General features: G+C 43.5%; 2 protein-coding genes across 2 annotated transcripts in view; both read left to right on the top strand.

The window, feature by feature from the left end:
• Nucleotides 1-20,878: 20,878 nt before the first annotated feature.
• Nucleotides 20,879-48,037, top strand: LOC141139344 (isoamyl acetate-hydrolyzing esterase 1 homolog). Its single transcript, XM_073625353.1, has 4 exons — nt 20,879-20,912; nt 31,993-32,148; nt 42,884-43,005; nt 47,294-48,037. The coding sequence occupies exons 1-4, from the start codon at nt 20,894-20,896 to the stop codon at nt 47,492-47,494; spliced, it is 498 nt and encodes a 165-aa protein (XP_073481454.1). The 5' UTR covers nt 20,879-20,893; the 3' UTR covers nt 47,495-48,037.
• A 13,328-nt stretch (nt 48,038-61,365) lies between these two features.
• The window catches only part of DDX1 (DEAD-box helicase 1), a 70,151-nt gene continuing 59,427 nt past the window's right edge, over nt 61,366-72,089 (top strand). Inside the window, exons 1-3 of the mRNA XM_073625352.1 lie at nt 61,366-61,485; nt 65,892-65,943; nt 68,158-68,221. Of these exons, the coding sequence (XP_073481453.1) occupies nt 61,470-61,485; nt 65,892-65,943; nt 68,158-68,221 (132 nt within the window). The 5' untranslated portion in view covers nt 61,366-61,469. The remainder of the gene's footprint in view (nt 61,486-65,891; nt 65,944-68,157; nt 68,222-72,089) is intronic.

The following is a 72,089-nucleotide window of genomic DNA, read 5'->3' as shown; positions in this document are numbered from 1 at the left end:
CACATTTTATCTTCAATGTCCTTGCTGATGGGATGAGGTTTGCACTGGAGTGTGACTGTTTGAGGTTGTGGACAGGTGTCTTTTATACTGATAACAACTTCAAACAGGTGCCATTAATACAGGTAATGAGTGGAGGACAGAGGAGCCTCTTAAAGAAGAAGATACAGGTCTGTGAGAGCCAGAAATCTTGCTTGTTTGTAGGTGACTTATTTTCCACCATAATTTGCAAATAAATTCTTTCAAAAATCAGACAATGTGATTGTCTGGATTTGTTGCCACATTTTGTCTCTCATAGTTGAGGTATACCTATGATGACAATTACAGGCCTCTGTCACCTTTTTAGGTGGGAGAACTTGCACAATTGGTGGCTGACTAAATACTTTTTTGCCCCACTGTATGATGCAATCACGGTTTACATATGCTTGCCAATCTATATGTTCTAAAGGCAGAAGGTATATACCCTCACATGGTCAGTTTGGAATCAGTTCGGACATTCTCCAAAGATTGGCTATTCTGTATAATTTGTTGCTCTACTGTCTGCCAGTCTCGAATTGGATACCCTGGCTTCATTCGTCCGTAGCGCTCGAGTGCCAGCCCCCCCCCCCATTTTTTCCCCCTTCCCTCTTCCCCCTCTCTACCTTACCTCACACTGTACATCCTTTCTTTCTCCTATATAGGTTACTTGCATAATGATTGATTTGCAGATGTCTATATACTGATTACTTAGATTACATCTACCACTTTATTGCTTACCACATATTTATGACTACATAGATGGCAGGATTGATACTCGTGTCATTTAAGATATTGGCAGAGGCTCCTTCTATACTTGGTTCCATACTGTTTCTATATTGTATTTTTTACAGTTATTAAAGTATTGTGTTTATGCCCATAAGCTCGCCCTTACAGGTGATTACAATAACTTGGTACACACCCTCTATTTGGTCCAGAGTGCGCTTAAGTTCTTTTTCGTACTAAATGCACCAGCATTCTCTTTCTATCGCCTAGAATGTACCGGTGGTGGAAAGTGCATTCTTTGTGATCTACAATTTCTCTATTAGTTATGTAAGGTTGCTCTCAGCCTCTCATAATCTAGGGACTGCTGTACAGAAAATCCCTGGAGTACTAGGATCCAAAATAATTGTGATACATAAATAGTGCGTTGTCTAATGCCCCGTACACACGGTCGGACTTTGTTCGGACATTCCGACAACAAAATCCTAGGATTTTTTCCGATGGATGTTGGCTCAAACTTGTCTTGCATACACACGGTCACACAAAGTTGTCGGAAAATCCGATCGTTCTAAACGCGGTGACGTAAAAAACGTACGTCGGGACTATAAACGGGGCAGTGGCCAATAGATTTCATCTCTTTATTTATTCTGAGCATGCGTGGCACTTTGTCCGTCGGATTTGTGTACACACAATCAGAATTTCCGACAACGGATTTTGTTGTCGGAAAATTTTATAGCAAGCTCTCAAACTATGTGTGTCGGAAAATCCAATGGAAAATGTGTGATGGAGCCTATACACGGTCGGAATTTTTGACAACAAGGTCCTATCACACATTTTCCCTCGGAAAATCCGACCGTGTCTATGGGGCATAACAGTGACATTCAAAAAACAGTATGTCATATGTGCATCAAAGTATAAATAAATATCCAAAGAAATCAACCTTGTAAATATATAAATCAGTATAGAATTTAACACATGCAACACTAAAACCTTAGTGAGTTAATAACTGAATGTACTTAAAGGGGTTGTAAACCCTCATGGTTTTTCAGCTTAATGCATTCTATGCATTAAGCTGAAAAACCTTCTGTAGTGCTGCAGCCCCCCAGCCCCTCCGTTTTACTTACCTGAACGCTGTCATCCTCCTGTCGGGAACAAGCACACCAGATCTAGCTGGTGTCTTGTGCCCTGATTGGATAGAAGCCATTGGCTTCTGCTGCTGTTAATTAAATCCAATGATGCAGTGCCAGGGGGCAGGCCGAGTCCTGCATTCTGTGTGAATGGACACAGATGCAGGACTCGGGAGTGCGCCCGCAAGGGTGTCCACCAAGAAGAGCCTTCTCCAACGTGACACTCGATACGGGGAGGAGCCACCAGCGCCGCTGAGGGACACCAGAAAAGGAGGACCGGGCCACTCTGTGCAAAACTAACTGCACAGTGGAGGTAAGTATGACATGTTTGTTATTTAAGAAAAAATAAATGTTCATAAACAGGTGAGTAAAAGTCCACTGAAGGTGTCCATCCATACCCATGGTATTGCAGTGTCCTCGTGCACAACAAATGCAAAGTGTCAGTGCTCCACCACTGTGTTCTAAGCAAACTAACTGGCCGCTTACCAGAAGTTTAGATCCACAAGTGATCCTATGCGCATTTCAAGTGTACTGATAGAATGGATACCAGTTTATATTTTTAATTTCACTATAATCTTTGTTTGATTTGTTTTTACATTTTTTGTCACATAATCCCTTTTAATTTGGGTTCTGAGTGTAATAATCACTTCACACTGTTAAATTCAATACTGATTTATATATTTACAAGGTTGATTACTTTGGATTTTTACCTTTACTTTGATGCATATATGACATACTGTTTTTTGAATGTCACTGTTAGACAGCGCACTATTTATGTTTCACAGCAGTTTTTCTATTTGGTTTTCTTGTGTAAAATTTGAGAATGCAATAAAAACAGACTAAACATAAAGGCAGAAGGTTTTTTTACCTTAATGCATTTTCTGCATTAGTGTTAAAAACATTCTGCATGCAACTCTCCCCCTTACACTTACCTGAGCCTGATCTTGATCCAGTGCTATGCACAAGAGCAGAGGCTCTCTCTGCTCTCTCCCTCTTCATTGGCTCAGAGACAGCAGCGGGAGCCATTGTTTCTTAGCTGCTGTCAATCACAGCCAGTGAGAAGGGAGCAGGGGGGCAGGGGGGCAGGATCATATGGACACACAGAGCCAGCTTAGGAGCGGGCCCACACGAGTGCCCTCATAGGAAGTGTATTGATGTGGGGGGTACTCTGTGGGGGTACTCTGCAGAGACGAGTAACCAGGAGAGCTGGAAGGGGGACCTGAAAAGAGGAGGATCTGGGTTGCCCTGTGCAAAACCATTGCACAGAGCAGGTAAGTATGACTTGTTTGTCATTTCAAAGATAAAAAAAATTGGTTTAGAATCACTTTAATGTTCAGATTCATGCATAAGTCCAATGATGACTAGTTAAATTGAAATTAAACCTTCCTAATCTTCTATTCACAGAGAACAGAGCCATCTATAATACATCATACTGCACATTTTCATGAAAAATACACTTAAATGAATTTTAGTGCACAAAATAATACCCAATATTGCTGGTAAAATATAACAGATAATGTGTCAGGTAATTTATTACCAAACGCCAAGATTTAAAATTGCACACTCCTGTGAAAAGGCAACAAACTAACAGGTTGCTGAAATTGTCCATAGGTCACACACAGAAGCCTTTATAGGTTATTTGTTTAGTGTTAAATGTGAGCTCTGGCTCTAGAATTATTGCTCTCACTATGAGGTTCACAGCGATACCTCACATGTATTTTTTTTATTACTTTTTTTACACTTTTTTAAAATGTATTTTTTTCATTCAACTTTATTGCTATTACAAGGGGTGGAAAAAACCCCCTGTGATAGCTTTGGGCAGTGACAGCCAGGTACTCTTCATGGAGAAATCAGGGGTCTGTTGGATCCTTGATCCCTCCTCTGCTCTGCAAGACAGCTGATTAGATAGAGGTCTGCTTTTTACTGCACACAAACACAATATAATACACAATTTTTTTGCTAAACTATAAAAGATAATGATGTGTCAGGTAAATATATGCCACCGGAAGACTCGATCTGCGATCCGCCACTTCTGGCGGCTAGAGACAGACTGACATGAAGCCAGAAACGGCTTTGTTCCAGTCTCCGGAATGTAAACACGGAAGCAACGTCACAACGTCACTTTCTGTTTACTCGGCTGCCAATGGCGCCGGATTTTTAAAAATATACAGTATTCAGATACGCCGTTTTTGGTGATCTGAATACTTTGAAGTGCAAAGGAGGGATTGGAGGTCTTTTAGACCCCCGATCCCTCCATAAAGAGTACCTGTCACCACCTGTTACTGTCACAAGGGATGTTTACTTTCCTTGTGACAGCAATAAAAGTGATCAATTTTTTTTTTAAAACACAATCTAATAATATAAATAATAATAATATATTATATATATAATAATAATAATAATAATAATAATAATAATATATAATAATATAATAATAATAATAATAAATAATAATATAAAAATAAATAAGAAAAAAAAATTTTAAAGCGCCCCCGTCACCGCGAGCTCGCGCAGCAAAGAACGCGCATACGGAAGTCATGCCCGCATATGTAAACGGTGTTCAAATCACACATGTGAGGTATTGCCGCAATCATCAGAGCGAGTGCAATAATTCTAGCTTTAGACTTCCTCTGTAACGCTAACCTGGTAACCGTAAAAAAAAATTTAAAGCGTCGCCTATGGAGATTTTTAGGTACCAAAGTTTGTCGCCATTCCACGAGTGCGTGCAATTATAAAGCGTGACATGTTTGGTATCTATTTACTCGGCGTAACATCATCTTTCACATTATACAAAAAAATTAGGATAACTATACTGTTTTGTTTTTTTTTAATTCATGAAAATGTCCCTTTTCCCAAAAAAGTTGCGTTGAAAACACCGCTGCACAAATATCGTGTGACATAAAATATTGCAACAATCGTCATTTTATTCTCTAGATTCTCTGCTAAAAATATATATATAATGCTTGGGGGTTCTAAGTAATTTTCTAGCAAACATTAGGGATTTTAACCTGTAAACACCAAATGTCAGAAATAGGCTTAGTCATGAAAAGGTTAAAATTATTGTTCTCACTCTGGTGTTCACAGCAGTACCTCATTGAGTGATGCAATCACTGTTTACATATGTGTGCAAGACCTACATGCGCATTTGGGTGTGTGAACAGGGGACGGGGTAATTTAAATTTTTTTTCATATTTTAAAAATAAACAAAAGTGAATGGGTGGCTGTAAAAATTGATAACAGGATTATGGCTGCTGCTGCTGCACCCAAAATCCTATTATAACTGCTTGTCATTCAGAATGTACAGTATATATACACGTATGCTGAATGGCAATTGGTTAACATATAAACTCTAAATAAACAATTAGAAACTGGTAGCAAAATGTAATTATTTAACAAGGGTAGAAAAGGAATTCTTCTCCCCTTTAGCCTGGGTTTACACTGACAGCGGGAATGAAATTGATTTCTTTTTACCTCATGTCAGTCACTACATTGGGGGCAATTTCAGAGACATCTGTGTGGGCTTCTGCACAGATGTCTATTGATATCGCACCCCGAAGTCCCCAAAAGTAGTACAGAAACTACTTTTGGGAATCGGTGCGGCGTCGCACCGATTCAGACTGTGCCATTGCTGGCAATAGATACCGATTTTGCATGCGATTTGACATGTCAAATCGCATGCCAGATCGCTGCAATGTGAACCAGGGCTTATGACCAGAGTCAACGCCCAATCCTAATTTTGCAACTGTGACATGTGTTCGTAAAACTGTGCATATCATCACAACTACTTGTATCCAGGTGAATTATACCGTACCTTTTTTATGCTAGAAAATTACTTAGAACCCCCAAACATTATATATATTTTTTAGCAGAGGCTCTATAGAATAAAATGATGGGTGTTGTAATATTTTATGTCACACAGTATTTGTGCAGCAGTTTTTCAAACTCATTTTTTTGGGGGAAATAATAAAATAATAATAATACATTTTTAAAAAAACACAATATTTACTCCAATTTGTTTGTATCATGTGAAAGATGAAGTTACGCTGAGTAAATAGATACCCAATATGCCACACTTTAAAATTGCATCTGCCCGTGGAATGGTGGCAAACTATGGTGCTTAAAATTCTCCATAGGCAACGCTTTCAACGCCTTTACAGGTTACCAGTTTAGATTTACACAGGAGGTCTGGTTGCGACAATACCTCACATGTGTGGAACGATCACCCTTTACACATGCGTGTAAGCACAGTGGGATGGGAGTGCTTTAATTTTTTTTTAACTATTATTATTTATTTTATACAAACATGTTTTTTTTATTATTTATATATTTTACACTTAGAGCTCGGGAAAGGTGGCAGAGGGAGGGGGGACCCCCTTCTGCCACCCACAGAAGTGATTGAGTGGCTATTTAGCCACTCTAATCACTTCTGCCACAAACAGAATCGCTGGCTGAAAAAACCCATACTGGAATGAGGCCTGCAGGTGCCGACATCATTCCAGTATAACTACTTCAACCTGAGGACTTTCATGGATGTCCTATAGGCAGGAAGTAGTTAGATTTAGCTGTATATTTTAGGACATTACAGTGTATCACCACCAAAAAAGCTGCACAAATAATTCTCCTGTTCCTGACGATCGCAGCAATACCACATGTGTGTGTGATTTGTTTTTTGTGCCCATAATAAAGCCAATAAACAATAGTATGTATTGTAAGAACACATATATGGAGCACCCAGGTTTAAAGCCCACTTCCTGGATGCCTCATATATGTGTTATGCGGTCATGAAGTGGTTAATATGGTGCAATTGTCATACCCGTTGGGTCACGTGGTGGTATTTCACGATTGTTGCGGCGTTGACGCCGCGGCATCTTGATGGTACTAGATGGTATCGCAGGTGAATGAAGGTTTATCTAATAATAAATAACATAAATAATAAATAATTAGAGAAATGTAAAATAATACTACAAATAATAATACTAATACTTTCTGCTATAAAACATATCCAAAAAAAAATTTAAAAAATTGAATTTCTTCATAAATGTAGGCCAATGTGTATTCTGCTACATATTTTTGTAAAAAAAAATCCCAATAAGCGTATGTTGATTGGTTTGCGCAAAAGTTATATCATCTACAAACTATGGGACATTTCTATTCATTTTTTACTAGTAATGGTGGTGATCAGCGACGTATAGTGGACTGTGATGTTGCGCCGGACATTCTGACACTGACACTTTTTGGGGACCAGTGACACTAATACTGTGATCAGTGCAAAAAATATGCACCGTCACTGTACTAATGACACTGGCTGGGAAGGGGTTAACATCAGGGGTGATCAAAGGGTTAACTGTGTGCCTCACCAGTGTTTATGTGAACTGTGTGAGGTGCTTTTACTAGGGGATAAGATGGAATGTAGCAGGGACACAAATGCCATCCCTTCCCTCTGTCAGAATGGCAATCTGCCTTGTTTACATAGGCAGATCAGAGTTCTGTCTCTCTGCCCAACGATCGGCTGGCGGACATCTAGTATCTTGCACCCGTCGATTGGCTTCCGCTGTGTATAATGAAGCGAGCTGTTGTATTTATACATGATCCAGCACACAGCTGCCACCCTGTAGCAATAAAGCTAGTATTGGGCAGTCCGGAAGCGGTTAAAGGAGAAGTCCAGCCTGGGCTCATTCGGTGCGATGCTGCATCCACCTAGGTAAGTATGAATATGGAATAAAAAAATTCCATACTTCTCTTTTAATATTCAAAGTAAATTCACTCATCCATACATGTCTCCATGCTTTATTTTATTGAGAAATCACTTTGAAAAACATCCTCGGAATTTTTAGCAATTACCTTCTTGAATAAGGGCAAATGATTCATGTAGCATTTACTTCCTGGAATTCATCAGCCCTTAGTTCAGGCATGCAGGGAGGAGTGTGTGCTTAGCTGAGAAAGCCTCTCCTTCCCTCCTCCAGATGAAAGAAGAAAAAACCCATGAAGACTCCTGGGAAGTATGACATAATTTTAGCCTAGGCCACAAACCAGGAAGCAACTGAAGAAATGTAAAAAAAAAAAAGATTAAGGGCCGGTTCCCATTGCTGCGATGTCCGAGATCGGATGTTATAAGCACCACACACTGCAGTGAAAATCACATCCGATCTCTGTGCGATGTGCATCGCATTCGGACCAAACTCGCACAGGACCCATTTTTTGGTCCGCAGCAGAATCGGATCGCATGGGTGTTCACACCATGTGATCCGATTCCTGTCCGTGTTTGCAGATCGCACTGCGATATGCGAACTGATTTGGGGGTGTCATTAACTTTTAACTGACACTCCCAGCAGTTCGCATAGGGCAGCCGGGAGAAATGCGATGCGGGTACCTGCAGTAGATTTGCAGCGTTCCCGCATTGCAGCAGTGGGAACCGGCCCCAAAACAAGTAAATATGATATATCTTCTCATCTATTTACTCATGCGAGCAGCATAAACATTTAACCACTTCAATACAGGGCACTTATACACCTTCCTGCCCAAACCAATTTTCAGCTTTCAGTGCTGTCGCAGTTTGAATGACAATTGCGCGGTCATACAACACTGTACCCAAACTAAATTGTTATCATTTCGAAAATCGCAAAAAATAGTGCAGGAACCTTTTTTTTCAAATCGGTGTGGCACCGCAAAGTAGGAGCCACACCAATTTGAACCATTGTCGACAATAGGCAGAGACTTTTCATGCTATTTAGAACCGCATGACAAGCAGCACCGGTGTGAATGGGGGCTTAATGATTTGTATTTCTGCCAGTCCTGATAATTATGCCCTGTACACACGGTCGGACATTGATCGCACATTCCGCCAACAAAATCCATGGATTTTTTCCGACGGATGTTGGCTCAAACTTGTCTTGCATACACATGATCACACAAAGTTGTTGGAAAATCCGATCGTTCTGAACGTGGTGACGTAAAACACGTACGTCGGGACTATAAACGGGGCAGTAGCCAATAGCTTTAGTCTCTTAATTTATTCTGAGCATGCGTGGCACTTTGTGCGTCGGATTTGTATACACACGATCAGAATTTCCGACAACGGATTTTGTTGGAAAATTTTATAGCAAGCTCTCAAACTTTGTGTGTCGGAAATTCCGATAGAAAATGTGTGATGGAGCCCACACATGGTCGGAATTTCCGACAACAAGGTCCTATCACACATTTTCCATCGGAAAATCCGACCGTGTGTACAGGGCATTACACAGCTCTGCCACACAGCACAGCCAGGCTTGAAGTATAGTAGATCTGATTTTTCTCTGCTGCCTGGATACTGAAAAGATATGCTGTAGTCTGATGAGCTTGTTTCTCTGTTACTTTGCTCTCTCCTCCCAAAACTGACTGGCTCCCTATGCTGCTTCTCCCTCCCCAATCTGAGCTCTGCTGTACAGGGACTATGAGTGGCTGATACCAGATTGAATATAGATGTTTACACTGCTTGCATTGTAAAAAAAAAAAATTAAAGATGTAGTAATGAATATCCAGCAGATTCATTTATGTATTTTAAAGTAGAGCTATAAGCAAAACCTTTCATTTAGGACAGAGTAAGGGAGGGTTATAATCCCTGTTGTATTTTATTATTATTTTTTTGCCATCTGTTCCCAATTGGGGAGATTTTCCTTCACTTCATGCCCCATAGCCAAGACAGGAATTGAAAGGAAATCCCTCCAAAATGAGGGAACCCCTGGTTGTCATCAGGGTCACCAGAACTAGTGTCCTCATTGGAAAATTTCCCCTCTATTACCGCCTTAAGTGTCAAGCCAAAAATGGGATTTTCTTTCACATTCATGGGGGCAAACACAGCAAAATTACCCCAATGGAGTTCTAATACTTCACTCTATCCAAAACACAAAAAAAAAAAGTTTTGTCTTTATACATTAAATCTGCCCAGAGTGCACCATTAAATTTAATATTTAGGAAGTATAGCTAAAGGAAAAACATTTTAGTTTTGGATAGAGTGAAGAGGGATGAGAACACCTGTCAGGTATGTATTGTTGTCTGTGCCCCTGTTAGGCTCTATTTACACCTTTGCGTTCTGGAAAGGAACGCAGAAGTGTGCATTTTTGTGTATCTTGCTGTGACATGTGCAAAACATGTATTGTGCTTGCAGTGGCATTACCTTTCAATGGCACCCCAAACGCGGACAGCATACAAGCAATTTGTGCATAGCAAAACGGGCCATAAATGTGCCAAAACGTGCTGTAAAAATAAATAAAATGTGAAGCTTCTTTGACATGTTTGCCACGCATAGGGCAGCCCATTTAAGTGAATGGGCTACCCTATGTGTGTTGAGTAAAAAGACGTGAGGTGTGAATGGGGATTCACCCTCTCTATTTGTCCCTTTTAGGTTACCAAGCGTGAAAGTAAAAGAAAATCCCACATTTTGAGCTGTCACCAAGATAGAAATAGCGTTGAAATCTTTTCATGGGGACACTAGTTCTAGAATCCCCCAAATATGGAGTGTTTTTCTTTCACTTCCTGTTTCAGCTATTGAACAGGAAGTGAAGGGAAATCTCCCCAATTGGTAATGGCAAAATAAATCCTGACAGCCACTGCAACAATGCAAGTAACCTACTTTACTGTGCACTGTGGTAATATTCATCCGCTATTGTCACACAACTGGGTGGACTCGGGGAGCAGTGCTCTGATCCACTGCTCTACTGACACCGTCCACTGCTCTACTGACACCGTCCTCTGCCCTACTGACACCATTCACTGCTCTACTGACACCGTCCTCTGCTCTACTGACACCGTCCTCTGCCCTACTGACACCATCCACTGCTCTACTGACACCGTCCACTGCTCTACTGACACCGTCCACTGACACCATCCACTGCTCTACTGACACCGTCCACTGCTCTACTGACACCGTCCACTGCTCTACTGACACCATCCTCTGCCCTTCTGACACCGTTCACTGCTCTACTGACACCGTCCACTGCTCTACTGACACCATCCACTGCCATCCTGACACTGTCCACTGCTCTACTGACACCGTCCAGTGCTGACACCGTCCACTGCCCTACTGACACCGTCCACTGCCCTACTGACACCGTCCACTGCCCTACTGACACTGTCCTCTGCTCTACTGACACTGTCCACTGCTCTACTGACACCGCCCTGCTGACATCTTCCTCTACTCTACTGACACTGTCCACTGCCCTACAGACACTGTCCACTGCCCTACTGATACCGTCCACTTTTTTACTGACACCGTCCTTTGCTCTACTGACACCGTCCACTGCCCTACTGACACCGTCCAGTGCCCTACTGACTCCGTTCACTGCTCTACTGACACCATCCAATGTTCTACTGACACCGTCCATTGCCATCCTGACACTGTCCAGTGCCCTACTGACACCGTCCAGTGCCCTACTGACACCATCCACTGCTCCGCTGACACCATCCACTGCCCTACTGACACTGTCCTCTGCCCTACTGACACTGTCCTCTGCCCTACTGACACCGTCCTCTGCCCTGCTGACACTATCCACTGCCCTACTGACACCGTCCACTGTTTTACTGACACCGTCCTCTGCCCTAATGTTACCATCCACTGCTCTACTGGCTGACAGTGTCCACTTTTAAGGTAGGCTAGTTTCATATTTTAACTGACATTTCTTTTATTAATCGAATCATATTTTATGGGTACACGAATGGTTTAGTTTTATTTAACCATGCCCCTTTAAGTCTCCCCCCACTGTTATTGCATTTTGGCCACAGCCACTGTTCACCGTAGCACACCTCATTACTACTCTCTTTGGGTAACCCAAAAGGTGTCCCAGGTATTTTACACTCCTATAGTGTGTACTTCAAAAAAATTGCCGTGTGCCATGAAAATGTTCGGGTTTGGCTTGAAGAAAAGGTGGCAACCCTAGACTGAGAGAGAGTGGAGACAAGGACTGAGAGAGGGAAGACCATGGACTGAGAGAGAGTGGAGAAAAGGACTGAGAGAGGGAAGACCGGGGACTGACAGAGAGTGGAGACAAGGACTGAGAGAGGGAAGACCGGGGACTGACAGAGAGTGGAGACAAGGACTGAGAGAGGGAAGACCGGGGACTGACAGAGAGTGGAGACAAGGACTGAGAGAGGGAAGACCGGGGACTGACAGAGAGTGGAGACAAGGACAGAGAGAGGGAAGACCAGGGACTGACAGAGAGTGGAGTCAAGGACTGAGAGAGGGAAGACCGGGGACTGAGAGAGAGTGGAGACAAGGACTGAGAGAGGGAAGACCGGGGACTTACAGAGAGTGGAGTCAAGGACTAAGAGAGGGAAGACCGGGGACTGAGAGAGAATGGAGACAAGGGCTGAGAGGGAAGACCGGGGACTTACAGAGAGTGGAGTCAAGGACTGAGAGAGGGAAGACCGGGGACTGAGAGAGAGTGGAGACAAGGACTGAGAGAGGGAAGACCGGGGACTGAGAGAGAGTGGAGACAAGGACTGAGAGAAGGAAGACCGGGGACTGACAGAGACTGGAGACAAGGACAGAGAGAGGGAAGACCTGGGACTGACATTGAGTGGAGGCAAGGACTGAGAGAGGGAAGACGGGGGACTGACAGAAAGTGGAGATAAGGACTGAGTGAGGGAATATCGGGGACTGACAGAGAGTGGAGACAAGGACTGAGAGAGGGAAGACCGGCACTTTCTATTTATAATTACTTTACCTTTCGGACACTGCACCATAAGTTTATTTGCAATTTTTGCTATACACTGGAGATATCTGGTGGTAATTTTATGTATAATAGCACTTCAGCGTTTAAATTATTGCATATTTTTCACGTTCACTTTATGTTAAATAATCCTCTAGGGACATCTAGCGGTCATTCATGATATTGCACTTATTTTGCACTTTATGATGTATATGTTTTGTTAAAGAGTAGGGTGCGTTGTTCATCACATTTTTCTTACTGCACTGATTAGAGCTCAGGCACAGGCTCCATTGGCTCCTGCTGCTGTCAATCACAGCCAGTGAGTAGGGGGCAGGCCTGAGACGGCTAAGGAGTGAGCATGCTCAAGTGCCCCCATAGCAAGCAGCTTCCTATGGGGACATTGGCAGGGAGGAGGAGCCAGGAGTACTGACAGGGACCTAAGAAGAGGAGGATCAGGGCTGCTCTGTGCAAAACCATTACACAAAGCAGGTAAATATATATATATATATATATATATATATATATAAAAAAGCTATAATATATATATATATATATATATATATAAAGGAACATTTACGATCACTTTAAGTCTAGGTCTAATGTAGTGCGGGAAACACTGCAATCAGTTGGGATTTCCCGTATCGCATGCAAAACACACTGCCCTTGTGACCTGCTCCAGGTGAACTGTGAGTGAAGGATTGTGCATATGGGATTGTATTTTTATTTATTTTTTTGGTTGAACTAGAATGGACTTGTGTCTATTTTGAACCTGACTATGTAACAATATGTCAATGTTAACGACACTGCAAACACAGTGCATTTGCCTGCACCATAATGCCATTCTGTACCATGCGATCTAGTTGTGGCGCAGCTTAAAAATGGTGCATGCAGTTCTTTGTTGCAATTTGAGCCCATTTAAAATGAATGGGCTCAAATCGCACTGCACTGAATCGAATGTGAATTGCAGGAATGCATTCCATTTCACATGTGCGATTCACATGAGCCTAAAGACTGCAAGCATAATACAAGATATAGTTAGTAACTGCAGTCATGAGACAAGAGATGGTCAGAGATTGTGGGCATGATACAAGAGGAAGTGGAAATGTTACAAGAGACTACTGTCAGAGACTGATCAGACTATAGGAGTTGTTGGAGTCTGGGAACATGGTCCAAGAGACAGTAGTAGACTGGAGACACATCACATGAGACTGCTAGAAATCCCGGCTATTACAGGGAAATGGGGGACCCAAGAGTAGTGTCTGCAGGGCACAGGTTGGGCACCTAAGTTGTAAACAATTGTTTACAGCCCATGAAGCTGCCATCTTTGCCTCAGTTGCCACATGTGATCAGTTATAACAACAGCCATTTGGTGGCTTGACAGTTTGGTTGAAAGCACAAGCAACTTTTACCTTTCTCTCTCACGGCATTCCCCAAATGTAACTGTTTTCGGAAACCGATCGATGGGTTTAGTTCCACTTTAAAAGCTTCAGGTTAGGTTCACATATATGCATCCAATTTGCATGACAGGAGAGTGTGATCAGCTGTCAATGGAGCCCAATCACACAGGTCTGGGGTGACCGCAGTCCGGATTGCAGAAGGTTGCTGTGCATCTTTGGGTCCGGTTCAAGTGCGAAATAAGGCAAAAATTCAGAGTTGAATCGCGCATGAACCGGAGAATAGACACGCACCGGACCCCATGCTGTGAACCGCGGCTGGAGATATGTGAACCCGGCATCAAATAGAAAAATGTTTCTGCAGCAGTTTAGCGCCCCGCCAGCATTGTACCTACAGAATGTCACACAGGGTCACTAGAGGGCGGAGGAACCGCTCACCTGTTTCTGCAGCGTCACTCCCTCATTGGCTGGATTATGGTGGTAATGCTCTCCCTCACTGGTGAAGGACAATTGTACAGTGTTTCTGACATCGAGGGACTGACAACTCACTAATCCGACCAGAGAGGGAGCATCACCATGGAAACGGGTGAGTTATTTCTCTACAGGTTAGTCACCTGTAGCATGACAAGATCACAAGTATTAGGGAGACAATACATGTCACAATCTGATTGTACAATCTTCTTTTAAACTTACCAATTTTTACATCAAAGAGCACAAATGTACACAATGTATTTAGTTTGTATCCAATGCACAGGGCCTTCTATGACAGATTTGGTGGTGGATGTAAAGCAGATTGTACAGAGCTTTAGCTGGAGTTTGGTTTTAGGATTTAAAATGTGACCATTAAATATGATATCCTGATGAGGGTCCATTACCAGCTGCATCTCTGCTGGTGTGTACACAAGGCCTATGCAGGCTCCTTCTGGACTGGTGTCTTAGAGATCAGTTATACCCGATTATCATTCTTCTCAGGACTGGTATAGATAGTACATTGCAGGTACCCCTCATCTCCTCTATTACAGGGGATAATGAACAGTTGGTGCAGATGGCGGAGATCTGGGGAAATGAAGGTGTGGTACGGGCCGCCTCTGAAGGTTTTGTCACCATCAAGATTGACAGTAAGAAGTTTGTGAACCTTTATTACTTTAATTTTATGTAATAAGTTGTATTTAATAAAGTCTGATACAAGATCCATCTGTATGTTCTGTGGCGTTGTAATAATAAATAATTCTTCCATGATTACTGTCTGTGAAGGTTCCTATGTATCCAGGTCATAGCATAGCTAGTAGTAGTCACATTCAACTGGACTTGTTCTGTAATGTTGAAGGTCCATCATACCTTCTCCAGAACTGAAGAAGTGGGATGAAGAAGCTATAAAATGACTTCAATATTACAGAAAGTCTAGCTGAATGTGACAATCTACTACCAGCTATGCTAATAATATATTGTTAGACAGGGTTGGTAAAGGTTGGCACACTCAGCCTGAGGACTGACAGCTGTTGGACTGTTGCCAGGGCATGTTAATAGGCAGTGTTGCCAACCTACCAGATTGAAATTTACTTACACAACACCCAAAATTTACTGGCGTTTCCAAAAGTTACAAAATCACAGTTTTAAGCGCATATTTTAGTATTTAGGCTACAAACAAGTACATAATGCAATTAGCGATGTGATTTAAGGTAGATTTTTTATTTTTATTTTATTTACAATAGTAAATACAATTGATTTACACACACGTGAAATTGACTCTCACAGTGACACTGACAGCAGTGTGCAGCAGCACAGATGATAGACACCTCACCGATATGACACCTGAGTTACAGTGACAGTCTCTCTCTACGCCAGATGGTCCCTTCTGTCCACATAGCACTGACAGTCCTGCTCCCAGCTAGAGAAATATTACACCAATTCACATCAGTCCCCCCCTCCCTTACAATAAGTCAGAACTTCCCGGTGAGATAAACCAGGCGAGTTCAGATTCATATCCGAACATGGCTGAGCCCATCCTTAATCTGGACATGAGCAGAGATAGGAGGACCGGGCTATGTGACCAAGACAGGAACTTCAGTTGGGTTTTCTGTAAAGAAAAAAACAAAACAGCAGATACAAATACTATATATACATATTTTAAAAATCAGTAACTTACCATGTCCAGGATCCAGAGCTTCCCACAGCCAGTTCTTATTACTGAAATAGAAGGGAAGAACAAAGGAAGCGCCACCTAAGTGCAGTATTAGAATCTGATTTTTAATGGCAAGGTATACATAAACACTCACAAGATGTAAGGAAGATACAGGCTCATCTGTATCAGTAGTCCCGAAGGCTCCTCGAGTCCGGAAAGGGTTCCTGGTGCGTGGTATGTTAATGGCAGGTCCACAGGACGTCCTGTGGCCACAGGAGAAGATCTGGAATCAGCATGGAACGCACGGAAGTAACATAACAGAATCACACACGGAGGAGCTAATCACAGGAAAGGAAAAGAGACTGGCAGGCTACGCAGTCGGAGCTTCAGCTCCTTCTATTGGCCTGGAATGGTATAGGCTGAATGGTGCTATTTATATGTCTGTGCTGTGGGACAACAAATCACAGCGTGGACTGATCTCTGAACAGTCACAAATCTTCTCTAAGTGATTACAATGTGGTCAATGCGTCCTGATAGATTTGACATGGATTGTGGCATAAGCTTATACATAAAACGTGATTAGAAAATTAAATGATGGAAACATAATATTTGATTGGGTAAGAAAATATATATGACAAGTAAATATATGTGTAATAAAATATAAATATATATATACACACACACACAAAAACAACCAATAAAAACTCACTTTTAAAATGTTATGAATATATAGATAAAAATAATAATAAAAAATTAAAATAATAATAAAAATGACACCCTATTGTTCAACCACAAGGACAGAGTGATAGATAAGGGGCTAAAACTGTAAGGTTGATGTGTCATGAGAATTACTCGCAAAAGGGCGGAGCCCATGGATATATTAAGAGAGACACACTTAGGTGTGTGTATATTATATATATATATATATATATATATATATATATATATATATATATACACACACACATACACACACACACACACACACACACACACACACATATATACTACAGTAAAAATCATATGGACATATTCAAATAGCTTTTTAGCCATTTAGGTACACCTAAGTGTGTCTCTCTTAATATATCCATGGGCTCCGCCCTTTTGCGAGTAATTCTCATGACACATCAGCCGCACAATTTTAGCCCCTTATCTATCACTCTGTCCTTGTGGTTGAACAATAGGGTGTCATTTTTATTATTATTTTAATTTTTTATTATTATTTTTATCTATATATTCATAACATTTTAAAAGTGAGTTTTTATTGGTTGTTTTCATGTGTGTATATATATATATATATTTTTATATTATACATATATTTTCTTACCCAATCAAATATTATTTTTCCATCATTTCATTTTCTAATCACGTTTTATGTATAAGCTTATGCCACAATCCATGTCAAATCTATCAGGACGCATTAACCATATTGTAATCACTTAGAGAAGACTTGTGGCTGTTCAGAGACCAGTCCACGCTGTGATATGTTGTCCCACAGCACGGACATATAAATAGCACCATTCAGCCTATACCATTCCAGGCCAATAGAAGGAGCTGAAGCTCCGACTGCGTAGCCTGCCAGTCTCTTTTCCTTTCCTGTGACTAGCTCCTCCGTGTGTGATTCTGTGACGTCACTTCCGTGCGTTCCACGCTGATTCCGGATCTTCTCCTATGGCCACAGGACGTGCTGTGGACCTGCCATTAACATACCACGCACCAGGAACCCTTTCCGGACTCGAGGAGCCCTCGGGACTACTTATACAGATGAGCCTGTATCTTCCTTACATCTTGTGAGTGTTTATGTATACCTTGCCATTAAAAACCAGCTTCTAATACTGCACTTAGGTGGCGCTTCCTTTGTTCTCCCCTTCTATTTCTGTGTACAGAGCCAGCTCTCTGATGACAGCAGCCGTCCTTATCATCCCACCATTATTTCTATTATTGGACTACTATTGTTGTGCTTATGGACTAATGACCCTCCTTTCAATACAGACTCAGTAATAGTGATTTTTTTTTTATTACTATTATTCTGTTTTATATTAAATGGTACTTTGCGCTCACAGTTATTATCAAATTAACTTATCTATGAATTTTTAACCCCAGAATTATTACTCTCATGCCAACGGTCAAAGTGATACTTCACATAAATGCATCCTATGCTGAGTGTTTGCAATGGGGTGATATTACATTTTTTTCACTTAATATAAAAAAAAAAAATTAACACTTTTTTTTTATTTCCTTTCTTTAAAGTGGAACTTCACTTCTAAAAAAAATAAAAATAAATAAACGGTCCCCTGCAACAAATATTGCAACTGTTGACCTTTTAAAATGAGGTACTGACCAGTCCCTGCTATCATTCAGCAGACAGTTCTTTGCACTTCTTTGGGTCCCCAACAACTCAGTTGTTGTGTGAAGTGTTCCATCCACAAGCAACATCCAACAACATTCCTTGTGATAGCATGGGCAGTGACAGCTACTCTTTACTGAGACATCTATTAGACCCCAGATCTCTCTTCAGCCCTTCAAGTGGTAGTAAACTCTGCATTTTGATTTTTACCTACAGGTAAGCTTATAATGAAGCTTACCTGTAGCTAAAATGAATATCTAGATATTCTAGCAAGCATCGGCTGGTGACATCACCAGCACATGCACTCTGAAGGAACAGCATACCGGTGCCATTCCTTCAGAGCTGTGTGCCGTAGACGAGACTCCCGCACGTGTGCGCAGGAACGACGTCTTTGCGGCTCGTGAACACGGCAGGAAGACCCGGTGAAGATGGAAGCCTCTACAGTGGTGACAGCACATCGCTGGAGGGCTTTGTTTCAAGGTAAGCCTTTCATAAAGTGCTAGTATGTGGTGCACATTATGATATTGCTTTGCAGGAGGAAACTTTTTTTTTTTTTTCAAAAAGTTTACTACCGTTTTGAAAGCATCTGATCACACCAAGATCAGTTTAATTTAATGCTTTCCCAAGCCAGTAATGACCTGTTTGCATCCGGCAAAACCGGAAATGAAAAAATACTTGTTGCTTCTGGTTTCTTAGACCAGCCTTTCTCAATCGGGGTGCCGTGGCATCCTGGTTGAAAAAGTACATCGTAACTCCCACTCAGCACAGCAGGAGCTGGGTCGGCACAGTACAGTGAAGAGTACAGAGAAGCTCTCTGCCTCTCCCTACAGGACATTACCGGTGTGAGTGCACCAAAATTGTTGGTCTTTTTTTTTGTTAATAGCGCAAAAAATAAAAACCGCAGAGATGATCAAAGACCACTAAAAGAAAGCTTTATTTGTGGGGGGGGAACGACATACATGTTAGGTACAGTGTTGCACGACCGCGCAAATGTCAGTTAAAGTGACACTATGCCGTGTCGCAAAAAATGGCCTGGTCATGAAGGGGGGTAAACCTTCCAGAGCTGAAGTGGTTAAAGTTTACATTTTCAAAAATGAACTAACACTCTACACCCTCCCCCGGTCCCCACTGTACTTACCCTTGTGGGTGCTGAGCTGTCAGTGCCCGCACAGCTGGTGTAGTGGTCCAGAGATATGAAATCCCAGCTCTTCTCCCTCTTCTTTCTGTAGGACTTCCAGGATGGATTAGAGCAGTTTTTATCCATCAGAATGGCTCTGATCTATCCAGGAAGCCTACAGAAAGAAGAGGGAGAAGAGCAGGGATTTCAAACCTCTGGATCGCTACACCAGCTGCGTGGGCACTGACAGCTCATTTATTTCTAGTTTTGCATGGTGTGTGGAAGGGTTAGAACCCCTGTAAGGTTTCTGATGCAGTCTCTTTCACCCTCACAATTGGTCACCATGACCATTGTCTCTGGAACAGAAAGTGATGGGATGTCACCGGAAATAGAGGTGAGGGGAAATATTTTGATAGGACACCTATGACACTTCTCTCAATGTGGAGATTTTCTTTCACTTCCTGTTGGGTCTCCATGACTGACTGAGGAATTAACTGTTTTGCATTAACCATTTGGCGACTGGTTCATTGTAGCTTTACTGCTACAGGGCGGCCGCACTGTGAAGAATTGCGTGTGTGTGTATATATATATATATATATATATATATATATATATATATATACACACACACACACACACACACACGATTCTGCTCTCCTCTTTAAGGGCTGTGCACACTGCTTTGGCTATGATTAGTCACAGCGCAGAAGCCAATCAGTGGGTGCCGGCCAAAGGATGACCGACAGCACCCACTGATAGGCGAGGAGACACACTGGACAGAGCTCTATCTATGTAAACAAAGCAGAGCTCTGTCTTGTCAGCAAGGATTTGCTGAATTTTACTTTCAGGGAATAAGATCCAGCACATTGTACACACACACACACACACAAACACGGGTCAGGTACACATTTAATCCTTTAATCGCCCTAGATCTTTAACCCCTTCCCAGACAGTATCATTAGTACAGTGATAGTGAATCTTATTACTGATCACTGTATTAGTGTCACTGGTTCCCACAAAGTGCCAAACATGTCGGTCAGTGTCCGATTGTCTGCCGCAATATTGCAGTCCCATAGTAGGTTGCTGATCGCCACCATTACTAGTATAAAAACAATAAATACAAATTCCAGCGTATATATACCATGGTTTGTAGATGCAATCACATTCAGGGAAACCAATCAATATGTGATTTTGTAGCAGAATACATATTTGCCTAAACTTATGAAGAAATAAGATTTTTTTATATTTTTTATTTTACAAGATGTGTTTCATAGCAATAAATAAAAGACGCAGAGGAGATCAAATACCACCAAATGAAAGCTCTCTATGTGGGGAAAAAAAAAGGCATAACGTTTATGTACAGCGTTGCATGACCACGCAATTGTCAGGTAATGTAATGCAGTGCTGTTTTGCAAAAATGGCCTGGTCATGAAGGGGGGTAAATCTTCCGGTGGGTAAGTGGCTAATTGCAGTGTCTGTGCTGGGACATGCAGGGGAAACACTACAGGGGTGCGGATGCTGTACATGGAAGGAATGTGTTTTCCTGCACTCATGTCTTCTAATAGCATTGTGCCTCATTCACACAGGCCTGACAGATGTGCCCAGCATGTCATTGTGTGTGTAGCTGTACATCGTGTGTGCTGCACTGCCCATCGTCATTTCTATCTGCTGTTCAGCATTGTACAAAAAATAAAGGGTGCGTCCGAGTCCATATTTGGGCGGTAAGTAACGCTGTACACATGTATATGTTTGTAAAATGCTTTACAAATGTATGAGATTACAGGACTCATGAAGAGGAAGGCCCGGCACCAGGATAAAGCTGGACAGCCACCCTAGGGTGCCAGGATAGAGGGGGCAGTAAAATGCACCTTCACCTGTGTGGGCAAGAATCCTTCCACTGGCCCTGATCTCCATCCAGCGCTGTGCCTGAGAGCAGAGGCTCTCTCCTTTCTCATTGGCTCAGACACAGCACTGGGAGCAATTGGCTCCTGCTGGTGTCACTCACAGCCAGTAAGGGGGGGGGGGAGCAAAGCTGTGCTCTGTGTGTCTAATGGAAACACAGAGCAGGGCTTGGCATTGAGCAAAAGTGAGTATCCCCATAGCAAGCGGCTTGTTATGGGGGCACTTGGAGAAGAGGAGCAGCCAGGAGTGCTGGAGGGGGACTCGAGAGAAGGAGGATTGGGGCTGCTTTGTGCAAAACCATTACACAGAGCAGGTAAGTATAACATGTTTATTTCCCCCAAAAAATGTTACCTTTGGTATCACCTTAAATCAGGTGTTTTCATTGGAGTGCCTCCTTAAATCAGGTGAACCCATCAGAGTGCCTCCTTAAATCAGGTGAACCCATCAGAGTGCCTCCTTAAAGCGGAGTTCCACCCAAAAAAAGAATTTAAAAAGTCAGCAGCTACAAATACTGCAGCTGCTGACTTTTAATATTAGAACACTTACCTGTCCAGGGAGCCCGCGATGTCCTCTGTCGATCTGTCCCTCGGCTCTCTGGTGGAGGCACCGGCATCTTCGGTAAGGTTATCAGGAAGTGAAGCCTTGCGGCTTCACAGCCTGGTTCCCTACTGCGCATGCGCGAGTCACGCTGCGCGATCTCACTGGTCCCTGCTGTCTTCTGGGACCTGTGTGTCTCCCAGAAGACAGCGGGGGGGGGGGGGGCGGAGGAGGGGCCGGACATGGCGTAGATAACCGCGGATACTGAAGTGATCTATGCCTGGAAGTGGGAGCAAATACCTGGATTATACAGGTATCTGCTCCCCCCTGAAAAGGTGCCAAATGTGACACTGGAGGGATCCGAAAAGCAGAAGTTCCATTTTTGGGTGAAACTCCGCTTTAGCCACTTGCCGCCCATCATAAAGCAAAATGACAGCGGCAAAGTGGTTTCAATATCCTGAAAGGATGTCATATGACGCCCCGGGGGTGCACATTGCGGCGATCGTTGTTGCGGGACACGTCTGACACCCCGCAACACCGACCTAGGTAAAGAGTCTCTGACGGAGACTCTTTACCACATGATCAGCTGTGTCCAATCACGGCTGATCACAGTGTAAACAGGAAGAGCCAGTGATTGGCTTTTCCTCGCTCGCGTCTGTCAGACGCGGGTAGAGGAGAGCCAATCGACTGCTCCTCTGACAGGGGAGGTCTGTGCTGATCGAATATCAGCGCAGCCCCCCCGATGATGCCCACATTGGACCACCAGGGATGCCACTAGGACCACCAAGGATGTCACCGCCAGGTATGCCACCCTAGACCACAAGGAATGCCAATCAGTGCCCACAATGGGCATCACTGAGTAGCAGGAATTATTGTTTGGCACCCATCAGTACCATTTATTTGTGTACAGTGCCACCTATCAGTGCCAATCTGTGACACCTCATTGGTGCCCATCAGTGCTGCCCCATCAGTGAAGGAGAAAAAAAAAACCTTACTTATTTATAAAGTTTTCTAACAAAAAAAAAAAAAAAAAAAAAACATTTTTTTTCAAAATTTTCGGTCTTTTATCATTTGTTTAGCAGAAAATAAAAATTACAGAGGTGATCAAATACCACCAAAAGAAAGCTCTATTTGTGGGAACAAAATGATAAAAATGTAGTTTGAGTACAGTGCAGCATGACTGCGCAATTGTCATTCAAACTGCGACAACGCTGAAAGCTGAAAATTGATCTGGGCAGGAAAGTGTATAAGTGCCCCGTATTGAAGTGGTTAAATCAGGTGTCCCCATTGGAATGTCCCACAATCATTTCCGGGATATTGCTTCACCTCCTCTATCAGAGGACACGGCACAGACTCCACCCACCTACTACACGTCACACATTCATTTCCGAGATTTCTTCCATCATTCTTCACACACAATACGTCCTATCTTAGGTCTCCACTCCTCTGAGACGAGAGCCGTGTGACGTAGTAGCTAAAGGGGCGGGCCAATCGTCATCGAGGAGGCGGGCGCACTTAGATTGGACGCGTGGACTGTGTTGACATCGGGTTGCTAGGTAACCGGCACGCTGTGCCTGAGGAGCCATGCAGCACTGAGTGGCCTGTAATTGGCCAGTACAGTCGGCTTCTGTAGTCTGTCAAATAGTAACAGGCGGGACTTGAAATTGGAGGCGGGACCACATGTCCAAGGCAGCTGGGCTGCTCTTTGAGCCCGATCCGCTCATTCAATGTAACGCATGGCCGGGGGCGGAGACTAGAGCTCAGCAGAGAGCAAAGGCGAGGAGCTGGAGAGAAGAGCCCACCCCCTCCCACCACGGCACACACCTGGCGTCTGTAACCATGACAACAGCTTGGGGCGTCTCTGCACGACTCCACCCCTCTTCTGAGATGTCTATTGGCACCTTTTTCCCCCAACAGCGGCGTAGAATTAAAATCCGCCTCGGCAGCGTCAGGAGTGGAGAAAGGTTGTGGGTTAGTAAAAATGTCAATCTCCTCCCTCTTACCTGTTGCTTTAGTAAGACATGAAGGTGGGCGTGACAGAGAACAATCGCTCCGCTCCTCTAGCTGGCTAATCGCTGACTGAACCTCCCTCAGTGACGCACTAAGCTAACGCCCTCTCGCCACGCGCTCACACCTGATTGGCAGGCTCCGCCCCTTCATTTCTGCTATCAGCTCGCGGCCTCGCCTGTCTGATAGGCGTGGCCTGTGTTAAGCAAGTCCCTGGCTCCTCCCCCATATTCTCTGGCTGACATAAAGTAGTGATAGTGGCTGACGCTGACGACTTTGTACTTCTCATGGATGCAGAATGAGGACCGTAACCGAAACAAGGGGTGGGGCTTGTGCCTGCTGAGCCTTGCTGAGTGGCCTGTGATTGGCCGGTACAGCTTTTGTAGTTCGTCGGATACTAATTGACGGGACTTAAAATTGGACAGCTGGGCTGCTCCTTGAGCCCGCGCCGCCCATTCAATGTATTGCGTGCCGTTGGGAGGAGCTGGAAAGGAAAGCCCGCCCCCTCCCACCAGGGCAAACACCTGACGTCTGTAACCATGACAACAGCATGGAGGCGTCTCTGACTCTTACACGACTCCGCCCCTGAGACGTCTATTGGCACCTTTATCACGACACCGGCGTAAAATTAAATTCCGCCTCCGCAGCGTTAGGAGTGAAGAAGGGTTGTGGGTGGGAGGTGCAATTGAAATCTGGGATGAGGGGGCACAGCCGGCCTAGATCCGCCCATGATAAGTTTCCTTCGATCCATTAGTATACATGTCGGACTCGGCTTCAGTAAATCCCCGCCCCCTATCTCCCTAAATCCCATAGTTACAATCTCCGCCCTCTTACCGGTCAAAGGCGTACCTTTAGGAAGACATCAAGGTGGGCGTGACGGAGAACAGGCCAATCGCTCCACTTCTCTAGCTGGCTACTCGCAGACTGTGCTTCCCTCAGTGACGCACTAAGATAACGCCCTCTCGCCACGCGCTCGCACCTGATTGGCAGGCTCCGTCCCTTCATTTGTGCTATCAGCTCGCGGCCTCGCAGCTGTCTGATAGGCGTGTCCTGTGTTCTGCAGGTCCCTGGCCCCTCCCCCATATTCTCTGGCTGACACAAAGTAGTGATAGTGGCTGCCGCTGATGAATTTGTACTTCTCATGGATGCAGAATTAGGACCAGGACAGATACGAGGGGTGGGGCTTGTGCCTGCGAAGCCTTGCTGAGTGGCCTGTGATTGGCCGATACAGCCGGCTTTTGTAGTCCGTCAGATACTAAAGGACAGGACTTAAAATTGGACAGCTGGGCTGCTCCTTGAGCCCGCGCCGCCCATTCAATGTATGGCGTGGCCGTTGGGAGGAGCTGGAGAGGAGAGCCCACCACTTCAAACACCTGGCGTCTGTAACCATGACAACAGCCTGGGGGCGTCTCTGACTCTTACAAGACTCCGCCCCTGAGACGTCTATTGGCACCTTTATCACAACACCGGCCTATAATTAAATTCAGCCCCCGCAGCGTTAGGAGTGAAGAGGGGTTGTGGGTGGGAGGTGCAATTGAAATCTGGGATGAGGGGGCACAGCCGGCCTAGATCCCCCTTCGATCCATTAGTATAAATGTCCGACTCGGCTTCAGTAAATCCCCGCCCCCAATCTCCCTATGTACCCTACTTAAATCTCCGCCCTCTTACCGGCCAAAGGCGTACCTTTAGGAAGACATCAAGGTGGGCGTGACGGAGAACAGGCCAATGGTTCCGCTCCTGTAGCTGGCTACTCTCAGACTGAAGCTCCGTCAGTGACGCAGTAAGATAACGCCCTCTCGCCGCGCGCTCGCACCTGATTGGCGGTCTCTGTAACAGGCTCCGCCCTTCATTTCTGCTGTCTATCAGCTCGCGGCCCCGCCTCTCACCAGCAGTCGTGGGCTGTGTTCTCCCGGCCCCCCTTCTTCCCCGCTCCAGTGGCCAATGTCCTGCAGCAGCCGCCCGGGTCACACTGCCCTGTCTGTGGCTGCGCTCTCTCTCCAACCCACCGGCGCCGATGCTAGCCATAGACAGTGAATGGAACTGTCTGGTCTCTTAGCAACCAGGGACGCGATGAGTGAGAGAGCGTGGTGTTAGACTCCGCCCCCACTTCGCACACACATCTTTACTGCGGCCCCTGAAAGGTAAGGGGGTTTTTTTCTTGCTCTGTGGGGGGTGGAGGCAGGCAGGCAATGTCTGATACTGAAGGGATTTAGAGCTAGCAGGGTCTCTGAGGGGGGTGGGAGGACCGTCACCCAGGGGAGGTCTATTATGCTCAGTGGCTCAAAATTTTTGCTGGGGGGGGACACAAAAAAAGTGGAAAAAAAAATCATCAATTGCCATCACTGTGCCCATCAAACGTTGCCAGTGTGCCCTTTAAATGCTGCCAGTGTGCCCTTCTCTGCCCGCCACTTACCCTGTCTTGGTGGGGCAGCGGGTGACAGCGACGAGCGGGGTCCTGCGTGCGTGTCCTGCTGTCCTCATCTCCCGTCCCCTCCTCCTGATAGGCTTCCAATAGCGGCGCCTGTCGTTTCAGCCAATCAGGTGACAAGTAACAGACCCGAGCACCTGATTGGCGGACAGGCGTTTTAGTGTTAGGAAAGCGAATATTCATTAACTTTTCTAACACAGCTGAGTGACCTGCGACGCCTATTAGATCCTATGGCTCTAAACAGGTGCTTCAAACCCCCCCCCCCCCTCCCTGCCGCTGTAATAAGATTATAGATAGTAGGATTTACCCCCTTCTCGACCAGAGCAATTTTTGCGATTCGGCACGACGTCGCTTTAACTGACAATTGCGCAGTCGTGCAACATTCTACCCAAACAAATTTGACGTCCTTTATTTTCCCACAAATAGAGCTTTCTTTTGGTGGTATTTGATCACTTCTGCAGTTTTTATTTTTTGCACTATAAACAAAAAAAGAGCGTCAATTTTGAGAAAAAACGCATTATTTTTTACTTTTTGTTATAATAAATATCCCCCAAAAATATATATATAAAAAAAAAAATTTTTTTCCTCAGTTTAGGCCGATATGTATTCTTCTACATATTTTTGGTAAAAAAAAAAAAAATAATCGCAATAAGCGTATATTAATTGGTTTGCACTAAAGTTTTGTGTCTACAAAATAGGGGATAGTTTTATGGCATTTTTATTATTTTTTTTTTTTTACTAGTAATGGCAGCAATCTGTGATTTTTATCAGGAATGCGACATTATGGCAGACACATCGGACAATTTTGACACATTTTTGGGGCCACTGGCATTTATACAGAGATCAGTGCTATAAAAATGCATTGATTACTGTACAAATGTCTCTGGCAGGGAAGGGGTTAACACTAGGGGCGATCAAGGGCGATCAACATAACGTCGCTTCGCCCAGCCGTGACAGTAGAACTGCGGCGGCTGGTCGGCAAGAGGTTAAAGTGTATTGGCCCCTGACAGTAAAAGGGGGCCCTCAGTCTGCAGGCCTGAGGTGGTAGGGCCCTTACCCTATAGGACTACAGAGGAGGGGCCCTGACAGTGTACGGTAAATTGAAGACCTGGGATGGAGGGGCCCCTCACAGTGCTTAGTTTGGGGGCCTCTTACCTTGTAGTGGTAAGGGCCCCTGACAGTGTACAGCAAAGAGAGCCATCACTCTGTATACCTGAGGGGGTAAGGGGCCCCTCCATCCCCTCATGCCCTGCAGGGTGAGGGGCCCCTTACCTCCTCAAGTATACAGGGTGATGGCTCTTTGCTGTACACTGTCAGGGGCCCTGAAAGTATACTGTGACCCCTCCCTCCCTTATCACATTGGGGAATTTTAATTTTTATGTTTTTTTTTTTGCAAAAAATTTAAATTAAATTACATCTAAGTACATAACCCCCCCTCCCCCCCCCCCCCCAAAAAAAAAAAAATGTTGAGGCCCCCCACCTCCAGATATACGAACATAAACGCATGTGTCGGGGGCACCTACGCGTGAATTGATTGCAATACGTGTTATATATCAACATGCACACTGGAGAGAGAGCAATAATTCTAGCACCAGACCTCCTCCATAGCACTAAACTGATACCTACTGTATAGGGGGCTTTTGAAGCGTCACCTAAATTAAAATATAAAAGGTACTAAAGTTTGTCGCCATTTCACGAGCGTGCACAAATTTAAATAGTGATTTTTATCTTAAAGGAGCTTTAAGAAGAAAAAAAAGTTATACTTGCCTCTTCTGTGCAGTTGGTTTTGCATAGAGCAGCCCAGATCCTCCTCTTCTCGGGTCCCTCTTCGCTGCTCCTGGCCCCTCCCTCCTGTTGAGTGCCCCCACAGCAAGGAGCTTGCTATGGGGGCACCCGAGCTGAGTCACAGCTTTGTGTGTCCATTTAGACAAGGAGCCCCAACCTGGCCCCTCCCCCTCTATCCCCTGATTGGCTCACTGAATTTGTTTGACAGCCACGGTAGCCAATGGCGGCGCTGCTGTGTCTCGGCCAATCAGGAGAGTCCCGGACGACTAGCACTTGTGGACATTGCTGGACAGAGATGGGCTCAGGTAAGTAATTAGGGGGTGCTGGGGGAGGCTGCTACACACAGAAGGTTTTTTTTTTTTTTTTTATCTTAACCACTTCCCACCCACTCTATAGTCGTATGATGTTTAGTGGCGCGCTCTGTGATCAGCCTGATCAGCCTGGGACTCGGCTGATCAGAGTAAGGGGTCGATCCCGACCCCTTACCACGTGATCATCTGTCAGCCAATGAAGAGATCGTTAATCAGCTTTTTTTTTCTGCTCCCGCTAACAGCATGAGCAGAAAAAAATGCTAATCGCCGGCTTTTTTTTCAGAGGGACATCGGTCCCAAATAGGGTGAGACATCGCCCAAGTATCTGTGCCCACCAGTGCCGCCTGCCAGTGCATAGCAATGCCAACCAGTGCCCACCTGTGCCACCTATCAATGCCTCATCATCAGTGCAGCCTCATCAGTGCAGCCTCATCAGTGCACATCAATGAAGGAGAAAAATTAACTGTTTACAAAATTTTATAACAAACTCAGTAGTGATTAAATACCACCAAAAGAAAGCTCTATTTGTGGGGGAAAAAATGATAAAAATGTCATTTGGGTACAGTGTTGCATGACCGTGCAATTGTCATTCAAAGTGTGACAGCACTGAAAGCTGAAAATTGGCCTGGGCAGGAAGGGGTTTTAAAGTGATTGTAAAGGCTCTGATATATTTTTTATTTTCTTTAATAAAAAAAAATACCTCCACTGTGCAGCTCGTTTTGCACAGAGTGGCTCCGAACCTTGTCTTCTGGGGTCCCTCGGCGGCTCTCGTGGCTCCTCCCCGCATCAGGTAACCCCCTAGGAGATTCACTCTCCCGGGGAGGTTACCTTGCGGGCACGCTCCTGAGGCCAGCATTTGCGTTCATAGACACGAATGCCGGACTTGGCCCCTGCCCCCCGGCGCTCACGTCATTGGATTTTGATTGGATTTGATTGACAGCAGTGGGAGCCAATGGCTGCGCTGCTATCAATCTATCCAATCAAGAGCCGAGAACCCCAGGCAGAGGAAGAGAGCGTCTCCGGCGGGTGAAATTTCAGGGCTCAGGTAAATAAAACGGTGGGGGGGGTCACTGCCAGGTGTTTTTTCACCTTAATGCATAGGCTGCATTAGGGTGAGAAAACACAAGGGTTTACAACCCTTTTAACCACTTCAGCCCCGGAAGATTTGGCTGCTGAATGACCAGGCCATTTTTTGCGATTCCGCACTGCGTTGCTTTAACTGACAATTGCACGTCGTGCGGCGCTGCACCCAAACAAAATTGACATACTTTTTTTCCCACAAATAGAGCTTTCTTTTGGTGGTATTTGATTATCTCTGCGGTGTTTTATTTTTTGTGCTATGAACAAAAAAAAAAGAGACAATTTTGAAAAAAAAACACAATATATTGTCCTTTTTTGCTATAACAAATATCCTGAACATTTTTTGTGCATCTCCTGTAGGCTGTATTGATGTAGTGCAGAGATAAACTGGTGTAATGGCTCACAAGCTATGCAGAGTCCATACAGAATATACTTGAATATACTTGCTAAGGGCCCTTTAAGGGTGAACGTTTACCTCCCTGTGGAGAACAACTTACAGCTCTCCCTCTTTTCTCTGGAATTGAGTGATATTTACTCTAATCAGGAGACGTGAGGCAGAAAATTGAAATGGTTGGTAAGTGACAGTTGGGGGTAATGCAGAGGAACAAGGAGGAGCAGCCATATTTCCTTGGAGAAGATCATCAGGAGAACATAATCATTAAAGCGGTGTCCAACCCAAAAGTGGAACTTCCGCTCATCTGATTCCCCCCCCCCCCCCGTTTCAAGACATCTGTTGCAGATGAGGGATACCAAATGTGGATCTTCTGGCCTCTAGGTTCAACATCAAACTGTTCAAGTTTGTCTCCAGGTCCAGTGATTCTCTAGCATTCTCAGTGGATGTTCTGCTGACTCTGTTGGGTCAGTTCATCCACATCTTCAAGGTGGAGGGCACTCCCATGATTCATTTTGAACCAAATTGGTCCAGACAAACGTGATTCTTGGACCTCTTCAGACTCTCTGTGGGCCCTTCCCGATCGTCCAGATCTTCTATCTCTAAGACCAGCTTAACATTCTGCTTCTGTTGCTGGCTTTAATGGCCTGCCTTCTGAAGGATAGGGACCTACTTAATTCTGTTACCCCTGTACATCTCAAGCTAGGAAATCCTCTTCCTGCAGAATCTACCATTGCACCTGGAAAATATGTTTCTGAATCACTGCTGGCTCTATTTACCCTGATGAGACAAATTTTTGGTCTTGACGATTCTCTTTCAAAGACCGCTCTCCTCTCACTTCTAAGACCCCTTTCACGCGATAGACCCGCTCAGATCCGCCTATCCATTTTTCAGGCAGATCCGAGTGGGCCACCCATTGACTTCTATGGGCTGGCGGATGTCTGCGAAGATGTGTCCGCTGACACCCGTCTTCCATCTGATCTGCTCAAGACAGACTTATGGTGATACGTTCAGCCATCCGGATCGGATCAAATGAGATCTGATGAAAACGGACATGCTGTCCATTTTCGTCTGATATTCTCATAGGAATCAGCGGGGCCCTGACAGGTCCCTCCCTGCTCAGTGAGCAGAGACGGACCTGTTGTCCGCCGGCTCAGCGGAGATCAACGGAGCAATCTCCCGCTGAGCTAGCAGACTCCGCTGAGTGGATTTGTTTAAGATATTGCTCATGTCATTCCCCCACACGTACCTCAGTGACATCATGGGATCTTAGCCTGGTCGGTTCCTCAGAAATCACCCCTTTTTAACCTATCCAAGATTTTGCTTTTTCTATGCTTAATTGCAAGATGGCCTTATTCATAGCCATCATCTTTGCAAGGCAAGTTTCTAAGTTGGAGGCTTTATCCTGTAGGAAACATTTTTGTGTACTTCACAAAGACAAGCTTGTGTTGCGGCCCAAGGCTACATTTGTATGGGCAACCAGCCCTGGTGCAAATGGCCACAGCAGTAGTTGCTGATTTTGTCACCTGTCAGCGGCTAGCTGCGGCCACTGAGCCTTACAGTACACTTACACATAAGCGTACACTTCACTGACAGGTCACCAGCGGCTGCAGCTATCCGTGGCTATCTTCACAGCCAGTGATTACCTGCGGTAATTACTGCTGGATGCACTTTGTAGTCTGGTGTTTTCTGCTCCTTTAGGGAAAATAAGTCAAATGCCCTTATTGGTCAGAAGATCACACCCCTGGAGGCCCAGGGTGGAGTGACCCTACCAACCATACACTACAAATTATTGTGGCAGTCTGGTTTTATGTCTATGAAAATGGAACTATGTATAGGCAGCTTTATAGTACAGTTCCAGCTGTTGGTACGATTGGTTGCATTGTTTTTCCCATCTATAGATTATTCTGCAGTTGGAATGTGATTCACTGATAATGAGGACTCCCACTGGGATAAAAGCTTGGTAGCTGAGGGCCAGAACATTATACATATGTAATTATCATTACTCTCTCTATCCTTCCACAGAGGGGAACCCTTAGCAGCATGTTCCTCTGGACGAGTATGCAGACAATCTGAGGACTATGATCCGCTATCTGCAGTCTTTGGACATCACACCAGACTCATCCTGATTGCTCCACCACCCATCTATGAGCCGTCCTGGGAGAAGCAGTGTTTTACTAAAGGTAATAAATTCATATTGTACATCAAGACCATTATGTGACTGGGGTACCTAGGAGCATTTTGTGTAACGGGGTGCCCCAGGTTTTTCATGTTCTTTGCAGTGCCACTGAGGAGAGCAGAAAATTCCACTTACAGTAGGAGAGGCTTAACGGATTGCTGTTAAATAAAGCCTGAATCTACTCTGTTCTGGTTAAGGAGTGTGAAATGCACAGATGTTCATAATCCAATGAGTGCAGAGTTCAGGAGTTCATAAAACACAGAGTCCAGAAGTCAAGACTTGGTAACCCCCACCCCATGACAAAACCACCTCCAGCACAAATTACCCCCCCCCCCCCCCCCGGTTTCTGAATTGTACTTATCGGACCTTTGCATTTCGTTACATCTGCTGGTGAGTTCCCCAGGTCTCAAAGCTACGAACACCCATGTTTTTTTTTACTCCTGTAACCATCTGCCGGCTTTTGTCCCTGCTCACCCCCTGTCATACCTGCAGCACAGAGTCAACTACAGTACACTCAGCCACAGCAGCAGCACTAAGGCACAGAGAACATTGGTTGCACTGTTGCATTTATTCTATCCCAGTGAATTACTAACACTTCAGACCAGTCCTAACTCTACCTGGTCCTGGTGTATGCATCAGAGCAGTTTAGGAGGCAGCAGCCGGGATGTTGTTGTGGCAGTTGTACACTGGCCTGGCATGGTTGTCACATGCTGTTTCTGCTTCACGACATGAACAGGAAGAGCCTATGCTCTATAGCACTCCTGTTCCCACTGTCAGGAACACATGCTGGGGGTGGAGTAAATGACATCATCCCTGTCACTCTGCACAGGTATGCAGTGGCAAATTTTAAAAACAAAAAGGCAGGCGCTGCGGTCTTGGGAACCAGGGCACCCAGGAGGAGAGGCAGGGCACATGCCCCAGATGCCTGGTGCTAGCGACTCCCTGGTGTTAAATGATCACCATACAGTTAAAAAAAAAAAATAACAAAAAAGCATTGATTTAAGGGAATCAGTGTATAAACTGAGTCATTAAAGAGTAGCTAAATCCAGAGCATTTTTAAACCATAACAAAAATTTAATATATTGCAGCTTAGCAGTCCTTACATGTGATGGCTGCATTAGTTGTGGCACCCATACCAGGACCCTACTGTGTTGGATGTGTGAAGCCAGCCTGGAATGTGCCCTTCAGATATTGAACTCTGCATTGTGGTACTTTCTAGTTAGCCACAGAGCTCTATCTTTCCTGGTCCAGAGCTGTGGCACAACCACAAGTTCTGACCCCGTCTCTGAAGACCCAGTAAATAGGGCTAGCTGTGCTCCAGTCACAAAAGCCCCCTCACTATTTCCCTGTTTAAAAAGACACTAAAATTATGATTCTGGTGCAAAGCATTGCAGTTATTTACAAATTAAAGTTGTTTTTTTTTTTATTTAGTAAACTAGCAATAAAATTGAAAAAAAAAAATTTAAAAAATGTAAATATTAAAGGTGTAGATAAAGTAGAAATAAAACAAAATCAGCACAAAAATAAAAGCTTAGGGAGACGGCGTAGAAGGCACAATGGTACATCATATTTCTTTGTCTCCCATTCGCTCAAAAGGTCTGTTTTTTGACAGAAGCTGTATTTACACAGCAACGTCCGGCTGTTATAAAAGTTTGGTGCCAAATTACCACCACCATATCTAGTATAGATTTGCATTTGCTTTGCTTTTTTTAGAATTATATTATCACCATGGCTATGGTTGTAGCAGTTTTTATTATTGTGATAGTATAGTATTCTCTATAGTGATCGAAACACTGTCCATGAAAGAAACACAATACAAACACGTAATCTTGAGGTGTTGGGTTCAGGTTGTTCGGTTTGGGGGTGAGGCTGTGGTTATGGCTTAGTCACTATAATTCTGCTCTGGTATTTGGCTGTGGAACTTTGTGTAAGTGGAACTTGGTATAAGTGGGAGTTAAAAACTAGAGTTATAGAGTGAATAAGCCTTGCTTGTTTATTGCTGGGTTTGCTGGGGTGCATTTTTGGGGCTTTTCCTTTTAGTTTTTCATTTGCCTTTTTCTGTCACTTTTTAAGTAGCTTTCTTTTCTTTTTTTTTTTTTCCTCTGGTTCCTTTAGCCTATCAATTAAGGGGGGTGGTTAATTGCTCACAGGTGCCTATTTAACTGGGTGTAGAACTCAGTCTGAGCGTGCTCAGTCTTTGGCTGTGGAACTTTGTGTAAGTGGGAGTTAAAAACTAGAGTTTAAAACAGGAGGTTATAACAGGGGTCATAGTACCTGTTTAGTGTGAGTATCTGAGTGTTGTCTGAGTAGTGTGTGTGGATTGTTAGTACTTGTGTATTGTGTACTGTATACTTGAGTATTGCGAGTGCACGTAGGTCTGCGACTGTTCTGCGATTGCACGTAGGTCTGTGAGTACCTGTGTATTGTCTTGTTGTGTACCTGTGTATTGTCTTGAGTATTAGTGCCAGGAAGCTAGCTGTTAGGTAACTTGGACAGGGTAAAATCCCCAAATCCTCACTAAATTTAATAGGTACGATGCCCGGCGGGTGTGGAGAGGCGACTCTTTGTACATCTTGCCGCATGTATGCGTTCCTTGATCATCTGATCGAGGGTGAATACTGCTGTGCAAAATGTAAGCACATTGTTTCCCTGGAAGCCCAGGTTCTAAATCTAGGGAAGCAACTGTCAGCACTGAGAAGTCCCTCCATACTAAAGGTGAGCCAGGAATGTACACGGCAGGGGCCAGCACAGAGGCGGGTGGAGACAAAGAGGCGCAGGCACTAGCAAAGAGTAGATGGGTGACAGTCAGGAGGGGTAGAGGGGGAAGTGCCAGAGAGGCCGATCCAGGACTGGAGCATCCCAATAAGTACGCTCCATTGAGTGTCATTGGTGAAACCAGTCAGGGACCAGCACTGCTGGAGATGAGGGACTCTCCTAGCTGCCAGGGGAAGAACTCCTCCAGTGAGAGTGGGGGGGCAGCAAAGGGAAAGGGAAGACAGATTCTGGTGGTAGGGGACTCAATTCTTAGAAGGACAGAGAGGGCAATCTGTAACCAAGACCTGAAGCGCCGAACAGTATGTTGTCTACCGGGCGGGTGCTCGGGTTCGGCACATCACGGATCTTGTGGACAAATTACTGGGAGGGGCTGGGGAAGACCCGGCTGTCATGGTGCACGTTGGCACCAATGACAAAGTCAGAGGCAGATGGAGTGTCCTAAAGAACGATTTTAGGGACTTAGGTGCTAAATTGATGAAAAGGACCTCCCAAGGTAGTATTCTCAGGAATACTACCGGTACATCGAGCCACACCAGAAAGGCAGAGGGAGATTAGGGAAGTAAACAAGTGGCTGAAGAGCTGGTGTAGTAAGGAGGGGTTTGGGTTCCTGGAGGACTGGGCCGACTTCTCAGTCGGTAACCGGTACTATAGAAGGGACGGACTGCACCTAAATGAGGAGGGTGCAGATCTGCTGGGAATGAAGATGGCCAAAAAGTTAGAGGGGTTTTTAAACTAGGCGATGGGGGGGAGGGTCCAGAGACAGTGATAGCCAGCGCGGATGATATTCCAGAGGGTAGTGTTGGGGGCATTAGTGGTAGGTTAACGAAAGCACAAAAACACAAGGTGAGTATAGTAGCAAGTCCTAGTTGCAATTTTGAAACACCCAATACGAGGACAATATGTGACCGGTCTAAACTATGTGGCATGTTCACCAATGCCAGGAGGATGGCAGACAAGATGGGTGAACTAGAGATACTGTTGTACAAGGAGGATTTGGATTTTGTGGGCATTTCAGAGACCTGGTTCAACGGCTCTCATGATTGGCTGGCAAACATTCAAGGGTATACCCTATACCGCAAGGATAGAGAGGGTAAAAAAGGGGGAGGGGTATGCCTATATATCAAGAATAATGTACAAGCGAATGTGAGCGATGACATCACTGAGGGAGCTAGAGAGGAGGTGGAATCCTTATGGGTAGAGCTCCAAAGGGATGAAGCTAAGGGGAAAATAATACTGGGAGTATGCTATAGGCCCCCTAACCTGAAGGAGGAAGTGGAGACGGATCTCCTATCACAAATTGGATTAGCAGCAAGGATGGGAAGTGTTATCATAATGGGGGATTTTAATTATGCAGACATAGACTGGGCGGAGGGAACCGCGCATTCATCTAAGGCTCGCCAGTTCCTTAATGTCTTGCAGGACAATTTTATGGGTTAGATGGTAGACGCACCAACTTGAAATAAAACATTACTGGATCTACTGATTACCAACAATACAGACCTGATCACAGATGTGCAAATACGGGGCAATTTAGATAACAGCGATCACAGGTCAATTAGTTTCAGTATAAATCACACAAATAGGAAACATAAAGGGAATACAAAGACACTGAATTTCAAAAGAGCCAACTTCCCTAAACTACAAACCTTGCTAAAAGGCATAAATTGGGATAAAATATTAGTAACAAAGAATACGGAGGAGAGATGGGTTTGCTTTAAGAGCATATTAAATAAGGGCATTAGCCAATGTATCCCATTGGGTAATAAATTTAAAAGAGCGAACAAAAATCCTGGATGGCTTAACTCCAATGTAAAAATGCATATAAAAGCAAAGGAGAAGGCCTTCAAAAAATACAAGGTTGAGGGATCATCCTCAGCATTCAGAATTTATAAAGAATGCAATAAGAAATGTAAGGGTGCAATTAGGACGGCTAAGATAGAACATGAAAGACACATAGCGGAGGAGAGCAAAAAAAATCCCAAGAAATTCTTTAAGTATGTAAACAGTAAAAAAGGGAGGACAGACCATATTGGCCCCATAAAGAATGAGGAAGGACATCTGGTTACAAAGGATGGGGAGATGGCAAAGGTATTGAATTTATTCTTCTCAGTCTTCACGAGTGAATCGGGGGGCTTCAGTAACCAAAACTGCAGTGTTTATCCTCATGACAAAACACAGGAAGCACCTCCATGGTTAACAGAGGACGGAATTAAAATTAGACTTGAGAAACTTAACATTAATAAATCACCGGGACCAGATGGCTTGCATCCGAGGGTACTTAGGGAACTCAGTCAGGTGATTGCCAGACCGTTGTTCCTAATTTTTACAGACAGTCTATTGACTGGAATGGTACCAGCTGATTGGAGAAAAGCCAATGTAGCACCAATATTTAAAAAGCAAAAGAGGGAAGACACATTAAGGAGTCAATGCTGCTCACCCCAATATGGACAAAAAAATGGAAAAGGGTCCCCCGAGCGGGGTTTTTAGGCAGCTAACCATAGATATGGACAAGGCATTAAATAAAATATTATATTAAAGTGCTTTATTGAAGGGTAATGAATGAATGTAACAACATATAAATATAAATTGGGAGCTCCAGTGGGGAAATACCCATACCAAATACATATAATAGCAAACATAGGTTATACACAGCGTATGATAAGGCTATTGCATAACAATCCTGACGCGTTTCGACCCATGAATTTTGGGGTCTCTTCAGAGGATGAGTTTGCTACAAAAAAGAAGAAAAATTTATAACAGTATGTCCAGCTTATTTAAAAGAATTACAGCATAGGCAAGTTTGTTTAGCAACACTTTGCACATAATTACCACTGAGTTTGGATGTACCCCTCGATCAGAGCCTCCCCACACAGCAGCCAGACCATCCAGTGTGCCCGCACGTAGCAGCACCCCAGGAAGAAGGGGGAACAGGAATCCACTTGATATGGCTTGCAAGGAGTCACACGTATAATTGCCCCCCTACCAACACACCACTGGGGGGTGGGGCCGGAACCTACGAAAATTGTCAGAGCGTTAGCTCCTGAATATACCCATATAGGTTAGTAGTTAGATTTAACTATTGGGCGGTCAGAAAGTATTGTAATAATCTATTGCAACTTGAATTGATCATGTGAAGGATAATAGAATGAGTGGAGTGACTATATTGGTATAACCAATATAGAATATGTCAGGGATGACCTTGTCCTTAAATGCTGACAATGGCAGTGATAGGAAGAGAAGTGAAGGATGTGCACAGTGAATGATGTGTGAATTTGAGGAAAAAGTGCATGATATTGCCAAGTATCTAAGTCTACGGCATCCAAAGCTAGTGTGCACATAAATCAAAATTAAATATAAGTAAAATATTATTCTATGGGGTCTGACAAAGCATTGATAATCAGAGGTATCATCAGTTCTTACTCACTCCTACTGTTGAGGAAAAGAGTCTGGCCGTCCAAGGAGGAAGTGGAGGGATCACACCCAAATCCACCCTCATTAAATAGTGTCCTTAATTAGTACTGAAATTAACAACAGGTATCGTTTCTTCCGCCCCTTAACCCCGGAGTGTAGAGGGAGACTATGGCCGCCATTGGCAGGCCTCGTGTGGCTCCCTCGGCATCCATCAAGGCGAAGCCCCGACATCTGTCGTCACCTTCGCCGTAAAATACGTGACACCATGAGGCCGCACGCACATGCGACCCGCACATGCGCGCACACCGCACGCAATGTCCGAAGGTGATGAGGGATGCCGCCGGCAGGGTAATCACACCCGTGGGCGGCCGACCCGGGAATCCGGCCATCCAAGGGGAGAGACGGGGGAGCGCAGGGGACTGAGCTCCCCACCCTGCCGGGAAGACACATCAGGGAACATGATCCCCGACCCAGGGAGCATGCGACAGTGCAGGCATCACAGGGGCCCCGATGGCGCAAGCTGCAAGCGGGGAGGCGCCGATCGAGAGGCACACAAACGAGCTCACATATGCGATTTGTGAAAAACAACAAATGACAAAAGTTTTCTATATAATTACTTATTAATACAAGGTAAAACATTAGAAACTGCGCACTGACAATTCTAACAATATTCCCAAAAGTATGTAAGAACCACAGCCACCCAGAAATGGCAACATAATTTCAACGTTTAAATAGATTTGTTTGAAAGAACATAACTCTCAAATACACAAAAATATCTCCCAGATACACAAAATAGTAAGTGTATAACAACCCAGATAAGGAAATTTGCATCGGATCCAGTGGATCCCTCATTGCTCACGGTTGCGATGCGATTTTACTCTATTCGCAACCACGAACAAGGCTATGGATTATAGACTCGATTAAGTATGATAATATTACTGCGCTCCCCTTGGATGGCCGGATTCCCGGGTCGGCCGCCCACGGGTGTGATTACCCTGCCGGCGGCATCCCTCATCACCTTCGGACATTGCGTGCGGTGTGCACGCATGTGCGGGTCGCATGTGCGTGCGGCCTCATGGTGTCACGTATTTTACGGCGAAGGTGACGACAGATGTCGGGGCTTCGCCTTGATGGATGCCGAGGGAGCCACACGAGGCCTGCCAATGGCGGCCATAGTCTCCCTCTACACTCCGGGGTTAAGGGGCGGAAGAAACGATACCTGTTGTTAATTTCAGTACTAATTAAGGACACTATTTAATGAGGGTGGATTTGGGTGTGATCCCTCCACTTCCTCCTTGGACGGCCAGACTCTTTTCCTCAACAGTAGGAGTGAGTAAGAACTTATGATACCTCTGATTATCAATGCTTTGTCAGACCCCATAGAATAATATTTTACTTATATTTAATTTTGATTTATGTGCACACTAGCTTTGGATGCCGTAGACTTAGATACTTGGCAATATCATGCACTTTTTCCTCAAATTCACACATCACATTCACTGTGCACATCCTTCACTTCTCTTCCTATCACTGCCATTGTCAGCATTTAAGGACAAGGTCATCCCTGACATATTCTATATTGGTTATACCAATATAGTCACTCCACTCATTCTATTATCCTTCACATGATCAATTCAAGTTGCAATAGATTATTACAATACTTTCTGACCGCCCAATAGTTAAATCTAACTACTAACCTATATGGGTATATTCAGGAGCTAACGCTCTGACAATTTTCGTAGGTTCCGGCCCCACCCCCCAGTGGTGTGTTGGTAGGGGGGCAATTATACGTGTGACTCCTTGCAAGCCATATCAAGTGGATTCCTGTTCCCCCTTCTTCCTGGGGTGCTGCTACGTGCGGGCACACTGGATGGTCTGGCTGCTGTGTGGGGAGGCTCTGATCGAGGGGTACATCCAAACTCAGTGGTAATTATGTGCAAAGTGTTGCTAAACAAACTTGCCTATGCTGTAATTCTTTTAAATAAGCTGGACATACTGTTATAATTTTTTCTTCTTTTTTGTAGCAAACTCATCCTCTGAAGAGACCCCAAAATTCATGGGTCGAAACGCGTCAGTATTGTTATGCAATAGCCTTATCATATGCTGTGTATAACCTATGTTTGCTATTATATGTATTTGGTATGGGTATTTCCCCACTGGAGCTCCCAATTTATATTTATATGTTGTTACATTCATTCATTACCCTTCAATAAAGCACTTTAATATAATATTTTATTTAATGCCTTGTCCATATCTATGGTTAGCTGCCTAAAAACCCCGCTCGGGGGACCCTTTTCCATTTTTTTTCAATATTTAAAAAGGGCCCAAAAAACATCCCTGGGAATTACAGACCAGTTAGCCTAACATCAATAGTATGTAAAATCTTGGAGGGGATGATAAGGGACTATATACAAGATTTTAGTAATAAGAACGATATCATTAGCAGTAATCAGCATGGATTCATGAAGAATCGTTCTTGCCAAACCAATCTATTAACCTTCTATGAGGAGGTGAGTTGCCATCTAGATAAAGGAAGGCCCGTAGACGTGGTGTATCTGGATTTTGCAAAAGCATTTGACACAGTTCCCCATAAACGTTTACTGTACAAAATAGGGTCCGTTGGCATGGACCATAGGGTGAGTACCTGGATTGAAAACTGGCTACAAGGGCGTGTTCAGAGGGTGGTGATAAATGGGGAGTACTCAGAATGGTCAGGGGTGGGTAGTGTGGTTCCCCAGGGTTCTGTGCTGGGACCAATCCTATTTAATTTGTTTATAAACGATCTGGAGGATGGGATAAACAGTTCAATCTCTGTATTTGCAGACGATACTAAGCTAAGCAGGGCAATAACTTCTCCGCAGGATGTGGAAACCTTGCAAAAAGACCTGAACAAATTAATGGGGTGGGCGACTACATGGCAAATGAGGTTCAATGTAGAAAAATGTAAAATAATGCATTTGGGTGGCAAAAATATGAATGCAATCTATACACTGGGGGGAGAACCTCTGGGGGAATCTAGGATGGAAAAGGACCTGGGTGTCCTAGTAGATGATAGGCTCAGCAATGGCATGCAATGCCAAGCTGCTGCTAATAAGGCAAACAGAATATTGGCATGTATTAAAAGGGGGATCAACTCCAGAGATAAAACGATAATTCTCCCGCTCTACAAGACTCTGGTCCGGCCGCACCTGGAGTATGCTGTCCAGTTCTGGGCACCAGTCCTCAGGAAGGATGTACTGGAAATGGAGCGAGTACAAAGAAGGGCAACAAAGCTGATAAAGGCTCTGGAGGATCTTAGTTATGAGGAAAGGTTGCGAGCGTTGAACTTATTCTCTCTGGAGAAGAGACGCTTGAGAGGGGATATGATTTCAATTTACAAATACTGTACTGGTGACCCCACAATAGGGATAAAACATTTTCGCAGAAGAGAGTTTAATAAGACTCGGGGCCACTCATTACAATTAGAAGAAAAGAGGTTTAACCTTAAACTACGTAGAGGGTTCTTTACTGTAAGAGCGGTAAGGATGTGGAATTCCCTTCCACAGGCGGTGGTCTCAGCGGGGAGCATTGATAGCTTCAAGAAACTTTTAGATAATCACCTGAATGACCGCAACATACAGGGATATGTAAGGTAATACTGACACATAATCACACACATAGGTTGGACTTGATGGACGTGTGTCTTTTTTCAACCTCACCTACTATGTAACTATGTATGTTCTCTTTACTTATGGATCACAGTTTAGTGACTATTGCTTTTTGGATGTGATAATTGTTAGGGCTGTTACTGATTAAAATGTTTGTGTTCGATTAATCGATTTTTTTTTTTTTTTAATCGACTAATTTCGATGAATTATAACGCACATACGGATCCAACTACTTTTAGCTGATCTCCTTGCATTGCAACTCTGCATTAGTCAGTGGTAAATGTGGTATAAACTATATTCAATCACCCGACACTAGTTAGTTTCCACAATCCTAAGCGAGCGCCGCCGTCATGGCAACAGCAGAAGCCGATCCACACGGCAAAAATATCACAGCTTATCCGCCTCTAAGGACAACAATGTTAAAAACAGAGGTTATCAAATTTGCCTACACTTAGCTCACTGAATGATCCCAGTTGACCACATCCATATTTACCATCGCTGTCCAGGCTGTTCGGTGACCTCACGGACATAGACGTCACCGGACGACTCCTCCTCCCTTCCCTTTGTTAGCAGACGGAGGCATTTGGGGAATGGGGGAGGAGTCCGGTGACATCGATGTCCGTGACGTCACCGGATCTCCCACGGAACTCCCTGAAGACCTGGAAGCCGGCGGAGAGGTGAGTAGCCCTAATAATGGTACAATAAAATAGGACATGTTGGCATTGTGGCAGATGTTAGTCCTTTAAGATAGGCCTCTTCATTGTTCTCTTGAAGACATCTGCCTTGAATGTGACCAACTTAACTTTCTCTCGGGATATTACAAACTCCTGAGCCACAAACAATCTAGTGTACATGGTGTGATCACATATGTGTGTGTCCTTATTAATCTTTGCTGTCATTATCCAGGGTATAAACTGAATCGATTGAACTCTATAGCCGAGGAATATGCCAAAGCCTGCGTTTGTGTTGGCCAAGATTGCGGCACTGAGGTTCTGGACTTGTGGACATTAATGCAGGAGGGGGGTCAGGTGAGGATTGCATTATCTTTCACGTAAATGCTACATGTCTGTAGAGAATAACCAATTTTGAATACATGTACAGCATAAGGTGATAAGGTCCCTCATTTCAATACATTTCTAGCTTTACATTTTTTTACTGGCTATAAATAACATGTAACATCAAATATTTCACCATACAGAAAGTACAACTTTTTATTTTAGGCAGAACTATACCAAAATATGGACCTGTTATGAGAGAAACCAGGGGCTGCTGTTGGTTGACCGATCTTGGACAATGCTAGTTGCCTGCCTGTCATGCTGGTTCTTTTGATTCAGTTCATTGTCACTTACAGAAGAGGTCAGTGACTGGAAGATGAAGATTATGGTGTCCTGGCACCTGGTGTGCACACAATGTCTCAGGCCATTGACTTAGCAAGTAGTGAAGATAAGAATGACAGCCCCAGCGCTTGCACTCTAGCAGAAGCAGCTCCTATATTCTGCGATTGGTTCTTTTCATAAACCCAATATAAGCCTCAGTTTTGTAGCAAGCAATAAGGAGGACCTCATATTAAGCAGAGGGGAGGGACCCGTGTCTTGTAATATACTCCAAGAAAAGTATTTTACAGGTAAGCCAGCAATCCTGTTTCCCTTTCTTTCCATCATTACCAGACACAGGATCACACCATGGAACATCCAAGAGCAGTCTAAATGAGGGGTGGCAAACACCGCAACAAACACAAACAGGCAAACATAACAACAGGTCAAAAGAAGGGCTCAATAGGACGTGGCTTGAAGCACCTTACAACAGAAACTGACATCAGATGAGGTCTGAACACCCACCTGGTAGAACCTAACAAACGAGAATAGAAGACCAAGTTGCAGCCTATAAAGCATATTGACAGGGGATGGTGGAACCCTGTTATATATAGTGCAGAGCTATGGTGATATCAGTGAGATGAACCCCAACCAAACAACCATATACTCAGTACAAGAACCTCCTAAGTATATAAAAAAAAAAATCATATAAAACTATGTTTTAAGGTATAATCTCAATACTTTGAACAATAAGAGGTTTGCTAAAACGTATAAATATCGTTGTGAAACAAAAGTTGAGTGTAATAATATATAAGGTAAATGTGCATTCATAGGTGCATATAAAAGTCCATGAACAGGTGAGCACAATAATGAAGTGACTTCAAAATAAGTGCTTGGTGTGGACAGTTTGCCAGTAGATAATCCACCACTGATAGGTAAAAGGCTTACCGGAAAAGTTGAACCCAAATAGGCATACGCCTAATGAGTCAGAAAAGCTTGTGATGTAGTACACCCAGGGGAACCATACATTGGCACACACAGCTTCCGGTTAGGGATATAGACTCCAAAGGTCTGTCACAGTGTAGTTTCCAATCGGTCCACCAGAGAAGTGGTGACCAGAGGTTGGATCAAAAAACTTTCTCCCAATGGTACATGTATAAGGAGAAGAAGAAATAGGCCACATAGTTTGATTTCATTTCAATACAAGACATTTATTGATATATAAAAAATGAAGACTCACATTTTAGGAATATAAAAAGCGCTTGTGATAAAATAAGGATAGTGACGCAGTGGCATCAGCAGAGCCAATCCCAATGCGTTTTATCTGAGACATCATCTGGGGTGCTTGTCCAATGCAGTCACTGCATATTTACACAGTATAATGTGCCCCTTAATGAGCATCAGCTCCCTGGCAGGCGAGATGCAAATGACCTCACTTATGGTCATGGAAAATGGTGCTGTGGCGTGCAATGCACGCCTCGTTTTGATCTGCATTGCTGCCCATGGTATGCAATTCACACCTCGTTTTGAATTATAACATGGAGGTGTGTGGAAGCACAAATCTCAATTAAATTTACCAAAGATCAGGGTGCATAGTCATATGTGGAGTGGCAATGACTGCCGTTTCCACATAGCGCGATATGGTACAGCGATCGTCCTATACAGGAAGAATGGTAGTTACTTCCGGGCGGCGGCAAAATGGGGCGTAAACCAGAAGTCATAGTCTCTACCACCGATCACAGCAAAAATGGAGCTGGAATATGTAAACAATGCGGTTCAAGCCTCACTTCGGAAAATAAAAAGTAAAACATGCGAATTAACCACTGCCTATAGGATATTAATATTGGAACAGATAATCTAAGAAGCAGGGGACAAAAAATCATCATAACCGTTGCAATACACACATGTTGGGTTACAACTTTTAAAATGGACAGAATATATAAATATACTCTGTCCTCGTGGTCGAAACAATCAATGAAATGAATCAAAACAAATATAGCAAATATGTAAATAAATGCTGTTGATAATCTTACATATATTTATATATGCCTGTATATAAAAAGAAATAAAGAACATCATAACAATGTGTATAAAGATGACAGAATTGCGCATATATATATATATATATATATATATATATATACTATTGTATGTAAAAAATCTAAAATTATATATATAATTATTATTATTATTTTTTTTAATTAATTTATTGAAAAATAGAGTATTTTAAATAAAAAATTAATAAATCTAAAAATTTTAAAAATTGAAAGGATCAATGACACCCTCAACATAATAGTATCTAAGCAACCAGAATATGTAAATGCCCCAATTGACTATATTTCATATACAGTTAATCTATGCTTTATTTGAAAATGAATTAATTTCCCATGCTACATTAATGCCAAGAGGATGGTGAGATTGTGGGATTGTAACTTATATATCCAATACGTTTCAAGATGTGAGACTCCTCTTGTCATTGCACCACCCCTCCAAGGAAGTATATACCTGTGAATGGCCAAAATTTCTTCTGTGCCTTTAGGGTCACAATTGTGATGTTCTCTATAGTGTCTTGGTACAGTATGTTTAGTGTCCCCATTCTTTATTTTGGCGATATGTTCTCCCACTTTAGTTGAGAAAGTACGTATAGTACGTCCTACATATTGTTTGCCACAAGGGCACATTATCAAATAGCCAACGTGTCTAGTGGCACATGTATGAAATCCTTTGATTGGATATACATGATTCGTGGTTGTAGATTTGAACTCCAAGGTTTTAGACTTACCCCGTGTGTTGTTTAAACACACAGCACATTTATTACAGGAGTAATAACCCTCTAAGTTGTGAAAAAAGGAAGGGCAGGTAGGTGGATTAATAATATTCAAAACAATTTTGCTCTGTAAAGAGGGAACTCCCCTAAAATTGACCACCTAAAAGACTCGTCAGATACTCGAGGGGGTCGATCAATTAACAAGGAACCTCTATCTACTTTTAGAATATCTTTAAATTGTAAATCGACATCTATAAATTTCTTGGTAAGAATAGAGGCTTGTTTTTTTTTAAAGTCTCTGTATCAGTACAATTCCTGCATAGTCACAGGAATTGACCTTGTGGAACTGACCGGAGCCATGAATGGTAGTGACAACTGTCTAAGGGAATGAAACCATTACGTTCAGCTGGTTTAAAATAGGTCTGAAATTTGAACTGACGTGAGCTGATCTCAATCTTGGTAAGTCTAGAAAATGGACTTTGGTATAGCTAAATTCATAGGTCAGAGAAATACCTTGATCATTGGCATTTAAAACTGAAAAAATGACTTCAAGGAGCCTGGACTGCCATCCCATAGGAGGAGGATGTCCTCTATATATCTGGCCCATAGGACCAGGGATGGTCCGCCCTCAGAATAGACGACATCCTCCTCCCACTTGGCCATAAATGGGACAAGCAAATTGCCCTACATCCCAGGATACTGATGACCAAGTCCCCTGTACCAAAAGGGTGGAATCCAGGACTCTTCCCCAGCTTGACATCCATCATAAATATCTTCCAAGCCATTGGAGGAAGGATTTTTCAGATTCAAGCGCCGGATCGCCAATCCACCATACCAGGGCATCAAATTCTGCTCTGGAGCTGAAAGTTATCCTGCAGGAGCTTTTGGCCTCCTTTTTTCTGGGGTAAAAGGTTCAAGCAATGTTATCATGCCTGCCCAAGCTTTATCCATAGACTACAGTACAGACTCCCAGGGAGGTGAAGATGGAGGGAGGCCTTCTGTAGTTCAGATAAGTAATGAACAGCATATTGACACTGTACAGTAAGTATTGTCATACTAGGATAAAATCACCAGGTAAATTAAAACCATTAATGCAGCCACCACATCTAAGGAACAGTAAGCTGCAATATCTTACATTTTTGTACTTTTGTTTAAATATGCTTTAATTAACCTTTTTGCAAATGACTTAATAAAATATTGCCATGTATACTGATATTTTACTTCATGTATTCTCAGGACTATACAGTTTATCTGTCAGATGGGCTTCATTTATCTGACAAAGGTAATGAGTTTCTGGAGTCTAAATTGTGGCCAATCTTGGAGCAGAAGCTGGGCGCTTTACCCTTCCTTTTGCCCTATTGGATGGATGTGGACAATAAAAACCCAGAGCCCTCCCTGTTCCCCAACTGCACTGAGAAGAAGGAAGAGAAGAGCTAACCAGATAGCCATACAACCACTGTGAATGTAGACTGAGGAATTCTGCACCCAGTGTCCTGCTTGCAGATCTGATACCATCTCTCTTGCCAATCCTTGCTGTTTTCACACTCCCACTGAATGTGGTACCCAAAACTTGCCAGTTGTATCAGGCCTGCAGTAAGGTGGTGGGAGAGAATCTGTCAGCATTGGAACTTTGCAAAGAAAAAGGCAGATTTCTGTGCATTAATCCTAAAAACATCTCTTGCTGCGTTGGATTCCACTGAAGAGAATGAAAGAATTAGCACTTTAAGATCATTTCCAAGAAAATAAAGTGGGCCCCCAGTCATTTTCATTTTTGTTAATATGACTAAATTTTCTAATATTTGAATCCAGTACTCAGTCCTGTTCTTCCCTCACATCCTATTCTGATCGGGGTATTAAAGAAGATCTTAAGTATTGAGTTTTCATGGATTAATGTCTATTATATGTTAACTTAAATTGTTATATTTTCAGTCTCTTTAAAGCTGCAGCTTTCATTAAAAACCCAACTCCAAGAATAACAAACTTACTAGTGTTCAGTTATACTTTTCATTGCCTCAAAAGCAACCCCTCCTTCATGCAGGCTTTCTTCTACATTAGGCAAATGTTCATTTACATGTTGTGGAGGGGAAGACGTACAGATGTTGCTGTACGTCTTGGTTGCTCAGGTGTATGTATGCTTTTCAGATATCCTAGACCCCAGTGCTACAGTCTTGCCTCCTTCTCCTAGCAATTTACAAAACTAAGCCAGAGGCTGTGTGTTTATAGAATGGCCAAGAGGATAGTGAGGTGGAGAAACGACCGTAGTGTTTGGGTTTATGAGACTCATGGCACTTAACCTAGGTAATTGCAGGCTGAAAATCAGCCAATAACTGTCAGTTTGGCAGTTACCGGCCAACTTTTGGCTTGTGTGTGTATACGGCTCCCTTAGCTGACAGAAGCTGTTTTTACAACTGGCTTCTGTCAAACGACTATACTGGAAACCCACCAGCTGATCTGCATCCGATCAGTTCTTGCAGCCAATGGCTGCAAGCACTGACCAATATGTTCTGGCAGTGAGGCAACCCCCCTTGTCTAAACACAATAGCACAGTGGGTTTATTTCACTAACCTGACACAGATTTGAGTGGGTTAAGTTCACATGCCTCCTGAAGGTCCCTCCTTCAAGTAGCAGGAGGCCGATACCCAACCCCTCTCCAGTTGGTACAGCATAAGGACCCAAAGATGAAGGCGGTACCCTAACTGGAGACCTCACCAACAGCTATGGGTTAGCAGAGAAATCTCCAGATTCGTGGTGTGGCCAAGCAAGTTGCCCCCTTCACACACTGAATAGCATCTTTCCAACATCACCCTAAACATCAGTCAGCCTTCTTACTTTCCAGATTTCTTTACCAAGCTGTACAGTACTATTATTATGGATTTCTAAAGCAACAACAGTATATGCAGAACTTTAAAAGGAGACAGTACATTTACAATAGAATTCAAGATGCCTCAATACAATTTACTGATCCCCCAGTGCAGATGGATGCACATACATTTGTCCCTTACTAGCCTACCTTTTAAAAGGCAGCGTATCTTTGGTCACTCACCAAGATATATACACAGGCAGGCTAACTTGTAGATCATAGAAATCTTCTCAACATGAAAGCTACAAAAATTGAAATACTACCAACATGCAAACCAACGTAATATATATAATAAATACCATATATGTATGTATGTGTATTTTTATTTTCTGTCCATAATAAATCTAAGAGTCTTTTAGTTTAATCAAATGGTCAAAAGTGAAACTGTCTAGAGAATTGATTCATTCTACTGTTTTGTCAATTTTAACCAAAAGATTACAAGCCTGCCCACCACAACAAGGTAGACTCTTTTAGGGCATGCCTTACACTAAACTACACTATGCTAACGTACTCCATGCTAGTCATCCTATCTTTAGTATTGGATACCTGTTTGAATTAGGCCCTATCCTATAACCCGCCTTCTTGCTTTACAGATTTGTTTACTAAAATCTATATCTAAATCGAATAACTACATATGAAATAAGATACATTCAGTGCTTCTTATTCTGGCCCAACTGGTGGCATCCAGCTCCAGGTGGGATCCAGGTGCAAACCAACATCCAGCTGCAAACTCCAGGTTTCTTTTACTAACCTGACACTGAGATTTGAGCGGGTTACGTTGACATTCCTCCCGAAGGTCCCTCCTTCAAGTAGCGAAAAGCCGATCCCCAACCCCGCTCTAGCCGGTACAGCATAAGGACCCAAAGATAACGGCGGTACCCGACCCAGAGATCTCATCAACAGCTATGGGTCAGCAGGGAAATCTCCAGACTCGTGGCCTGGCCAATCAAGTTGCCCCCTTCACACACTGAATAGCGTCTTTTCAACATCATCAGTCAGCCTTCTTACTTTTCAGATTTCTTTACCAAGCTGTTCAGTATTATTATTGATTTCTAAAGCAATAACAGTATATGCAGAACTTTAAAAGGAGACAGTACATTTACAATAGAATTCAAGATGACTCAATACAATTTACTGATCCCCCAGTGCAGATGGATGCACATACATTTGTCCCTTACTAGCCTACCTTTTAAAAGGCTTTGTATCTTCGTTCACTCACCAAGATGTATACACAGGCAAGCTAACTTGTAGATCATAGAAATCTTCTCAACATGAAAGCTACAAAAATTGAAATACTACCAACATGCAAACCAACGTAATATATATAATATATAACTGTAACTGTCTGTATTTTTTTGTTTATATATATATTAGTTGAATCAAATGGTCAAAAGTGAAACTGTCTAGAGAATTGATTCTTTCTACTGTTTTGTCAATTTTAACCGAAAGATTAAAAGCCTGCCCACCACGACAAGGTAGACTCTTTTAGGGCAGGCCCTACACTAAACTACACTATGCTAACCTACTCGATGCTAGTCATCCTATCTTTAGTATTGGATACCTGTTTGAATTAGGCCCTATCCTATAATCTGCCTTCTTGCTTTACAAATTTGTTTACTAAGATCTACATAAGAGCAATCCTTTTCTTACACAAAATAGATATCAGATTTGGAATGGCTGATACTGTTACTTCTGTGTACCAATTTAAATTGAATCAGGCGGTTTCTCAAGGATACCAAAGATCGCAGAGGGAAATACCACACACTCTTCCAGTCTTCTAAGTCCAAATCTGATATGTCTCCCATCCACCGAGCTCTAAGACCCTCCAATGGCAGGAGGGCAGGAGGGAAATTAAGGTAAAATGAGAATATAATCTGGAGGTGTACCTCTCCAAACATTTATACCTAAGTACTGATTCTAGAGTGGATTGTATAATTTTTAACTATCTTGTGGAAACTGTGCATAAAAGGTATGGGAAAGCTGAAAATGTCTAAATAAATGACAACTAGGCAGGTTAAAAGTTAAAGCAAGTGTAGAGAAAAGTAGACAGTTTACAATCAGTGACCACCTAAGAGAGTAATTTGATATTATGCTTAGTCCATATAATAGGCTCAGGTAATTTATATAATTGAGAAAGGGTAGGATTAAACCATAACATGACATTTGGTGAGATCGCATCCTTAAGATAATGCTCGCATCTAAGGCCAGCCTCCCAAGCTCGAATAGTTTTGAGCTTTGCAGCAGTCAACTGGTAGGATGTCCTACGGCCCCTGAATACAAGTACCTTAAGAGCTTCTATAGAACCTCCCACCACTGCTTCCAACCAAGTAGAGAACAATCTGGACGTAGCCTCCATGTGACCGTAACGAACTGAGTGGCTAAAGAATATTTATATAAATCTGGAAAAGCTAGGCTACCTTGATCACAAGGGCGCATCAGGGTGGTCAATTTATACCTGGGGTTCCCCATAAAAAGAATGAGAAACATTGATTTTGTTTTGTAAAAAAGGACATAGGAAGCCACTGAGGAGAATGTCTAAAAAGGTACATACATTTTGGTATAATTTTCATTTTTAAAAATACGTCCCAATAAGGATAATGGTAGAGAATCCCACATTTTCAACTTTAACCCAATATCTCCTAGGATCGGAGTCAAATTCATGGAGATATATTCAGAAGCTTGGCGAGAGATTACAACTCCTAAGTACTTGAAATTCTCTACCCACTTCAATGGAATATCATTCGAAGCCGTACTATGAGCCTCGGCATCTATTGGGAACAACAAGGACTTTGTCCAATTTACCTTCAGCTCAGTAACCGTTGAAAAAGAGTCCAATATCTGTAAAGCCCCTTGGAGAGAGGGTCCAGCATCATTCATAAATAATAAAAGATCTTTTGCATACAAGGCTACCCTCTCCTCCAACCAACCAATCTGCAGCCCCTTAATATAAGGGGAAGTGTGGAGGGCCTCCACCACAGGCTCCATTGCAAAAGCGAAGAGGGTCGGAGACAGAGGGCAGCCCTGTCAAGTTCCTCTAAATAACGAGAAAGAAGTCGATAACCCTCCCTCCATTTTGCACTGCAGCTGTGGGATGTCTTTATAGGACCTGCAAGTATTTTAAAAATACCATTGGAAATCCCATTCTACGGAGTACCTCCCATAAAAAGGACCATTCAAGAGAATAAAAAAGCCTTCTCTATATCTAGAAAGGCAACAACCCTAGACCCTACAGTAGGATGTGAAGCATACATTTTAGTAAACAATCTCTGCAAATTCACATCAGTGGCCCTACCGGCCATAAACCCCATTTGGTCTAGTCCACATTCAAAAGAGCAATAGCCCTAGATGAGGCACAGGATGACGGATCTTTTGGGGGCTTATAAAATAAAACCATGCGTTATCATGGGTAAAAAATTTCTCCACTGAAGTTTTATCACCAATCCTTGTTTCCACGACAACCCAAAATGTTCAAAATCTAATTGTCATTGGGACAGAATGTGAAGAGAAATCTTCTAAACAGGGACAAAGACAGCAAACCAAATGTTACAGGGGTGTTAACCCTTCCCTTTGCTATCCAAAAAGCTTAAAAATATATTTTTTTTTTGGGCTGGAGCTACACTTAAAAAATGTACCTGTTCCGACTTACGAACAAATTCAACTTAAAGTGGAGGTTCACACAAAAATTGAACCTCCGCTTTTCGGAACCCTCCCCCCCTCCGGTGTCACATTTGGCACCTTTCAGGGGGGAGGGGGGTGCAGATACCTGTCTAAGACAGGTATTTGCACCCACTTACGGCATAGACTCCCACTGAAGTCTATGCCCCCTCCCGTCCCCACCGCGCTGTCTGCTGGGACACACACGGGTCCCAGAGACAGCGGGGACCAGTTAGGAAGCGCAGCGCGACTCGCGCATGCGCAGTAGGGAACCGGGAAGTGAAGCCGCAGCGCTTCACTTCCTGATTCCCTTACAGAGAATGGCGGTGGCAGCACCCGAGGACCGAGGAACGATTCGGTCTTGGGTGCCGACATCACTGGACCCTGGGACAGGTGAGTGTCCTTATTTTAACCACTTGCTTACAGGGCACTTAAACCCCCCTCCTATCCAGACCAATTTTCAGCTTTCAGCGCTGACGCACTTTGAATGACAATTGCGCGGTCATACAACACTGTACCCAAATTACATTTTTATCATTTTTTCGCCACAAATAGAGCTTTCTTTTGGTGCTATTTGATCACCTCTGCAGTTTTTACTTTTTGTTAAAAAAATGTAAAAAACTGAATTGAAAAAAAAAAAAATTTTTTTAACTTTTTTATATTTTGTTATAAAAAATTTTAAACGGGTTATTTTTCTCCTTCATTGATGTACGCTGATGAGGCGGCAGTGATGGGCACAGATAGGCGGCAGTGATGGGCACTGATGGGTGGCAGTGATGGGTAGCACTGCCAGGTGGCACTGATTGGCACTACAGGTGGGCACTGTTAGGTGGTACTGTGGGCACTGTTAGGTGGCACTATTTGGTGGCACTGATGAGGCAAATGTGCCTCTTCCACTTGGGGACTGATGTCCCTTACATCCGAGCCGGTGATCGGCTTTTTTTTCTACTCACGCTGTCAGCGTGAGTAGAAAAAAAAAAACGATTACCAATCTTTTGTTTACATCATGTGATCAGCTGTCATTGGCTGACAGCTGATCACATTGTAAGGGGCCGGGACCGGCCCCATACTTGGATCGGTGATCAGCCGAGTCTCAGTGTCTCGGTGATCGCAGCACGCTCGGCGCGCGCCCTGCAGGGAGTGTGCACAGGGGAGGCTGTCATATGACGGCCTCCCGGGAATTCAGGTCCACGCTGTGGCCGTCATTCGGCCATATCGCGGATGTGTAGTGGTTAAAAGTCAGCAGCTGCAGTATTTGTAGCTGCTGACTTTTACATTTTTTTTTTTCGCGGGACTCCCTCTTTAAGAACAAACCTACAGTCCCTATCTTGTTTGTAACCCGGGGACTGCCTGTACTTTATCTCTTCTGCAATAAAATAAAGCTACCTGCTTGTACAGTCTTTACAATGTACACTGAGCTGCTCATGTGCTGCTTGGGGCACGTTCTCAGCACAGTGACTATGAATGAACTCCTGTACACGCACCTAAGTCAGATGAAAACCCAGAAGAAGCTGGGGAGAAGATGTTATTACCAGCGAGGGACCTCATGGATGTTGGATTGCTGCAGCGGAGGTGACTTTAGTTCTGCTTCCTGCCTATATCAGCACCCTACATATTAGGGACCTTTAGTGGCTCCTAAGGCACTACTTATTAATCTAAGTGGCCCTAACCCATTCTGCTAACACTGGCGCCATCTAGTGACCAGAAATGAGAATTACATTGGGCTCACCCATGCCCTTACCCTACAGGACTACAAGTGCTGTGATGTCACCGTACTTACACCTTGTGGACACTGGACGTTTAGCCTCTGTGCCTGGGATTCCAGCGTTTTCATGTGGGCAGAAGGCAAGAGTGCACCGTTCAGCTCCGCCACCAACCGCCTGTAAAACTCTATGATATGCTGAAAAATATGGCGGCTGGACAGTGCAACAAGTGGTATTAATGCTTAGGGTCATATGCAGTCAGGTACAGATGGCTGGAATGCAGACTTCTTGCAATTCAAGGCATTCTTCCCTGGATGAGTGCAGTCCTAAACATTAGTACCACCCAGTGCACTGTTCGGCCACCACATTTTGCAGCCTATCATAGGGTTTTACAGGCTGCTGTCAGCGGGGCTGAACAATGCACATGTGCTTTATGCCCGCAGGAAGATGCTGGATTCTTTAAGCTCTGCTCTATTGAGATCTACAAATCCCTCTGCTGCAATGGAAGATGGGACTTGTAGTCTTTCCAATCACATATCTATGAATGGATGGCACGGGGGGGCTGAGCCATACACAGCCGTACCAAATTCACAACAAGAAAGGTGTTTGAAGGAACGAGAATTCTGAGAAATGGGTGTAACATGGTCAGAAAACAAATAGCAAGAGGGAGGAAAGCCAGCGCACTAAAAGTTGTCAGTTCCAAAACAACTAGGTTTACTCAAATAAATATCAACAACAGTCACGTGGAAAAAAGTCCAATATGCTAGCTTAGTGGCAGCTTCTGTGGAGGAGCTAGAAGTAATTCTGTAGGAAAGACAAGAAGAATGGCAGCGCCATCTATGAGTAGCAATATGAAACTTTAATAGCCACAATTGATAAGTAACTCACAGGATCGTTGTGGATAAGCTCGTCAGATCAATAAAGGTCCCCGCTGTGGGTGTGTCAGGGCTGTGCTCAGCCCTTCCTTCTCTGAGCTTAGTGCTCAGCTGTCGGCTAATTGCCAGCTCCTATCTCTCCACAGTGACTCACCTGTTGATGATATCCTGCTCATCAGTCCTGCCTACTTAAGCCGTCTAGCCCAGATGATCTCTGCTTTTGCCTTGGTCACATCTCTAGAGACACTCTCTTGTGTTCCTGTTAAAGACTTGCTTGGCTGACATTCCTTCTGGCTCCAGATCCTGCTTGCTGTTATACTACGCTCATCTCTGGCTCCTTGACGTTTTGGCTTGTTTGACTATCCGTTCCGGTTCCTGAACTTTGGCTATGTTTTGACTACGTTTACTCTGTTTACCTTTTTTATTATTATTAAACACGTGAGATTTAACTGTACTTCTAAAAGAAAATATTACAGCGCACACATGCAAAAAAGACATTTACCTCCAGCAAGGCTAGTTTAAAACACCTAAACATTTTCAAAAAAACATTATCAAAAAATATGGGGATTTGGTCACACCATATTGCTATATAGTGCTAAGCCCACTTACTGCGACAAAGTACCCCATGATTTTCTTTTACTGTACGGTCTTATGGCTGCACCATCTTTGATGCATCTTTTAGGATGTGCCCCCCAAATACCTTGTTTGTCTATTGTATGGATTCTGACCAAATCCTTTTGGGTGAGGAGCACCCCACTCCCTCATTAAGTACCTCTTATTAGTGTCCACTTGTGTCATGGGTGGAGACTTCAAGATTCTCCCATTTAGATGAGTGTATTGCTCTCATGTTTCAGAGAAGCAGGATCTCCCAGTCTATGGATAGTGTAGGACCCACTAATCATGGGGTACTTTGTCGCAGTAAGTGGGCTTAGCACCATATAGCAATATGGTGTGACCAAATCCCCATATTTTTTTATAATGTTTTTTTGAAAATGTTTAGGTGTTTTAAACTAGCCTTGCTGGAGGTAAATGTCTTTTTTGCATGTGTGCTGAAATATTTTCTTTTACTGTATGGTCTTATGGCTGCACCATCTTTAACCACTTCCATACAGGGCATTTTCACCCCCTTCCTGCCCAGGCCAATTTTCAGCTTTTAGCGCTGTCGCACTTTGAATAACAATTGCGCGGTCATACTACACTGTACCCAAATGAAATTTTTATCATTTTTTCCTCACTAATAGAGCTTTCTTTTGGTGGTATTTGATCACCCCTGCGTTTTTTATTTCTTGTGCTATAAACAAGAGTGACAAGTTTGAAAAAAACACAATATTTTTTACTTTTTGCTATAATAAGTATCCAAATTTATTTTTTTTAAAACAAATTTTTTCCTCAGTTTAGGCCGATACGTATTCTTCTACATATTTTTGGTAAAAAAATATTGCAATAAGCGTATATTTATTGGTTTGCGCAAAAGTTATAGTGTCTACAAAATAAGGTATAATAAGATAATAAGATATATTTATAGCATTTTTATTATTTTTTTTGTTTTTTACTAGTAATGGCGGCGATCTGCGATTTTTATCGTGACTGCGATATTGCGGCGGGCACATCGGACAATTTTGACACATTTTTGGGACCATTCACATTTATACAGCGATCCGTGCTATAAAAATGCATTGATTACTGTATAAATGTGACTGGCAATGAAGGGGTTAACCAGGAGGGGGCGCTGTAGGGGTTAATGTGTTGCTAGGGAGTGATTCTAACTGTGGGGGGAGGGGATTCACAAGGGGAGGAGACCGATCGGTGCGCCTCTGTACAAGGAACACACCATTGGTCTCCTCCCATCTGACAGGACGTGGATCTGTGTGTTTACACACACAGATCCAAGGTCCTACTCGGTTACTGGGCAATCGCGGGTGCCCGGCGGACATCGCGCCCCCTGGACTGCCTGGAGGGCTGCGCCGTCATATGACGGCGGCCCAGAACAGCAGCTGCTCCGTCCCGCCGTCATATGACGGTGGGCGGGCAGCAAGTGGTTAATGCATCTTTTAGGGTGTGCCCCCCAAATATCTTGTTTGTTTAACTGTACTTCTGTCTCAGTCTGATTCATGGTTTCTGATAGGGTGTCCGGATGGTCGGCGTTTCTTGCCAGGAAGATGGGATGGAGCCCTAGGCAGTGTAGGTGGATGGCAACACTTCCTGGAGCTGGTCCGAGAATCCTAGGATAGAGAAGCCACCCAGGATTCTCGGACCAGCTCCAGGAATTGTTGCCGTCCACTTATACTACAGAGGGCTCCATCCAGTCTTCCTGATGAGAAACGCCAGCCATCCGGCCGCCCACAGCAGGGACTTTTATCGATCTGACAAGCTTATCCGCATTGATCCTGTGAGTTACTTATCAATTGTGGCTAATAAAGTTTCATATTGCTACTCTTAGATGCTGCTGCCTTTCTTCTTGACATGGACAGAAAAACATGTTTTTAATTAAAGTCTGAGTCTACATATTGTATATCTTGTACACAGTTTGCAGGTCTTGTACCCACAAAATATTGTAAGAGAGTGAAAGTCCCACTTATATAAACCTATTTGATTACAAAAAAAGGAATATATATATATACAAAGAGAGTAGTATAATGCTGTCAGATATACAGCAAATAATAGAGCTAAGCCTAGGAGGTGTCATGCACCTCACTGGACTTAACTCATAGTGGGCCTTTATTTTTTACAAAGGAGATGAATTCCTGGAAGTCCGCTTTGAGTGGGAAGAAAACATTCCTGGTGTTTGTGTCCTTTTGTATTAGCTGGTGTGCTTGGGGCATTGATGCTCACTGGAGAGTAAAGGGGTGACAATGATATGGGGGGGGGGGACAATAGTGACCTGCAGGGGTGGAGAGGAGCAATGCTGCCTAGTGGTAGATGGGGAGATACAATACTGCCAAAATGGCAACTACCGATCACACACCCCTTATTAGTTTGCTTCAAACTGCCTTATCCCCCCACCTTATCTGTCTTTTTATTTTCTGTTGAAGCTGCCCATGAAAGTGGACTTGATCCACAAATATTCAAATTGGATGCGGTTTGAACCATATCCTATTCGCATGATTATGAAATAACATTGATTATCTTTGCAGCAGTTCACATATATGTGGTGCATTCGCAGTGCGAATTTAAAAAGAGCCCTGTGTGTTTTCTGAGCACTGCAGTGCGGTTCCGGTGTGAATTCCAGGCTCATTGAGTTCTATGGGAACGCTTCTGAATCGCACATGTGTTCTGTTGTGTCCAGTTTACAATTTCAGCACAGATTGCTTTCCTACTATGGGATTTGAAATCTTTTTATCTACTATGTATAGACCAGCACTGAAATCGCAGCTGTGACTAAAATCTGGTCATGAGCCTTGCAAATTCGAATCAGAACCACATCAAAAACTCACCTGAACAAATCCTTTTTTTATTTGCAATGAAAACGAACATACAATTCGCACATGTGTGAACCCAGTCGAAATCACAGGAATAGGGCCACGTCACAAGTGGTAGGTTCGTGGTTGGGACATGGTATTTTCATTCAAATCCCCACTTGGCTGCCAAAAGGAAAAACACAGTCCTTGGCAGCCTGTGCATGCGCAAAGATGGTGCATTTAAGAAGGTTTAGGACCCCTCTTTGGCCTGTACATATGCCCATTCACAGATGTGTTGCAGGGCTCTGCTTGGTTCTGGAGCCAGCAGTAAGGGGACTGAAGTTCCTCTTTAGGCTGCTTTCACTCTGATCAGTTTTGAGTGGGTAGCTGTTTTTGACAGGTACCCGATCCCACTTCAGGCTGAGTTCGCCAAAGCGATCTCAGCCAGACGCTCGGCCCCCCTTCTCCCCTCTCCGCAGCTGGCTCATTCACAGAGTGCAATGCGGTTGCGCATGAGCAGTTGGCTTCACTGCCGGTTTCCCTTAGTGGAGGTGGAGGTAGCAGCACCCGATAGCCAATTGAAAAATCAGCTCAGGTGAGGACACCTCTGGATTCCTGGACAGGTAAGTGTCCCAATATTAAAAGTCAGCAGCTACAGTACAGTAGCTGCTGACTTTTAACTTTTTTTTTTAAGGAGTCTGGAGCTTCTCTTTAACCGCTTGCCAACCATATACTGTACATATACGGCGGCAAGGTTCTTCCGGGTCTGGGGCGCACACGCGCACCGCCAGTGACCCGCTCCCACTGTTTTGGACACAGCGGGAACCAATCAACGGGGCTGGCGGGACTCAATGTCCGCCAGGACCCGCTGATCGTTCGGGACAGGAGCAGAACGACGGTCTGCCTATGTAAACAAGGCAGACTGCCGTTCTGTCAGTAGGGAAGGTAATGATCCTGTGTTTCTGCAAAGCAGGAACACGGATCTCTGCCTTCCCATACTACTACAAGCACTTCCCACACAGTGAGTAAGCACATTTTAGGCACACATTTAACTCTTTGATTGCCCCAGATGTTAACCCCTTCCCTGCCAGTGTCATTAGTACAGTGACAGTGCATATCTTTAGCACTGATCGCTGTATTAGTGTCACTGGTCCCCAAAAAAGTGACAGTGTCCTGTTTGTCTGCCGCAGACACAGTCCCGCTATAAGTCACCGATCGCTGCCATTACAAGTAAAATAAATAAATAAATAAATATAAATTCCATAAATCTATCCAATTGTTTGTAGACGCTATAACTTTTGCGCAAACCAATCAATATACGCTTATTTGGATTTTACTTTTACCAAAAATATGTAGCAGAATACAAATTGGGCTAAATTGATGAAGACATTTGATTTTTTACATTTTTTTTATTGGACATGTTTTATAGCAGAAAGTAAAAAATATATATATTTTTTTTTTTTTCAAAATTGTCGCTCTTTTTTTGTTTATAGCGCAAGAAAAACTGCAGAGGTGATCAAATACCACCAAAAGAAAGCTCTATTTGTGGGGAAAAAAAGGACATACATTTTTTTGGGGTACAACATCGCACGATGACGCAATTGTCAGTTAAAATAACGCAGTGCTGGATCGTAAAAAAAGGCCTGGTCATGAGGAGGGGGGGTAAATCTTTCTGGAGCTATAGTGGTTAAATCCACACTTCATGCAGTGAGTTAAATACTTGTTTGGCTTGATGGTACCCGGTGCTCTCCTCTTTCCCTCTGACACTCCCAGGTTGTGGATGGCCCCCGGCTTGTACAATGTAAAACTGCTGATCCTGTAATGTACGGGATGACGTCAGAGAACTGCAGCTGGCTGGGAAGTGAAGTGAAGCAGCTCTGGGGAACCGGTTGCACAGAAAACAGCAGTGTGCACACGTTATGGCATACAGGCTGGTGGGAAGTAACTGTTAAAGTAAAACTGAAGCCATTTTTTCCCCCCATTTTGGATAGAGTAAGAGAGGCTTATAACCCCTGTCAGTTTTTTTTTTCTGATCCTTTGTTGTCCCATTGGAGAGATTTGCCTTCACTTCCTGTCCCATAGCCAAAACAGGAAGTGAGGGGAAATTGCTATAATGTGAGCGAATCCCTGACTGTCACCAGAACTAGTGTCCCCTCTGGAGGATTTCTTCTCTAATCCTGTTCTGGTGACAAAAAAACATTTGAGATTTTCTTCCACTCTTAGTGAAAAGCATGAACGTGTCATATAACAACAGTGGGTCTCCCAAACAGGGGCACAGATAGTTATAAACACCCGACAGGGGTTCTAATCCCTCTCCACCCCTTCCAAAACAAAAAAAAAGTTTATTTTTGTTTCTACATTAAGGAAATGGTTTGTTCACTGACTAAGCAGCAGATAATTATTTGTAATACACACAGATATCCCACCATTAAGTTGCTGCTTTTTGTCTTTTTTTACCTAGTCTAGCGCGGTTTTCTATTTCTATAATTATTGGTAATATTTGTTAGGGGGTGCGGAAACAATTAGAAAAGGAAACTTTTTTTTTTTTTTCAAAACAGGTACTTTATTGTTCAGAAAACCATGAGATGAATGTAGAGGCCTGGCATTTATTTCACATAATAGATTCCTATAAGTGAAGGGACACAGAGCAGAGCAGGAGAACATGTAATCCGTGCACAGAGAAAATGCCATATGGAACCCTAGGGCATTGTTAGTCGTGTATGCTTTTGTGTCCTGTAAATTTTAATACGTCGGCCATTTTCCTGGAGAACAAATCATATAGGTTTCTACGGAATGCGGCTCATGTAAAATGGCGGGGGATTGGAGACAGCGTGACAATGTCTCATTCCACGTCTGGCAGCGGGTTTCCGGTACTTGCAGTCATTTCCTCCCGTGTTCTGTGTGTGCTGGCAGCCGGTAGACATGGCGGCGTTTGGAGGTGAGGGTTGTATAGTGACCGAGATATAAATACGTGTTGTATGCATTAGTGAATGTAGTTGTGCACCTGCTGGTTAACTACAAGCTCCAGCATGCCCTGACAACAAGAGTGACACACAGTGCAAGGCCTGCTATAGTGCCATGGCCAGATCTGACATGTGTCACTTCATGGATGAGGATTATAATTATGTGGGCTGTTAGATCCAAATCTTTTCTCTCTTATATATCATATACAATTCATTGCATTCATATATATATATATATATATATATATATATATATATATATATATATATATATATATATATATATACACACATATATACACTGATCAGCCATAGCATTATGACCACTGACTGGGTCAATGAATAACATTGGTTATCTCCTTACAATGGCATCTGAAAGTGGGTGGGATATATTAGGCAGTAAGTGAAAATGATGATGTCATGTAATTAAAGTAGAAAAAATGAGCACGAGCAAGGATTTGAGTGACTTTGACAAGGGCCAAATTGTGATGATTAGATGCCTGGGTCAGAGCAACTCCAAAACTGCAGCTATTGTGGGATGTTCCTGTCTGCGGTGGCCAGGACTGACCAATGATGGAGCAAGGAAGGAGAACTGTTGACCGGGTTATGGTTGGCCAAGGCTCATTGATGCACTAGGTCAGTGGTCATCATCCCTGTCCTCGGGGGGCCAATGACAGGCCAGGTTTTATGTATTACCTTGTGGAGATGCAGACTAGAATACTGCAATCCCTGAGCAGCAAATGATATCACCAGTCATGTTTTTTAGTTATCTTGCAAACCTGGCCTGTTAGTGGGCCCCGAGGACAGGGTTGATGACCACTGCACTAGAAGAGTGAAGGCTGGCCCGTGTATTCCGATCAAATAGATGAGCTACTTTGGCTCAAGTTGCTGAAAAAGTTATTGCTGGTTCTGATAAGTGTCAGAACACACAGTGCATCGCAGTTTATTGTGTATGGGGTAAGGATGAGCTCTGGCGTGTTCGCACAGCCTACACGCAGAGCCCGCCAGGAAGTCTGCACTGCGCTAAGGGCCCTTTCACACTGGGGCGGGGGCGGCGGTGGTAAATCGGCGCTTTACCGTCGGTATTCGGCCTCTAGCAGGGGGTTTTACCCCCCGCTAGCGGCTGAGAAAGGGTTAAAAACCACCGCAAAGCGCCTCTGGAGAGGCGGTATAGCCGCACTGTCCCATTGATTTCAATGGGCAGGAGCGGTGAAAGAGCGGTATACACTCCACTCCTTCACCGCTCCAAAGATGCTGCTAGCAGGACTTTTTTTCCCTTCCTGCTAGCGCACCGCTCCAGTGTGAAAGCCCTCAGGGCTTTCACACTGGAATCAAAGCAGCGGCACTTTCGGGTCATTTTGCAGGTGCTATTATTAGCGCAATAGCACCTGCAAACCGCCCCAGTGTGAGAGGGCCCTAATCGCAGGCAGTGAGACATTTCCCGATCTCTGCAGCTGCACATTGGGAAATGTCTCACTGCTTGTGATTAGCGCTGTGCAGTGCCGACTTCCTGGCGGGCTCTGCATGTGGGCTGTGCGAACACGCCGGAGTTCATCCTTAGTATGGGGCTGCAGACCAGTCAGGATGCCCATGCCGATCCGTGTCCAGTCAAAAGTGCCTACAATGGGCACATGAGCATCAGAACTGGACCACGGAGCAATGGAAGAAGGTGGCCTGATCTGATGAATCGCATTTTCTTTTCCATCACGTGGTTAGCAGGGTGCTGCAGCATGGGCGGAAGACCGTATCAGAAAAAATGAAAACAAAAAAATAGGGATGCACCGATACCTTTTTTTAAAATTTTAAAATTTTTATTTTTTACGAGTACCGGTACTTTTTTATTTTAACTCGCCGATACCAATTACCGATACCTACCGCAACTGTTTTATTTTCACTTCAGCTGTCAGCAATGGTACAAAGCATTATAAAGTTTATTTACAAATTAAATTTATTTTTTTTTTTTAATTTTGCACTTTTTCAATGTGTAAATATATGTTAATATATATGTGTGAAAAAATATTCACTAACAAAGCAAACAAAAAACGTTTTAATTGTTTATCATTTATAAAATAGACGCGAAAAAAAAAAAAAAAAAGCAGGATAATCATTAAATGGAGGAGAATAGGTTGTTAATTAAGGCTGATTAGAGTAAATTAAGGGTTAATAAGGGGTTAAACAGAGGAACATTTGTTCGTCCCTTTGATCTGCAGATGAAGAAACAGATTAAAAAAGAAGCAATGTTTCTTTTTATCTTAGTGTTTCGGCGGCTGAGCAATGTTGTTAATAAACATTGCCGCTGCTTTTTTTTTTGACCACTCCAATTACCAGACTTCGTTAACACTTCAGCAGTCAACAGGGGAGACCCACTGACAGCTCAAAGAACTGAGCCTGAAAGTATCAGTTTCAGGTATCGGTGCATTTGCGCGAGTACCAATACTTGTGCAAATACTCGGCATTGGTACTGATGCTGGTATTGGTGCAACCCTACAAAAAAAGGAAAAATAAACACACCCTAAGGCGTTTACCTATACAAAAATGATTTACTAGCATATATAATGCAAAACATTCAGTATCATGACAATATGGCAGTGCATATATCTAACATGGTACATCAAGGATGCGACCTAATGTCAACCTACAAATACATGGCAGTAATAGAGATCAATGAGCAATTCCCATGAATCCATATATATGGCACATTGGTGGAAGCGGCATAATACATAAAATAAGCAAAATAATAATGAATGAGGGCATGGTTGTTCAAATCAGGTTGGTTGATGGTGGTGATGTATGTCGGCATCCCAAGATTGCCCGACGCGTTTCGTGTTTATACACTCTTTAGGGGAGGATGCTCCCAAGTATCTAAAAGAATTATTAGGGTGTTCACTCTAATATAGTATCAGTGATAGCAAAACTGAGGTAATAATGTACATCCTATGTACTTACATATGGAGACTAGTAAGTAAAGAGAATTTGTTGGATATGAGACCAAAGGCCATTTTTGCTATCCAGGTAGTTCTAGTACCAGGTAACATGCCACTATATTTTTCCAACGGTATCACTATACCTAATATGGATTTTTATCCATCTACTTAGATCATACGGGAGTTCTTTTTGACTTTTTGTTTACCATGGCACATGATGTAAGAGTGTCTCACCCCTCTTTGGGAAGCTTTGCTGGATACGCCTCAGCTAAACGCAGCTCCAAATACCCCAGCTTCCGGGACGGACGGTTGGCCTTTGGTCTCATATCCAAAAAATTCTCTTTACTTGTCTCCATATGTAAGTACATAGGATGTACATTATTACCTCTGTTTTGCTATCACTGATACTATACTAGAGTGAACACCCTAATAATTCTTTTAGATACTTGGGAGCATCCGCCCCTGATGAGTGTATAAACACGAAACGCGTCGGACAATCTTGGGATGCCGACATACATCACCACCATCAACCAACCTGATTTGAACAACCATGCCCTCATTCATTATTATTTTGCTTATTTTATGTATTATGCCGCTTCCACCAATGTGCCATATATATGAATTCATGGGAATTGCTCATTGATCTCTATTACTGCCATGTATTTGTAGGTTGACATTAGGTCGCATCCTTGATGTACCATGTTAGATATATGCACTGCCATATTGTCATGAGTTTCCAAGTTGATATGATCATATGTTTCTTATACCCATGCTGTATTCTGTACCCATGTGCAATCCTATGATCCATATGTATATACCTTTCAAGTAAATAAACATGTATTTTCTTCAAATACTTTTTCACCACGTCTGGAACCTCAATCAAAGTCCCACAAACTCCCCCTTTAACTATTGTTGTGCATTAGGGATGGAGGCGCACTTGATGTGCGCCTCATTTAAAGTCCCACCCGGGTTGCTATACAGCTCCCCCCCCCCCCCCCCCCCTTTCTTCTTGATTCCACAGATTAAATAGCACATTTAAAGTATGGCCTATAGGTGATTTTGGGTACTGTTTGTAAGTTTGTAGCTGTTTCACAGGTGCACGCAATTTTATGTTTTTGTATCTATTTACTCAATGCCACCTCATCTGTTATATATTGCATAAAAATCTGGGAAATTCATGAAGATTCTCTACGGAAGAATTCCGTTGTGCCACAACATCATAGTGCAGGCAACAGTCACATTTACCTGTTGGAAACCGGTATATGAATTTTGGGCAATCCGTGTGTGTGGAGGTGCGATGAGGCAGGAGGTTTCATATGGACTTTCTGCCCTCAGCTGAGAAACTGCATCAAAAAAAGCAGCAGGCAGGACTTCAACGCAAAGTTTTTGGTCTATTTGACAAGAATACTCTGATCAGTTCTGGATGTTGTGTATAATAAACCTTCTTCTATTTACAGAAATGGGTGTGATGCCGGAGATTGCTCAGGCTGTGGAGGAGATGGACTGGCTGTAAGTTGTACATCCTCAAGTATAGAAAATGTTGGAAATAGTGAATGGCCTAATAGTGAATGGAATATGTGCTCACTGGAACAGAGATTAAAGCTATACACAGAGAATTCATTGTCCAGGTGTAGCCTAAGTTCAATATGAATAAGGATAGGAGACTTAGTCACAGAGTCGGTGCATTTCGGGGACCAGAAAACACCCCTTTCATCAGGGCTTGGGGAAGAGGGATGATATGATGGCTGACGGACGTATTTGTGTGGTAAAATACTGTAAGATTCACATCTTCCATTCTATTCAGCATATATCTTTCCCCATCTAAGCCCTGATGAAGGGGGTGTTTTGTGGCCCCCAAAATGTGTTGGTCTGTGAAAGTCTTTTTTATCGTTTTTTATATTGGAATACATTTGTACCTGGACAGTTAATTCTCAGTGTTATACTTTAATCCATTTACTTACAAACCAAAGAACCTGTGTAAATGCCAGCTCCGCATTTAGATACCCATTCCTAATAGCACCTCATTTCCTATACCAGTAAGATAAATGGGTTTCAGCACTACTCCTTCTGTGTTCTGTGTGTTCACTAACATTTCTCTGCATAATCTTAGCTACCTTTTAATATTTGTCAGAATCCATGACAAGGAATCTTGTACGGTACCCTCTCTCCCTTTTTAATCCCTATCTTCTTCCTTGTCCATATAGAAATGTATTCAACCCCTTCACACTGGGGAGCTTTGCAGGCGCTACAGCTCTAAAAATAGCACCTGTAAAGCGCCTCTCCTGTGTCTCCAGCAGCGGCGCTTTGCGGGCGGTTTTAACCCTTTCCGGCCGCCAGCGAGCGTTAAATCCACCCCGCTAGTGTCCGAATAGCGCCGCTAAAACGATGGTAAAGCGGCGCTAAAAATAGCACCGTTTTACTGCTGGCGCCCGCTCTGCCCTAGTGTGAAAGGGGCCTTAGAGCAGGTCATGGCTGCATATTTTTTTTTTTTTTTAAATAAAGGCTGCCAAGTCTTCATCAGTCTTGCTCTGCGGCTTAAAGTGGTTCTAAAGGCAGAAAGTTTTTTTGCCTTCATGCATTCTATGCACGAAGGTAAAAAAACGTATGCAAGCAGCTTCCTCACTAGACCCTGCACCCCCTCTATACTTACCTGAGCCTGCTCTTGAACCAGCAATGTGCATGAGAGCTAAGGATCTCTCAGCACTCTCTCTCTCTCTCTCTCTCTTTGGCTGAGACATAGCATCGGAGACATTGGCTCCTGCTGCTGTCAATCACAGCCAGTGGGGGAGGGGTGGGGTGCGAAGCCACGCTCTGTGTGGCCGGCTCAGGAGCAAGCACGCACGAGTGACCCCATAGCAAGCCGCTTGCTATGGGGGCATTTGGCAGGGAGAAGGAGCCAGGGTGCTGGCGGGGACCAGAGAAGAGGAGGATTGGGGCTGCCATGTTTAAAACCATAGCACAGAGCAGTTAAGTATAACATGTTTGTTATTTTCATTAAAAAAATCATGCCTTTATAATCACTTTAAAATATCAAGAATTTGCAACAAGTATATAGGTCAGGGTTTCTGGCTTACTTGGTAGTGAAGTAAGGAGGAGAATGACTGCACTCAAATTTGCACCTTTAAAAAAAAAAAAAAATGATTGGTAGCTTTTATATGTCTGTTCTGGCAAGTTCTGTTCAATGCCCTACTGTTAATTGTATTGTAGTTTTATAATATACAATACATTTTTATTTACAAAACATTTTTAATTAAATATACGCTTTTGTTGTCTCCTTTTGATTTAAATGGGCAGTGTTAGTCCATTCATGTAAAAATGATGTCTCTTGATAGCCCACCCCCTTGCTGCATCACCCCTCGGGCTATCTGAGGATAACGATATCAGTTTGTTCTGCATGGGCAAGGTGGCAGGGTCGCTTTAATACATAGACTCAGTCTCTCTATTAGAGAAGTTTTATGTTCGCTATTGCAACTTTTGTTGTATAATCTCACTACTTGTTCCAGGATATTAAAGGTCTTTTATCCGTTAATACTCTGCAAAATTTTAATTCATAAAATGTTATTTTTTTTTTTCTTTTGTCTGTTAAACTTTACAATTGTTGCTTTTAAATGCCTGCTACATGGGGAGTCATAATTTTATGAGAATTCTTTACCTAGGAGATTGAATTCAAAATGGTGCTGCTCTATTCTTGTTAAAACACCTGGTTTTTGTTTTACTGCACAGCCTTCCTACTGACATTCAGGCGGAGTCTATACCAATGATTCTAGGCGGCGGTGATGTTCTTATGGTAAGTTTAGTACCCCTGAGAACCCCTGACTAGTAACATAAACTGTGTCGCTAAACATTGTGCTAAGTTTTTGTTGTGACATTATCCTTTAATTTTAATGGTGTAAGGTCAACACAAGACATACTGTCACCAGTCAGTGTCCCTGATCACCACACCAGTTATATGATAACGCTGTGCTGCACTGGTAAAAGTATGTAAAAAAAAAAAAAAATTGGGAAAACGTAAAAAAACTCGCCATGCCTCTTACTAAATACGTTGGACTGTTTACATTCCAAAAAGGGGTTATTTATTGGATATCTGTACTGTCCTGCTGTTTTCGGCCTCAAGAAATAAGGTAGGCCGTCAGTACATCAGGATTGATTGATTTTCAGTTGTATATACCATAGTTTGTGTACTTTCTTACAGACTAAATAATATACACACTGATTTGGGTTATTTTCAGCGAAGAAATGTAGCAGAATACATTTTGACCTAAATTTATGAAGAAACATTATTTACAGAAAGGAGAAAAACTTGTTTGTCTTTGTTTAGCAAAAATAAAAAAACCCAGTGGGGATTAAATACCACCAAAAGAAAGCTATTTGTGTGAGAAATTATAAAAATGTCATTTGGGTACAGTGTTGCATGACTGCGCAATTGTCATTCAAAGTGTGACGGCGCTGAAAGCTGGCCTGGGCCCGATATTGAAGTGGTTAAGTAAGTAAAGTAAGTTTACACAAATTATGATCTCTGTCTCACATAAGTCCTACCTTCCTGACATGGATCTAAGTGTCTTCCATGTGCACAGATCAACATCTGAATTTCAAAAGAGCCAACTTCCCTAAACTACAAACCTTGCTAAAAGGCATAAATTGGGATAAAATATTAGGAACAAAGAATACGGAGGAGAGATGGGTTTGCTTTAAGAGCATATTAAATAAGGGCATTAGCCAATGTATCCCATTGGGTAATAAATTTAAAAGAGCGAACAAAAATCCTGGATGGCTTAACTCCAATGTAAAAATGCATATAAAAGCAAAGGAGAAGGCCTTCAAAAAATACAAGGTTGAGGGATCATCCTCAGCATTCAGACTTTATAAAGAATGCAATAAGAAATGTAAGGGTGCAGTTAGGACGGCTAAGATAGAACATGAAAGACACATAGCGGAGGAGAGCAAAAAAAATCCCAAGAAATTCTTTAAGTATGTAAACCGTAAAAAAGGGAGGACAGACCATATTGGCCCCATAAAGAATGAGGAAGGACATCTGGTTACAAAGGATGGGGAGATGGCAAAGGTATTGAATTTATTCTTCTCCTCAGTCTTCACGAGTGGATCAGGGGGCTTCAGTAACCAAAACTGCTGTGTTTATCCTCATGACACAACACAGGAAGCACCTACATGGTTAACAGAGGACGGAATTAAAATTAGACTTGAGAAACTTAACATTAATAAATCACCGGGACCAGATGGCTTGCATCCGAGGGTACTTAGGGAACTCAGTCAGGTGATTGCCAGACCGTTGTTCCTAATTTTTACAGACAGTCTATTGACTGGAATGGTACCAGCTGATTGGAGAAAAGCCAATGTAGCACCAATATTTAAAAAGGGCCCAAAAAACATTCCAGGGAATTACAGACCAGTTAGCCTAACATCAATAGTATGTAAACTCTTGGAGGGGATGATAAGGGACTATATACAAGATTTTAGTAATAAGAATGATATCATTAGCAGTAATCAGCATGGATTCATGAAGAATCGTTCTTGCCAAACCAATCTATTAACCTTCTATGAGGAGGTGAGTTGCCATCTAGATAAAGGAAGGCCCGTAGACGTGGTGTATCTGGATTTTGCAAAAGCATTTGACACAGTTCCCCATAAACGTTTACTGTACAAAATAAGGTGCGTTGGCATGGACCATAGGGTGAGTACATGGATTGAAAACTGGCTACAAGGGCGTGCTCAGAGGGTGGTGATAAATGGGGAGTACTCAGAATGGTCAGGGGTGGGTAGTGGGGTTCCCCAGGGTTCTGTGCTGGGACCAATCCTATTTAATTTGTTCATAAACGACCTGGAGGATGGGATAAACAGTTCAATCTCTGTATTTGCAGATGATACTAAGCTAAGCAGGGCAATAACTTCTCCGCAGGATGTGGAAATCTTGCAAAAAGACCTGAACAAATTAATGGGGTGGGCGACTACATGGCAAATGAGGTTCAATGTAGAAAAATGCAAAATAATGCATTTGGGTGGCAAAAATATGAATGCAATCTATACACTGGGGGGAGAACCTCTGGGGGAATCTAGGTTGGAAAAGGACCTGGGGGTCCTAGTAGATGATAGGCTCAGCAATGGCATGCAATGCCAAGCTGCTGCTAATAAAGCAAACAGAATATTGGCATGCATTAAAAGGGGGATCAACTCCAGAGATAAAACGATAATTCTCCCGCTCTACAAGACTCTGGTCCGGCCGCACCTGGAGTATGCTGTCCAGTTCTGGGCATCAGTCCTCAGGAGGGATGTACTGGAAATGGAGCAAGTACAAAGAAGGGCAACAAAGCTAATAAAGGGTCTGGAGGATCTTAGTTATGAGGAAAGGTTGCGAGCACTGAACTTATTCTCTCTGGAGAAGAGACGCTTGAGAGGGGATATGATTTCAATTTACAAATACTGTACTGGTGACCCCACAATAGGGATAAAACTTTTTCGCAGAAGAGAGTTTAATAAGACTCGTGGCCACTCATTACAATTAGAAGAAAAGAGGTTTAACCTTAACCACTTCCCGCCCGCCCTATAGCGGATTGACGTCCGGGAAGTGGTTGTGTTATCCTGACTGGACGTCATATGACGTCCAGCAGGATAACATGCCGCAGCGCGCCCCCGGGGGCGCGCATCGCGGCGATCGGTGGAGCGGTGTGTCAGTCTGACACACCGCTACACTGATCTTGGTAAAAAGCCTCCGGCGGTGGCTCTTTACCACGTGATCAGCCGTGTCCAATCACGGCTGATCACGCTGTCAATAGGAAGAGCCGTTGATCGGCTCTTCCTCACTCGCGTCTGACAGACGCAAGTAGAGGAGAGCTGATCGGCGGCTCTCCTGGCAGGAGGGGTCTGCGCTGATTGTTTATCAGCGCAGCCCCCCCGCAGATCACCCCACTGGACTACCAGGGATGCCACTAGGACCACCAGGGAAGGGGCAACGTGGATGGCCAGGTATGTACCCCATTGCCATCCACATGTGCCCAATCTGTGCCCACAAATGGGCACTGATTGGCACTATTATGCCAAAGATCTGCCCAGCAATGACCAGATCTGCCCAGCAATGCTATATCAGTGCCACCTGTCATTGCCCATCGGTGCCACCTGTCAGTGCCCATCGGTGCCACCTGTCAGTGCCCATCTGTGCCCATCAGTGCCCACCTATCAGTGCCCATCAGTGCCACACATCAGTGCCACACATAAGTACCCATCAGTGCCACCCATATATGCCAATCAATGCCACCTACGAGTGCCCATCAGTGCCGCCTATGTGTGCCCATCGGTGCCACCTATGAGTGCCCATCAGTGCCGCATACCAGTGCCACCTATCAGTGCCCATCAGTGCCGCCTATCAGTGCCCATCATCAGTGCCGTTAGTGCCACCTCATCAGTGCCACCTCATTGGTGCCACCTCATCGGTGCCCATCAGTGCCGCCGTATCAGTGCAGCTATATCAGTGCCCATTATTGAAGGAGAAAGCGTACTTATTTACAAAAAAATTTAACAGAAACAAAGAAAAACTTGTTTTTTTTCGAAATTTTCGGTCTTTTTTTATTTGTTGCGCAAAAAATAAAAACCGCAGAGGTGATCAAATACCACCAAAAGAAAGCTCTATTTGTGGGAACAAAATG

Source organism: Aquarana catesbeiana, linkage group LG04 (genome assembly GCF_042186555.1).
Source record: "Aquarana catesbeiana isolate 2022-GZ linkage group LG04, ASM4218655v1, whole genome shotgun sequence".
Taxonomy (NCBI): Eukaryota; Metazoa; Chordata; class Amphibia; order Anura; family Ranidae; genus Aquarana; species Aquarana catesbeiana.
The sequence above is the reverse complement of the archived record's forward strand: the minus strand, read 5'-3'. Positions and strand labels throughout refer to the sequence as shown.

What these genes read in the sequence shown, in the direction of transcription:
- LOC141139344 (XM_073625353.1), top strand. An exon ending in GAAGCAGTGTTTTACTAAAG is followed by an intron (nt 32,149 to 42,883) that starts GTAATAAATTCA and finishes GTCATTATCCAG; the next exon opens with GGTATAAACTGAATCGATTG. An exon ending in TAATGCAGGAGGGGGGTCAG is followed by an intron (nt 43,006 to 47,293) that starts GTGAGGATTGCA and finishes ATGTATTCTCAG; the next exon opens with GACTATACAGTTTATCTGTC.